Raw genomic sequence first — 61,067 nt, forward strand, 5'->3', positions numbered from 1 at the left:
TTTCCCACTCAACAAGACAGCTTCTTGATAGTTCTAAGTGGTCTTTCCAAGTACCTGTTATCTTTAGTGATGATTTCCCAAGACCAACATTTTTTAAGTTGAGAGATTCACTTAAATTCTTGCTCCACATGGCAACCTAGGATTACATGTTAACTAGAGTTTTTCCTGGGCTAATTACTGGAGTGATTGTTTGTTACTCTTTCCTGAAAAATTATTAGCTTGATTTTCTCATTATTTTGTTCCCATGTTAGGTTCCTAAGAAGTTCCACTGTCCATTCTACTATGAGATGTGTTGGTACGTGTTGGAGCACTATGTGTACTGCATAACCAACCGCTCTCACCTAAGGAATTTCAGACAGTCCCTTGGCATGGGTAAGTGTTCCACCTACATGAACTTTCTTACTCCACAGGACTGAGGGTAAGGCCAGGGATATTCCACAGGCTATTCCCCAGTTGTTTTGTTTTTATGGTTTATCTTTTTACTTATCTACTTAGAAGTACCGAATCCATTCATTGAAGTTTAATACGGCTATAGTTGATCCTCCTACCCAGATGTGAAGTATTACATGTGAAATATTCTGGATCTCATCTGGTGTTAGTACTTTGCTTTTCAAGAAAGTAATCAGTTGGAAATTCCCTGATGGTCCAGTGGTTAGGATTCTGTGCTTTCACTGCCGTGATCCACGTTCAATTCCTGGTTGGGGAACTAAGATCCTGCAAGCGGCTCTGTATGGGCAGAAAAAAAGTCTTAACGTTTTATTGTGTAAAGAACGGTCTTTGGCACAATAAAAACTAGGATTGCATCATCAGAGTTACTCTTACTGTATTTCAGGCACCAAACTAAGCAGTCTGTATACACTGTTATTACCTGTGAGGTGTATATATCATCCATATTTTACAAATGGTGACATCAAGGTTCAAGGAAATTAAACTTGCTCATGATCTAAGAGTTAATAAATGGGAATGTTACAACTTAAATCATGTTGGTAAGATTCTAAAATGTGTATTCTTCTGAGTTTTAATGTCTCCTTAACTTACATCAGGAGAAATATGTTATTTTATGTCAAGGTAGTTTCAGTTATATATTTTTAGGCTATTCCATGCCTTGAAAATAAAGAGGAGCCAACACTGCCATATCCTGTGGTCATGTAAGCAAAATACTTTTTGCCTTAGCATTTCCTCTGAGGATAATTGATGTTGTCATTTGAAAATAAAACATGCTCAACAATATGTGAAAGCAGGATATAGAATTGTATATACAGCATGATCCTAATTTTGTTTAAAAAATATGTCAAGTTGTAGTTATACACATATGTATAGAAAAAGATGGAAAGACAATCCATCACACAGTTGTTTCTCCAAGGGTGGAGAAAATACAGGATGACTTACTTCTTTGCACCTTCCTGTATTTTCTAAATTATTAATAGTCAGCATTTATTACTTTCATAATAAAAGCCTACATAACATTTAAAAATTCTTCTTTCAAAACTTTGACTATCAAAATCTTTCTTTTAAAAAATATTCATGTTATTAGCCATGTTGCTAAGCTTAATTTTATGGCCAAAATTTTGAACAAAGGTGGTTTTTAAATATATGTGCTTCATGTTTTTGTTGTTTAGTTACTAAGTCGTGTCTGACTCTTTTGCAACCCCATGGACTGTAGCCTGCCAGGCTCCTCTGTCAATGAATTTTCTAGCAAGAATACTAGAGTGGGTTGCCACTTCCTTCTCCAGGGGATCGTCCCTGACCCAGGGATCAAACCTGTGTCTCCTGCATTGGCAGGCAGATTCTTTACCACTGAGCCACCAGGGAAGCCAGTGTGCTTCATATTAGTCCTAGTCTTTTAAAAGATAATGAGATCATAATCCTTAAATTAAGTTTGAACTTGAAACGCACTTACAGCTATTTTCATGGGTAACTGATTTTCAGCACAGTTTATTAAAGACTGCACCCTTCCCAATCTTTTAAAAATCCAGTTGACTGTTGCCTCAGTTGTCCTACTAACTCAGGATCCTGTTTTTACCTGTAACTGATTTTCAGCAGTAGACAGATGGCTTGGAATAGGGAAGACCGTTTTTAAACTGGGGTGACTTTGTCATTTATAACTTCAGGGCCCCTCCCATACTACCTATTTCTCTTGTTGACCACATGGCCAAGTGGCACATTCATACCACACTTTTTCTTCATACTGGCAGATTTGGAGTTAAATGGGTTGGAGTCTGGAAACAGGGACGAGGAAGCAGTAGACCGAGAGCCCCAGCGCTTGAGCAGCAGACGTTCTGTCCTCACCAGCCCTGCGGCCAGTGGGGTCAGCCTGGATTATGATGCACTGGGCAAAACCTGCCGAAGTCTTCCAAGTCTGAAGAGAACTTTGTCTGGGGACTCATCCTCTGACTCTAGCCAGGGTTCCCAGAATGGCCAAGTGTGGGATTCCTAGTGTAGCCCCCGAAAGGACCGACAGGTGCACCTGACCCATTTTGAGCTTGAAGGCCTTCGTTGCCTTGTAGATAAATTGGAATCTCTGCCATTGCACAAGAAATGCATCCCTACAGGGATAGAAGACGAAGACGCTCTCACTGCCAACGCGAAGGTAAGCATTCGTTGTGTTGCATAACGGCTGCTAATCTGGCTAGGACAGTCAGTTTTTGGATTCTGAGAGAAAATTCGGGAGTTTCGGGTGATCTTGGTTCATCCAGAAAGAAGAGTGTGTGTGTATTTGGGCTGTACAGTGTTTCAGTTCCTAGAATGAGGTTAGGTCCCTATTAGGAAAATGCGAACGTTTGTATGTTCAGTGAGGGTTTAAATCTAATCTTAAAAATGCAGATTACAAGCTGACCCTAGAAAAAGGGTGAGCCTGAGAAAAATGTTTATATTAAGAAATGTTACTTAGAACTTGTTACACTCTGATAAATAGGCCTATTTCAGAACAAAAATGGCCAGTAAAGTCTCTAGCAGTCTTATCCCAAGCACATTTGTTGTTGTTGTTCAGTTGCTAAGTTGTGTTCAACTCTTTACAACCCCATGGGCTGCAGCATGCCAGACTCCCCTGTCCTTCACTGTCTCCTGGAGTTTGCTCAAGCTCATGTCCATTGAGTCAGTGATGCCATCCAACCATTTCATCCTCTGTCACCCCCTTCTAACTCTTGCCCTCAAAACTCCAATACTTTGGCTACCTAATGCAAAGAGCTGACTCATTTGAAAAGACCCTGATGCTGGGAAAGATTGAAGGCAGAAGGAGAAGGGGACAACAGAGGATGAAGTGGTTGGATGGCATCACTGACTCAATGGACATGCATTTGGGTAAACTCCAGGAGTTGGCTATCGACAGGGAGGCCTGGCGTGCTGCAGTCCATGGGGTTGCAAAGAGTCGGACACTACTGAGTGACTGAACTGAACTGAGCTTCAAATTTATCTACATTAAGACTTAAATACATTGGGGCAACTTCTGAGAAAAGTGTCATTTTAAATGTAATTCATCTTACTGCCAAAATGAGTTTCTTCATGTTGTATATTTTTCTTCTTTCTCAGTAAGTCTCCCAGCATTCAGTTCAGTTCAGGCGCTCAGTCGTGTTTGGCTCTTTGCGACCCCATGGACTTGCAGCACACCAGGCTTCCCTGTCCATCACCAACTCCCTGAGCTTACTCAAACTCATGTCCACTGAGTCGTGATGCCATCCAACCATCTCATCCTCTGCATCCCCTACTCCTCCCACCTTCAATCTTTTCCAGCATCAGGGTCTTTCTCAAATGAGTCAGTTCTTCACATCAGGTGGCCAAAGTATCGGAGTCTCAGCTTCAGCATCAGTCCTTCCAATGAATATTCAGGACTGATTTCCTTTAGAATGGACTGGTTGGGTCTCCTTGGTGTCCAGGGGACTCTCAAGAGTCTTCTCCAACACCACAGCTCAAAAGCATCAATTATTCAGCACTCAGCTTTCTTTATAGTCCAACTCTCACATCAGTACATGACTACTGGAAAAACCATAGCCTTGACTAGACGGACCTTTGTTGGCAAAGTAATATGTCTGCTTTTTAACGCTTAGTAATCTTCAAAGTCCAACTCACTCCTCATATATTGGTCTCAAAGAAATGAATTTATTTTTTGGGAATCCAGATTTGAACTGTCTGAACTGGAGAGAGTTCTAGTAAATCTTTCCTCATATATCTCATATGAAACCATTGGGGACTACCCCAGAGGTCCAGTAGTTTAGACTGAGCTTCCACTGCAGGAGACATGGGTTCAGTCCCTGGTCAGAGAACTAAGATCCCACATGCCACCCAGTGTAGCTAAAAAAAAAAAAGTAACTGTTAATACAAACACAAACAAGTCTTTAAATCACTGTTTGGAATTATGTCTTCAGAGCAGGGCATATGTATGTGTTTTAGAAAGCTAGTTAACCATTTGTAACGTGTTATTTTTAAAACCTTTTGTATAGATTGTTTTAAGCCACAGAAGAATTTATAAGGAATAATTTTATGTGACCTTAAGGACCTTGGTTAATTCACTTTAACTTTCTGAGTCTCAGTACCTTTGTTTATTAAGGCTATTTCCCAGAATTATAGTGTAAAGATTAAATGAAATACTACAAGTGAAATAACTCAGTAAACTATACAATATAAATTTATAGTTTATGAAGTTATTTCACCTATATGATTTCTTTTTCTAAACATTTTTTGGGTAATATTTATTTAAAATTTTTATTTTTGGCTCTGCTGGATCTTGGTTGCTGCTTGGGCTTTTCTCTAGTTGTGGCAAATGGCGGCTACTCCCTAGTTGTGGTGTCCAGGCTTCTCACTGTAGTGGCTTCTCTTGTTGCAGAGCACGGGCTCTAGACACATGGGCTCAGTAGCTGAGGCTCCTGGGCTCGAGAGCGCAGGTTTAATAGTTGTGGTGCACAGGCTTATATTCCACTGTATGGATAAAACAGAATTTGTTTATCCATTTATCAGTTGATGGATGCTTGCGTTGTTTCTGCTTTTGTGAATGGTGATGCTATGAACATTCATGAACAAGTTTCTGCGTGAACATGCGTTTTCAGTTGAATATCTACCTAGGAGTGAGATTCCTGGGTTTTAAGATAACTTGCCCACTTCCCACTAGCAGGTGTATGACAGTTTTAATTTCTCACCAACACTTGGCTGTTTTCAATGTTTTGATTATGGCCGTTCTAGTGGGTATGACGGAGACGGCAATGGCACCCCACTCCAGTACTCGTGCCTGGAAAATCCCATCGGGTGGAGGAGCCTGGTGGGCTGCAGTCCATGGGGTCGCTAAGAGTCAGACACCACTGAGCAACTTCACTTTCACTTTCATGCATTACAGAAGGAAATGGAACCCACTCCAGTGTTCTTGCCTGGAGAATCCCAGGGACGGGGGAGCCTGGTGGGCTGCCGTCCATGGGGTCGCACAGAGTCAGACACGACTGAAGCGACTTAATAGCAGTAGCAGCAGCAGTGGGTATGAAATGGTGCATCACTGTGGTTTTTTTATTTTTGGCCACTCTGTCTTTTGACTGGAGAGTTTAAACCATTTAAAGTAGTTACTGGTAAAGAGGGACTTACTTCTGTCGTTTTGCTATTTTCTGTATGCCTTATAGGTCCTCATCCCTCATTTCCTCCGTTACTGGATTCTTTTTTCTTTTTTTTTTGTAGTTAAACATTTAGATTCCTTTTCTTTTTTGGGGGGGGTATATTCTCTAATTATTTTCTCCAATCTACATTTTCTGTTCTTTATTTCAAATTTATACATTTTTGTACCTAGTATTAAGTTTCCCTTTGTAACTCTTTATTCTTGCTTCACGCTTTTTTTTTTTGACCTTCAGTTCAGTTTTTTTTTTACTTTACAAATTGTATTAGTTTTGCCATACATCAACATGAATCTGCCACGGGTGTACACGTGTTCCCCATCTTGAACCCTGCTCCCTCCTCCCTCCCCATACTATCCTTCTGGGTCATCCCTGTGCACCAGCCGTGAGCATCCTGTCTCATGCATCCAACCTGGACTGGCGATTCGTTTCACATGATATTATACATGTTTCAATGCCATTCTCCCAAATCATGCCACCCTCACCCTATCCCTCTGAGTCCAAAAGACTGTTCTATACATATGTCTCTTTTGCTGTCTCACATACAGGGTTATCGTTACCATCTTTCTAAATTCCATATATATGCGTTAGTACGCTGTATTGGTGTTCTTCTCTCTGGCTTACTTCACTCTGTATAATACACTCCAATTTCATCCACCTCATTAGAACTGATTCAAATGTATTCTTTTTAATGGCTGAGTAATACTCCATTGTGTATACGTACCACAGCTTTCTTATCCATTTGTCTGCTGATGGACATCTAGGTTGCTTCCATGTCCTGGCTATTATAAACAGTGCTGTGATGACCATTGGGGTACACGTGTCTCTTTCAATTCTGGTTTCCTCGGTGTGTAGTGGCTGTACTAGTTTGCATTCCCACCAACAGTGTAGGAGGGTTCCCTTTTCTCCACAACCTCTCCAGCCTTTTTTGTTTGTACACTTCTGGATCGCAGCCATTATGACTGGGATGAAATGGTTCCTCATTGTGGTCTTGATTTGCATTTCTCTGATGAGTGATGTTGAGCATCTTTTCATGTGTTTGTTAGCCATCTGTTATGTCTTCTTTGGAGAAATGTCCATTTAGTTCTTTGGCCCATTTTTTGATTGGGTCGTTTATTTTTCTGGAATTGAGCTGCAGGGGTTGCTTGTATATTTTTGAGATTGTTAGTTGCTTCATTTGCTATTATTTTCTCCCATTCTGAAGGCTTTTTCACCTTGCTTATAGTTTCCTTTGCTGTGCAGACGCTTCTAATTTTATCTAGGTCCCATTTGTTTGTTTTTGCTTTTATTTCCAATATTCTCGGAGGTGGGTCATAGAGGATCCTGCTGTGATTTATGTCGGAGAGTGTTTTGCCTATGTTCTCCTCTAGGAGTTTTATAAAGTTTCTGGTCTTGCGTTTAGATCTTTAATCCGTTTTATTTTTGTGTATGGTGTTAGAAAGTGTTGCTTCACGCTTTCGATTGACTTCCCAGGTGGCTTAGTGGTAAGGAGTCTACCTGCTAACGCTGAAGCCGGAGGGGCGTGTTCGATCCCTGCACTGGAAAGATCCCTTGGAGGAGGGCATGGCAACCTACTCCAGTATTCTCGCCTGGATAATCCCATGGCTAGTGGAACCTGCTGGGCTCCAGTCCATGGAATTGCAGAGTTGGACACAACTGAGCAACTGTTCGTGAATGCACAGATGTTTTCAACATTATCCCTTCTCTCCTTGAGGCTACTGCTTTTTTGTTCTGTATATATATTTTTATCTTCTTGTACTGTAATTTAGTCAGTTTGTTGTATTTCTTATGTTCCCCAACTATGTAATCTTTTCCTGAGTTCCTATTTGTCTGGGACCATCAGGTCTGTTGGCTAGGTAATGGGCACCATGGAGAAAGGCAAAAAGCCAGGCTTGGTGTTGGTCATCTTCTTCTATCTACTTTAGAGAACTCCTTGAAAGTGAAACCAATATAGAACAAAGAGTAAAGCTTAATGATAAAGAGGAGCAGCTGTGGTCATTATTTTCATGGTTCCCAGCTCTACCTGAATTCAGCTTCACAATTCACCAAAGTAATGTTTCCTTAAGCTAGTTTGAGTTGCTTCTGCCTCTTGATAACCAAAATAGCCTTCACTAGCTCAGCTGCCTTTATCATATACTAAATTTCATTATATATCTGGTTCAGTGAACTATTTGTACACAAATATCATATTTTAAATTTAATTGCTTTAGACATGAGTTCTAGAAGTCTTTTTTTTTTTTCAAGAAAAGACTGTCTTTGGTTTCCCATGCACTCGTCTTTTTTAACATCCTTAATTTTTTTTTTTTAATTTTTATTTTTTTTAACATCCTTAATTTCTTAGTTGGCTGCACTGGGTCTTCATTACTGTGCACGGGCTTCCTCTAGTTGTGGTGAGCGGGGGCTCCTCTCTAGTTGAGTGGTATACCGGCTTCAGTGGTTGTGGTTCATGGGTTCTAGAACACAGGCTCAGCAGCTGAGGTACGTGGGCGTAGTTGCTCCACTGCATGTGGAATTTTCCCAAACCAGGGATCAAACCTCTGTCAGACTGACAGGCAGATTCTTAGCTGGACTGCCAGGGAAGTCCTGCACTCATTTTCTTTAATGGAATGGTTACATACATCTTAGTGTTCTTCAGAGAAACAGAACTAATACACAGGCACATTTCAGAGGGGCATACTTTTGATTAAAAAGGAAAATGAAGTTTCCACATATTTGGAAGGAAACAAAATATGGTTATAACTGCTATTAAGGAAGAACTGAGCAGGCACCAGTACAAGGTAATTAAACAAGATGGATGTAAAAGCGTAAGTCTGTTTGAGGCAGGGAAGTGGGTAGTCCATGGAGTTGATACAGACTTCTTCAAGGGACATACTGGTAGAAACTCAGGTGCAGTCAGATAAGAGAACAAGAGAGGGCTTTTCGGTTTTATATGCACATATAAATTTAAACATGCATGTTCGATACCTTTCAGGGTGCTTCTTCTGAAGATTCTTGTGATGTCACTGTAAGTAATAAATCGGGTAACTTTTTATCCATCTTGGTTTAATGGCTATTTTGTAAGTTTGCATGAAGAAAACCATGAACTAAAAAAGAGCCAAGGAGGCTCATAGGGAGACTCACTTGAACAGTGTTCCATGTGCGCTGGCCTGGGGCTGTAGTAATCTAGAATTATTTTTCAACTTGCTTATTGCCCTTGCCATCTCCCTAGAAAATTTGGCCTGCCTAGAAAGGAAGTAGAATAATATTAACATCATTTCCTAGATATAAAAATGGATAAGATGCTTTTTACTTTCCTACTTTTTAATGTTTCTAGTAGATGGTAAGCACTCAGTAAAATGGTAGACAATTCATACTGATAATTTTAATTTCATATTGCATATTTAACTTATATGCAGAGTACATCATGAGAAATGCTGGACTGGATGAAGCACAAGCTGGAATCAAGATTGCCAGGAGAAATATCAATAACCTCAGATATGCAGATGACACCACCCTTACGGAAGAAAATGAACTAAAGAGCCTCTTGATGAAAGTGAAAGAGGAGAGTGAAAAAGTTGGTTTAAAACTCAACATTCAGAAAACTAAAATCATGGCATCTGGTCCCATCCCTTCATGGCAAATAGACAGGGAAACAATGGAAACAGTGAGAGACTTAATTTTTTTGGACTCCAGAATCATTGCAGATAGTGACTGCAGCCATGAAATTAAAAGACGCTTGCTCCTTGGAAGAAAAGTTATGACCAACCTGGAGAGCATATTAAAAAGCAGAGACATAACTTTGCTGACAAAGGTCCATCTAGTCAAAGCTATTGCTTTTCCAGTAGTCGTATATGAATGTGAGTTGGGCCATAAAGAAAGCTGAGCACTGAAGAATTTATGCTTTTCAACTGTGGTGTTGGAGAAGGCTCTTGAGACTCCCTTGGACTGCAAGGACATCCAACCAGTCCATCCTAAAAGAAATCAGGTCTGAATATTCATTGGAAGGACTGATGCTGAAGCTGAGACTCCAATCCTTTGGCCACCTGATGTGAAGAGCTGACTCATTTGAAAAGACCCTGATGCTGGGAAAGATTGAAGGCAAGAGGAGAAAGGGATGACAGAGGATGAGATGATAGGATGGCATCATCAACTCGGTGGACATGAGTTTGGGCAAGCTCTGGGAGTTGGTGATGGACAGGGAAGCCTGGTGTGCTGCAGTTCATGGGGTCACAGAGTCGGATATGACTGACCACTGAACTGATAATGTTATACACAATGTCTAGGTCTTTATGTACCTACTAATAAATATACTACCAACAATTTATTGTTAACAGAAAATATCTTTGGTTCTAATTTTATCAAAGTTTTAAAAATCAGGCACAAAAGTTAAAGCTTTAGCAATGCTATAGTATTTGATATCATTTTCTTAATTTGATATATTATTGTTGCATTTCATAAATAAATTTCCTAGTATTAAAACACCTTTACATTCCTGGCATGAATTCCAATGGGAAATAGTTAATCATTTAGTAACATTCTTACAATAGAAAATGTCACATGTAAAAACTGAGTTAACAATACAATGAGTCCCTAACGTACCCATCACCTAGACTCAACAACTATGAAATCATGGCAAATTTTTCATCTTGATCCTCATATATTCCCTCTCTTCTATGATCATTTTGAAGCCCCAGATTACATGTTGGTAATTTCATGACTAACAGCTTAAGTAGTCACTAAGCTTTTCTCTAAAAGTGACTTTTTAAAAAACAGATAACCACAACGTCATAAATATCCATTTTTTCCCCAGTTGCTTAAAGGTCTAAACATGGTCTACACAATTTGTTGATATATGACTCCTACTTCTAAAATAACAGCTTTATTGAAATATAATTCATGTATCATAAAATTCTCTTTTGAAAAACTATTTTCTTTGGCCACACTAGGTCTTCGTTGCTGCACTTGGGCTTTCTCCAGTTGCAGTGGGTGCGGGCTTCTTAACTGCGGTGGCTTCTCTTGTTGCAGAGGCGCATGGCTTTAGCAGTTGCAGCTCATGGGCTCTGGAGTGCAGGCTCAGTAGTTGTGGTGCTTGGGCTTAATTGCCCCACAGCATGTGGGATCTTCCCAGGCCAGAAATTTAATTTTGTCCCCTTTTTAACCACTGGACCACCAGGGAATTCCCTAAATTCCGTCATTTTAAAGTGTACCAATCAGTGAGATTACCCCCAGGACTGTAATACAATTTTTTTTTTTCAGGTATACTTATACATGTATCATCCCATTGCTCTTTTAGAGGATCCTCTGCCATTTTTTCCATGTTAGTTTTTGTTAGAAGTGTTTATCCTGTGCAGTTTCCCAGGATTTGGACTTTGCTGGTTAATCCCATGGATGTTAGTAAGTTCCTCTGACCCCCTACATTTCCAGTAAACAAGCAGCTAGATCTAGGGTTTCGACAAAAGACTCCAGATTGAATTATTTGGCAAGATTCATAGTGAGTGTTGTATCAGGCAACATCCAGTCAGGAGACTGGAACCACATGAGTTATCTGAACTATACGACTAGAAAGGCTCAAGAGCACCAAGAAGATATTACAGGCTGCTAGGACTGGGAGAGGAGAAAAAAAAAAAAAGAGTTGAAATTAATACTTAGCAGCCTGATAGAGTCCTATGGAACGGAAATTCAGATATCTGAGGATGCCTTTCTTAGCTAGTGCTAATATCAATCAGGAAGTACACAATGTCTGACTGTAATACTGATATTAGCATAATCATTAAGGTAATATTCTTATTCATTCAATACTCGCAAAGCTTTATCACCTCTTACTTTAATGCCTGTCCTATTAATCTGGTTATCTGAACCTTATTCTAATAGATTCCTCATGTAGGATTCATGGAAATAATGTTCTATTAGTTAGAACGCTATTGTTCTAACTATTGATGGTAGCCTGTGGCTTTCTATGCTTGAAAGTCCATTTGGCTGGATGTAAAATCCTGTTTGGGGACTTCCTGGTTGTCCCGTGGCTAAGATTCTGTGCTTCTAATGCAGTGGTGCGTGGCTGATCCCTCGTCAGGAAACGAAGATCTCGCATGGTGTGACCCCACCCCCCGCAGAAAGAGAAAAATCCTAAGTTCATGTTACTTCAGAATCTTTTAACAGTGTCACTATCAGAAAGTACGAAAATGATCAGATTTATCTTCCCTATAAGTGACCTCCCCTTGCTTTTGTTTGAGGGCCCAGGCTCCCAGGGACTTTTTCTTTTAAAAAACCCTTTCAAAGTTGTTTCGTTCTTTTTTTTAGGCCATGACTCAGTACTGGCTATTCTGGGTCAATGTTCCTAGGTGTACAGTGTGTCTTTCCAATATATAAAGTATTTCTAATTTCAAGCAAGTTCTCTTGATTCAGTGTATCAGCCAGAGTTCATTCAGAACAGAAGCCATACTAGTTATCTGAACAGAATATAAAAACATACTAAGTACAAATAGGTTACTGAAGGGATAAAAAGAGAACATCAAGATATCATGGTGGTGGTGTTTTAGTAGCTAAGTTGTGTCTGATTCTTTTGCAACCCTGTGGACTGTAGCCCACCAGGCTCCTCTGTCCATGGAATTCTCCAGGTAAGAATACTGGAGTGGGTTGCCATTTCCTTTTCCAGGGGATTTTCCCAACACAGGGACCAAATCTGTGTCCCCTGCTTGGCAGGCAGATTCTTTACCACTGAGCTACCAGGGAAACCCAAGCAGAGAGCAGCTAATATGCTGAAATGAGAGAATAAAGAAAGGAGAAGAATTAGAAGAACCTCGTGGAGCTGAAAGTTAAGACAATGAGGAGGGATGATGCTTGTGCTGGTCTCTGAGCTTGGACCTAAGATCAAGATCCCTGAAAAGGGGCCGCTTGTATCTCTGACAGTAGGCATGATGAAAGTGCTTCAAGTGTTATAAAAACTGCAACCTGATTCAGCTGAGGCTAGGGAAGGAAGTGCTGGATGTAACAGCACTGGCTGGAATAATGCTCACAAGAATCACAAGCAGATATAAAGCCCACAGAAAGCAGACAGGATGGAACATGATGCTGTTTCCTTCAGACCTGCATTCTCCTTCTAGTGACCCCCTACTGGCAGAGGCTAATACAGCTAGAACAAAAACGGGGTTAGAGAGTCCCCTATTTCGGATATGACTGAAATGACTGAGCATGCACTTACTTAGAGCAGAGACGTGAAGTGTTCCAGCTTCGTCACAAGACTGATAGAAGGGTGGCTGTATAGACAACAGCATAATAACCTGCACCAAGGTTTTAGTATCTGCTCTTGATCATTGCTTTGGATTTCTTCACAGACTTCTTTTTTAATGGATATCAGGTTTTCAATGAGGTATCACTCTTCTCGATTTAAAACATTTTCCTTCTTTCCATCTATTTCTCTTAGGAATTATCAATTGCTTATTCACTTCTGAGTTCCTTCTCATTTTCACTTTGATTTTTATTCAACTTCTAATACTTTCCTGAATTCTTTGCATTTGTTTTCATACCTTTTATCCATTCATCTGAGCATTTCTAATTCTAGTTTACATTGTTCTTTTACAATTTTACCATTTAACCTTTGTTTGAAACAGTAGGTTGTTTCGTAAGGATTTAGTTTTATATTCTTATAATTTTCTATCATATTCCACAATTCTACTGATCAGTTTTAAATACTTTTTTAAAAGGGACAGAATAACTTTTCTATCCTTGAGGTTCATGAAATATATTATTTTCTCAAAGTGACTAAAATAAATGACCTAGTTCTGACAGCTGCTTCGTTTCTCCCCCACTTCACTCTGTTCTTTCCTTTGCCCCTATTGTCCATTCCTGCTGAAACCGGTGTCTAGAGCTGGTAGTTTCTCCTTGAAAAGGTTGTTTTGGAAGAAAACTTACATTTGTTAGTTTCAAGACAAGTTTGGAGTTTAGCAATCCTCTTAATCACCTGCATATTAGCAGCTGCAGGAACCTTCACTTTTTGCAGCTGCTTTGAAACTGGCCTGCCACACTTTCCTGTGGCAATGTTTTGGGAGATCCCCTTTTCTCAAGGCCATCAGATGTCCCATTGCTTTTTGCCCATGACCTTCCACACAGATAGCTGGCACTACTCAGGTTTTACAGCTGCTTTTGAGTTTGTCACTGTCTGCTCTTATTTTGGGATTGTGGGGATACCGTGTCACCAAGACTTGCTACAGATGCCATGCATAGATTTTTGCTTTTATGAAGGAATCTGGGAGATTGAGAGTATGCAGCTACTTCTGTCATCTTCTATGCTTCAGTGTACTCCTGGTAGTGAATTTTTAATTTAGAACATCTGTGATAATAACTTATATAAAAGGTAGTAGAACACAGGGATTAGAAGCATGAGTTTTGGAGTCACATTGTCTTGGTACAAATCCTAGATTCACCCAACATTTACTAATTATGTGATCATTAACTTCTATGAGTTAAGTTTCTTCCATAAAACGACTGGTTGTGAAAAGTGAAATAACAGTAAGCACTGAGAAAAGTACTAAGGTTATATAATAAATATTCAACAAAAAAAGTGCTTGTTCTTTTTTGCCTTGGCTGCACTACAGACTATGGGATTTTAGCTACCCAACCAGGGATTGAACCTGGACCCGCAGCAGCAAAAGTGCAGAGTGCTAACTACTGAACCACCAGGGATTTACCAAGAATCCCATTTTAATTATTGTAGTTCTCATTTTCCTCTTTTTTAGTTCTAAATTTTGTATTACTGACTTTACTAAAAAGTAATATAACATTTGGAAAAAAACACCCAAGCTCTTGAAATCACAAATGCAAACTGCTAGAAAGTAATAAAAATGAGACAAACGCATGGTAGGCAAAGGAGACTTCAGAGGAAAGGTCACAGCGTTAAGCACATTCATACAAAACAGAAAGAAATGAAAATGTATGCAATAAGCATGGAATACTAAAGATTAACTCCCTTCTATTTAAGCAGAAATCAATGGATTTTTTTTTTTAAAGAGTAAAGTGACAATATTAAATGTTGGCAAGGATGTGGAACAACAGATACAGATATTACGGAGTAGAAAAATGGTTCAACTAGGAGTCTAATGCACAGTCTTGACCCATCAAGTCCACCTCAAAGTTAAGTACCTTAGAACAGACCTTCCCAACTTGTGGGCCACTGAAGAGAGAGTTGGACCACAAAGGCAGAGTGCCCAGGAATTGATGCTTTAGAACTGTGGTACTGGAGAAGACTCTTGAGAATCTCCTGGACAGCAAGGAGATCAAACCTAGTCAATCTTACAGGAAATCAGCCCTGAATACTCACTGGAAAGACTGATGCTGAAGCTCCAACACTTGGGCCACCTGCTGTGAACAGCTGACTCATTGAAGATTCAGACACGACTTGGCAACTGAACAACCTAAGTGGCCTTAGCTCTTTCAAAGCCTCATCTTTTATCTTAGGCAGCATAAAAATATTTTCTGTATTATCATCTATCTATATGAGTTGCTAAGCAACCTCCTCTAACATCTAAGTTTCATGGGAGTCAAGGCCTTATTGTATTCTCTGCTGGATCTCTGCCGCTTAGAATAGTGTCTGGTGTATCATAGATGCTGAAAAAATATTTGCTGGATGTACAAGTGTATACCACATACACAAAGGATCACTGCAGCACTATAAAAATACAGAATCAGATGATATAAAATGCCTATTTAAATAAAGGATGAACCTGTATGTTCATATAATGGAATGGGGAAGGGGACAACAGAGGATAGGACTGGATCATCCATTGGTTTGATGGCATCACTGATTCCATAGACATGAGTTTGAGCGAACTCTAGGAGATGGTGAAGGACACGGAAACCTGGCCTGCTGCAGTGCATGGACTGCCCAGTCGGACAGGACTGAGCCACTAGACAAAACCAAATTCAGCAGTTAGAATGTGTCAACTAGAAAGCCACGTATAAATCTCAAAGTGAAAAAGGCAAACTCCAGAAAGATAAGTAGAATGTAACTTAAAGTTTTATATAAAGTTTACAATCAGGTGGAGCAAGGCTATGTATTAAGTATAAAATTATATATGCATGGGATGATGCACACCAAGCGTAAAGACAGAAAAAGAGTTCTATCAGAATTATTCCAAAAAATAGTCACATTCTTATAAAGTAGATTAGGAATTCCTACTGTCCTCCAGCTATGTGTCAACCAAAACCACAGCAAAATTTAGTTTTAATGTTTAAATGTGAGATTTCACAGAAAAGGAAATTCAAATGAGATTTAATATGATCCCTATCAAATTACCAATAGCATTTTTCACAGAACTAGAACAAAAAATTTCACAATTCATTTGGAAACACAAGACCTTGAACAGCCAAAGCAGTCTTGAGAAAGAAGAGTGGAGCTGGAGGAATCAACCTTCCTGACTTCAGATTATACTATAAAGCTACAGTCATCAAAACATTATGGTACTGGCACAAAAACAGACAGACAGACCAATGCAACAAGATAGAAAGCCCAGAAATAAACCCATGCACCTATGGGTACCTTATTTTTGACAAAGAAGGCAAGCATATACAATGGGGCAAAGACAGCCTCTTCGCCTCTTCAATAAATGGTCTGGGAAAACTGAACAGGTATGTGTAAAAGAATGAAATCAGAACACTTCCTAACACCACACACAATGATAAACTCAAAATGGATTAAAGACATAAATGTCAGACCAGAAAAACTATTTTTAAGTGAAAACAAAAAACTCCACTGAGATTTCATCTCCACAGAGATTAGTATCAGTCAGTTTAGTTCAGTTGTGTCTGATTCTTTGTGACCCCATGGACTACAGCACACCAGGCTTCCCTGTTCATCACCAACTTGCAGAGTTTACTCAAACTCATGTCCATTGAGTCAGTGATGCCACCTAACCACCTCATTCTCTGTCGTCCCCTTCTCCTCCTGCCTTCAGTCTTTGCCAGCATCACAGTCTTTTCCAAAGTCAGTTCTTTGCAACAGGTGGTCAATATATCATTATTCAAATAACACTATGCAACGATCAAAATGTTTCTTAATATTTAATAAAGATTTGAGGAAATAGGCACTCTCACATTGTTGGTGGGACTATAAAATGATACAATCCTTACAGAAAGCAATTTGCCAATATATATGAAAAATAAAAATGTGTAAATCTTCTGACCTAATAGTTCCAGTTTAAAATTTTACTTTATAGCAACTCATGTGCAACATGACCTATGTACAAGGTTATTAAATGCAGCAATATCTGCAATTGACATAGACTGGAAAGAAAATGTTTATCAGTAGGGACTGCTCCAATATATTATGGTACCTCCATACAATTAAATCTTATGTGGTTATTAAAAAAAGACTCAGAAACTCTATGGACTGACACACGGAACATGACAAAAATGTTATGTTAAATGAAAAAGGCACGCTGAAGAACAGTGTGTATTGCACAGTACATTTATGACTAAGTATTTCCAGAAGGATATTTAAGAAAAACAGAGAATACTTGTGGGAGGGGGAAATGAGTATTTAAAAAGGGATGGAGCCTTTTCACTATGTATCATTCTATGTCATGAATTTTAAACCAAGTAAATGCTACTAATGAAAAACCTTTTTTCTTAAAAAGACAAACATCTGAAATAAAAACTGTAATATACAACAGAAATAAAAATTCTTTCAGGTGAATTCAAGCTAGCAAGTACTATATTTCTTTCACCTGAAGGATAAACTTTTCCACAATTCCATTGAGCCTTTCAGGTTCCATCAGTTTATCTACCAATTCCTGCTCAACAGCCATTAGGGCTAAGCCACTAAGCTTTTCTTGTCCCCTGGTACGACATAAATATGTTTTAAGACGAGACAGTGTAGAAAATGAGTTTTCAACACTTGCTGAAGTAACTGGCCAAGACAAAGCAACATATAATAGCTTTGATATGCAAGGAATATTATTGTGAAGACCATGCTGAATAAATAAATGGCCAAGATTGCTGAAGTTGGTAAAATCATATTCCAGGACAAAGTTGAGCTTTGCATAGTGCCGATAAAATCTAAGTTCTGGGATGATGTCTGCATCAAATTTATAAAATTCTTGGACCTCTTTGGCTGTTGCTTCATTTAAGGGTTCATTCCATTTAAGTAACAGTTCTGAAATTTGCTTCATTTTACAATAATCAAACTCTAAAAAACACAATTTTAAATTTTGCAATACAGTATCCAAGCCTTGGTAATAAATATTAACTTTGTATTGTTCTTCTGTGGAGGTAGGAAAAAACATACTGTCTGTTTTGCCAGGATCTATGGTTTTCTGAATTTTTCTTCTTTTTTGAAATGAAGGTCTTTCAACTTCAAAACCTTTACAGGTTATTTTTTGACATATTTCCTCTGCTCCATCCCAGATAGTTTTGAAATAAGTATCATTTCTTTCAGATGATAAACACTCCAAAATTGCTTCTATTTTTGAAGACAAAGAAAAAATGTCTATTGTTTCACTTTGAAACTCTTTGGAAAGAATTCCTATAACACTTAGTATTCGATAAAGAAATTTCAAACAAAAGATAAATTCAAATTTAGAAACCAAAGCCAACAAATCACTCAATTCATCAGCTAAACTTGTGTTTGAAGAATGGTTTGATAGAACTTCTAGCGTTTCAATGATTTCTGGAAGACCCTCAATCACAGAGAGTAATGTATTATCATGGACTGTCCAACATGGTTGTGATGTGTGTTTCTTGCATGTTTTGCTTTGACTCAGCTTATAAATGTTTTGAAAATTTACCGACATTTCCCCATGAATAGTGTTGAACAAAGAACTGAGAGTATTTAGAGCACTTCGGAGCTCTTTTACTTCTTTACAAAACCTAATCACAGCTAAATCCAAACAATGTGTGTAACAATGCAGGTATAAAGCTCTTGGCTCTTCCTTCTTAAATTCTGCTGCAATTTTTTTAAATTTTCCCTTCCAATTACTGGTGCTATCATAGGCCTGGCCTCGTAGTTTACTCAAATCAACTCCAATCTGCTGCAGGTAAGCTTTGATATTCCTGTGTAAGTTGGTCCCAGTCATCTCTTCAACATCTATGAAACCCAAAAATCTTTCTTTAATTAATACAGCCTTTGATGTTTTCTGTGGGTATCTTACACAAACTGAGAACTGTCCTTTAGTGGCACCATCAGTTGTCTCATCACATATTACTGAAAAAGCTGAGGTGACATTGATCTCATTTACAATATCTTGCAATATTTCAGTCTTTATTATTTCAATAATATCATTTTGAATCTGTGTACTATTGTAGAAGTCAACTTGTGAATTCATAAGTTGAAATATTTCTTCTCCTTTATCCTTTGCTCGGATTTCTAACAATTCTAAAAAATTGCCTTTATTCACAGATGAAATAGACTGGTCATTTCCTCTTAAGAATAAACATTGCTTTCCAAGAAATAAAATATTTTCAATTATAAGCTTTAGGTACTTTTTATTTCCTTCAATCTGCTTTGAATGACTGGATAAACTGTCATTAACAGCTTCATCACAAAATTGGTATTCTCTCCAAAACTGCAATGACTTCAAATGCATTTCACTTTTTTCATGCTTTCTGAATTTTTCCAGAGTTTTTTTCCAATGGGAAATTCCTTGCGCTGTAAGTGACTCTCTTCCATAGTTAAATTTTTTCTGGCAGAACAACTGGCATGAATAACAGAACATTACATCCTTTTTAATACTGTTTTCTAATCGTTGAAAATAAGATTTTTTAATACTTCGTGATTTACCTTTAACTTTTTGTATCTTGGATGTAAATTTTGGGTGGCGTAGTCTGTCACTTTTTTTCGTGGATTTCATATTGTTTGTAGCATCTTGGTTTAACATATGATCTTTTTGTTCTTCTGTATTTAAGGCAACCGTATGCTGACTGACTACAGATGATGGTGGTGAGAGGCTTGGCTGTTGTACACTATTACTTGATTCACTGGGTGAAACCTTGGGAGAAAAAGACAACATTTGTTTGAACAGTTTTCAAACAGTTAATTAAAGAGGGAAACATTAATAATTATTATAACTCAGTATTCTTATTAATAATTTCAAATCAGACTTGAGATCTAAGAACCTGAATGTGAATACCAAAAGGTGTTTATTGCTCTGTTTTTGGCTCCAGGATCAAAACAGGAATGAATATGTTCAAATACACATATAATATGTTTAAAAAAGGAAAGCTTAAAAAAGAAGGCAGTTAGTAGGCTTCCCAGGTAGCTCAGTGGTGAAAAATCTGCTTGCCAACGTAGGAGACACAGGTTCAATCCCTGGTCCAGGAAGATCCCACAGGCCGCAGAGCAATTAAGCCTGTGTGCCACAACTACTGAGGCAGAGCTCTAGGGCCTGGGAACCACAACTACTGAACTGCACTTGCTTAGAGCCTGTGCTCAACAAGAGAAGGCATCACAATGAAAAGCCCACACACTGCAACTAGAGAGCAGCCCCCACTCACAGCAACTAGAGAAGAGCCCATGCAACAAAGACCCAGCGCAGCCAAAAATAAGCAATTAAAAAAAGGCAGCAGCAAAAAACAATTAAAAATAAAACTTACATCCTCAATGACATTTGCTGTTACTGAAGAAACTGTACCTGTTAAAGCATAAATTCAAGATCTTACACCATAATCTATAAAATAGTATCATTAACTACAATTACTTTTTTCATATTAGACAACTGAAAGGAAACTTAGAATAAAGACAGATTCTATAATCAAGTATGGCAAAACAGTGTATATGTCAAATATCTTCACATCGATTTTTACCTTGTAATACATCAGAGTTCACAATGGGCAGGGCATCATGAGTATCTGCCAATGACACTATATTGCTTATAACTGGAGTTGCATCTTTCTTTGGAGAAGGGAGATTCGTTGAAGTATCATATACCACTGAAACATTTATTGATAAAAATGAAAAGATTTCTTATAAACCAGGCAGAATCAATCAATCAGAAAGCACTGTTTAATAACAACTATCTCCATGAATAACATAAGTATCTAATAGCTTTAAGTATTGATGAATACTGGAGTACTTTTTATTAGGGCTTACAGATAGCCAGGTTCTTTAGGATAACATTAATACCAACATTAAACTGATAATTAACATTTTTCATATCTTTTACGTTTGCACAGTTTCTTAGTCCTTTTGTATTATTTGCTTGAAGTTTCAAGTAAATCTTTACTGTGAAATTACCCACGAAGAACACAAAAAAGATTCCTATAGGATCTCCTAATGGTATCATTTCTAACCATTCCAGGATTCATCAACTTCAATATGAAGGAGCTAAGTTGGTATCTTAAGTATTGCAGAAATTTCTATAATAAGTCCACCTGCATGATGCATAAGCCCCAGGGGAATTATTCATTCCACTGTCTATGAAATTAACACTATTGGTCCCATATGAGACTCTTTGGTAGAATGCATAGTTGGCTCTGGATTATCTATCCCTTTCTATTAGTGAACATCAAAGTATTTTCAACTAGCTCTGCTTCATGTGAAAAATGTAACTCAGAGCCTTGTTTTTATAAAGCAGGGCTAAGTAGAAGATTCTGTATTCTAATACAACAATCTTTACAAGTAAATATTAAATCTTGTGATGAAGTGGCCTTCCTTTCATGCAAAAACATTGGAAAATCTTTCTTTGAAACAAGTTTTAGATTCTCCCCCTGCCCCGCTTCCTCCCCACCCTCCCAGGCCTCAACTCCAGCCACTACCTGTTTTAAGTCAGCTTAATTTGGCAATGAATTAAAGTTATAAATTAAGGGAAAGCAGTAATGTTGTTCAACAGTTACTAGATCTTTGATAACTATTAAGCAAATAATACCTGTAGAAGATTCCATCTTAGCTTTACTATAAGCAGAGAAACAATTAATAGAGCAGAAAAGCTCTGTCTTCCCCAAGTCATTGGTAGTCTCAATCATTTCATCTGTGGGCTTCAATGATTTGCAAAGAACAGATGGAAGTGATTTGGCTGGTTTCTGTTAACAGAGTAAAATAACGTTCAGATTCCTGCTCTATGACATATACCCACTACCACTGCTTAATTGAAATATAATAACAACAAAGTCACATTTTTGCACTTTCTTAAAAACCAGAAAAAAGGCCCTTATAGGTTGAAATGACTAAAATGAAAGGAAACGGATTAATCTATCAGATAATTATTTGTATTATTTGTTAGGTATATTAATAGCAGTAACAACACACATACAAGCAATGAAGTGGTCATAAAAGATGTTCTTCATTCCAAGAAATCAAAACCAACTTCATAAATGAACACAAGTCTTAATAATTACAGATCCTTCCCCAATGCCAACTTGCGCATCAACCAAGGAAAGCCTTCCACTGGTGCTAAGGAGGAGTCAGAAAAAATTGCCTAACACACATTACAAAATGCCGTGGGAATCACTGTTTTCTAGTGTAACTTCATGGTAAAAATTGCAAGCATATTCTAAGAAAGTTACATACAAGCAGTGAGAGGTACAGAACATAGTGCCTTCTGTAAGCAGTTAAGTGTGCAAAGGAAAAGGATAGAAACTGAGAGGTTCACCACCTACTCTTTCTGGTGAAATGGTTAGTTAACACTAACAGTAATGAAATCAAACAGCTTTTAGGCGTACAAAATGCAAAGACAAATACAAATAATAGATTTTCTGTGAAAGAATGTTGGCAAATGAACAATGTAACAAAAAAACAGTATAATTTTGAAAATTACTATTTTTGTCCCTTATGAGTTTTCATATTTTGAGAAATGTAACAACTTACCAATATTTAATATTAACCAACAAATAGTGATATAATTAACATATTACTCATGTGGGAAAGCCAAGACTTAATCTAATTCCTGACTACAGTTCACTAACAGTATGGGTTTTCTCCATTATCAAAATCATACAATACCTTAAATGTAGCATGGCATTGTGTCAGACATGCCTTTTAACTCATCTAGCCAAATCGGTTGTACCCTATCACACATGCTGAATAACTGAATACTCAAATATAGGTTCTTAAAATGGGAGGTCTATTTACTGACTGTGAGGGGTAAAGAAAGAAAAGAAGGAATGGCGTTAACTGCTTTCAGACAAAGAGTTCTATGCCCTTTGTTCTCCCATTTCTGGTCCCAAGGTAGGATACTTTCATGGTGTGGGAATTCTGCCACAGAAAAGCTGTGGCTCCCAAATGACCTATTTGAATTGTGGCTTGTTGAGACTCCCATCTTCCATTGCTTGTTTTTAAGGAAGCACTTACAGGGATAGAGTTGTATTTCAAAACAGTATCTGAATATGCAAGACGTGTGACAGTCCACCTCATGAAAGGGACTCAGAACACTAACTGTGTTATCTCAAACCAGTAGAGCACAGCCAGCTTCTCTGCTCTCAGAGCCACACATCCAAGGCTCTCCTATCAGAAGTAGAGGATTATTTCTCATTGGTTTACTGCCTACTAGGATTCCTGATTCAGAAAAGCATGTGACATTCTTGAGTCATCTTTCAGCCTTGCTTATGAGGTGTAAGAATTAAATATATGGAATTAAAAATAAAAAACATTTTTGTGGTTGAGTCCTACTGACCAATAGGCTATTGTTATTGCTGCTATCTAGTTTATAAATAAGCTTCCTTCTGCTTGCCTTTCCTTCTAGGTAAGGTGATCACCCTGAGATTCTTCAGGAAAATCTCCATGCATCTTTTATAATGAATTATTGTGTAAAAAAGAACTATTCTTTTACCTCTTTCATTATCTTACCAACTAAAAATAAGTACAATGGTACTAAAATCTATACCCCCAGTTTCCTAAGGTGGAAACAGTCACAAGCCAACTAATGGGAGTCAACTGTCCCATTTCTCACTTGAGTCTTGTACAATCAAATTCAAAATGAAGTGATCTTTATTCATACCTGCTTATGTGCTGTAATACTCTTTGAACTATTTAAGTAATGAGACTGTCCTTCCATTTGAAGTATATGAAACATACTAGAGCTAGTGGAACAGTAAGCTCCACAATTCTCACAACAGTTCATGATGAGGTTGTTAGCGGAGTGAAATTTTGAAAAACAGGCATTACAGCAAAGACTATGATTCACACTCTGGTATTTCACTTCGTACTGAATCTAGGATTAAAAAAAAAAGATCCAGTAAAAGCTCTGATATTTAAGCAGAATATTCAGAATCCCTTAAAGGTTAAGAAATATTGCAACTTACAGCAGTAGTCTTCTGACACACGCTGCACTTGGCTGGAACACTATTAGTACATATGGTAACAACTGGCTTTCTTTTTTCTTCATATGATGAAAGACAAGACTGACTGCAAAAAGTTTTGCTATTGGTAGTATCTTCCAGCTGAATACTGATCACATCCTTTAGATTTAAAATGTCTCTAAAAAATAAACAACAAGGGCACCATTAAACTTTACCGCAATTATTTTTTCTCTTCATAACCTAAACCACTCCCTTAAATAACTCTCTCCTCTTGTTTCATATACCTGAAGAACTGTGAAACAGTAGAAACATAAACCTTGAAATAAGAAAATCTGAATTTGGTTTGATCCCTGGTTGGGGAACTAATAAGATCCCACATGCCACAGGGCAAGGCCAAAAAAAAAAAAAAGTCAAAATAGAATAAAAAAAAGGAGTAAGAACTAAATAAATTACCAAAAAATAAAAGCAAATGTGATTTAAAAATACTGCACAATGAAATGACAACATTTGGAAGTCTGCATACCTCAGGGAATCAATATTTTCCAAATGATGATAATATGTAGAAAAAATCATTTGCAGGTAAAAGAACCATTCTAAGTACAAACAGACCACTAAATTTTCAGGTGACAGTACAAAAAATTCACTGATGTGGTTTCAGATTCCACATTACAACTAACATTTAAGAAACTACCATTCAAGTAGTATCAAAAAAAATTTACAACTATCTCAAACGCTGAACACTCCTCTCTCTTTCAAATATTTATTTGTAAGGTCAGATTTTCTTTAGACTTCAACCAAAACAACATTTTGTAACAAACTGAATGCAGAAGCAGATATGAAAACACAGGCAGATAGTAAAGCAGTTTGCCATACTAATAAAACGATGCTCACTAAATTTTTAAAAAAGCTGTTTTCATAAAAAATACTTATATCAACACGCACTATTTACTGAGTTAATAATTAAATAGTTAAAAATTCTTCAGTTTACATTTCCAACACAATATATATATAGCTAGATGTAATCTACATAAAATAAAGATCTTTGGGTCTTCAAAAATTGTTGCGTGTAAAGGGATCCAGAAACCAGAAAATCTGAGAACTGCTACTACAGGACAAAACGAAATATCTGGCTACCTAGATCCTTCAGAATATCAATCTTTCAAGATAACAGTTTTCCAAATGAAATACTCCTGAAATCAACACTTTAATACCCCAATATTAACAAATTTTTAGGTACAAATCTTCCTTGACTTATGACGGGGTTATGTCCAGATAAACCCATTTTAAACTGAAAATATCATAAGTTGAAAATGTACATCTAACCCATAGAACATCATAGCTTAGCCTAGTCTACTTTAAATGTGTTTAGAACACTTACCTTAACAACCTACTGATGGGTAAAATCATCCTACAAAAAGTATTATAAAGTGATGAATATATCATATAACGTAATGAACATGGTACCAAACGTGAAAGAATGGTTGTAGGGGTACATAATGATTTTAGGTTTATGAGTTGTTTATCCTTGTGATCATGTGACTGATTGGGAGCTGGGGCTCACTGCCGCTGCCTCCCATTGTGAGAATATCATACTGCCTATTATTGTACTAGCCCAGGGAAAGAACAAAATTCAAAATTTGAAGTAAGTTTCTGCTGAATGTGTATTACTTTAGCACCACTGTAAAGTCAAAAAATCATCATGGAGAACCACTGGAAGTTGGGGACTATCTGTACTATAAGCTTTCTGCCTCCTAGCACCAAAATAATACGTCAGTTTTCATTATCCTAACACCAGTCATTTTACTGGTTTAAGCTGTAGCTCTAAATGCAGTATCTGAGTTGTGACAAAATTTTTTTCTAGGATTCACTGTGTTCCTAACAGTGTTTAGGATTTGGGCATACAAAGATGAATATAATCTAGTCCCTAATGTCCAGAGGTTCATAGTCTAACTGGAGCAATATCTATTCTTTAAGAACATTATTTTATGAAAAATGTTTTGGGAGTTATGGACACTAGGAAGACACAGAACATGGAACAATTATCTGGGTGGCAGGTGGGGGAAAGGAGAGGAAGGAGTGGTATGGGAACAGATCAAGGGTACAGATATCTGAGGAAGATTTTTCAGATAGTAAGAAATTAGCCAGAGGGGAAAGAAGGCAGAAGAAACTACACTGACTGGCTTTTTCTGCTACTAGCATACTAGATTGCTGGCTTCTAATATACTACGGCCTTATTTAAAAAAACAAAAAAACAAAAAAAAACCATGGGAATTTCCTGGCAGTCCAGTGGTTAGGACTCTGTGATTTCACTGCCAAGGGTGACAGTTCAATCCTTGGTCAGGAAACTAAGATCCTGCAAGACATGTGGTTCAGTTCAGTTGCTCAGTCGTGTCCAACTCTTTGCGACCCCATGAACTGCAGCACGCCAGCCTCCCTGCCCATCACCAACTCCCGGAGTTTACCCAAACTCATGTCCATTGAGTTGGTGATGCCATCCAACCACCTTATCCTGCCCTCCCCCTCCCTCCTGCCCTCAATCTTTCCCAGCATCAGGGTCTTTTCAAATGAGTCAGCTCCTCGCATCAGGTGACTAAAGTACTGGAGTTTCAGCTTCAACATCAGTCCTTTCAATGAACACCTAGGACTTATCTCCTTTCAGTTCAGTTCAGTCGCTCAGTCGTGTCCGACTCTTTGCGACCCCATGAATTGCAGCATGCCAGGCCTCCCTGTCCATCACCAACTCTCGGAATTCACTCAGACTCACATCCATCGAGTCAGTGATGCCATCCAGCCATCTCATCCTCTGTTGTCCCCTTCTCCTCCTGCCCCCAATCCCGCCCAGCATCAGAGTCTTTTCCAATGAGTCAACTCTTCGCATGAGGTGGCCAAAGTACTGGAGTTTCAGCTTTAGCATCATTCCTTCCAAAGAAATCCCAGGGCTGATCTCCTTCAGAATGGACTGGTTGGATCTCCTTGCAGTCCAAGGGACTCTCAAGAGTCTTCTCCAACACCACAGCTCAAAAGCATCAATTCTTTGGCACTCAGCCTTCTTCACAGTCCAACTCTCACATCCATACATGAATACTGGAAAAACCATAGCTCTGACTAGATGGACCTTAGTCGGCAAAGTAATGTCTCTGCTTTTCAACATGCTATCTAGGTTGGTCATAACTTTTCTTCCAAGGAGTAAGCATCTCTTAATTTCATGGCTGCAATCACCATCTGCAGTGATTTTGGAGCCCCCCAAATTAAAGTCTGACACTGTTTCTCCATCTATTTCCCATGAAGTGATGGGACCAGATGCCATGATCTTAGTTTTCTGAATGTTGAGCTTTAAGCCAACTTTTTCACTCTCCTCTTTCACTTTCATCAAGAGGCTTTTTAGTTCCTCTTCACTTTCTGCCATAAGGGTGGTGTCACCTGCATATCTGACATTGATATTTCTCCTGGCAATCTTGATTCCAGCTTGTGCTTCTTCCAGCCCAGCGTTTCTCATGATGTACTCTGCATAGAAGTTAAATAAGCAGGGTGACAATATACAGCCTTGACGTACTCCTTTTCCCATTTGGAACCAGTCTGTTGTTCCATGTCCAGTTCTAACTGTTGCTTCCTGACCTGCATGTAGGTTTTTCAAGAGGCAGGTCCGGTGGTCTGGTATTCCCATCTCTTTCAGAATTTTCCAGTTTATTGTGATCCTTAGGTATGGCCAAATAAATAAAGGGTCTTATCTTTCTAACATGACTTAAAATGTCATTTTCAAAGCTATCTTTCAATTGGCTCATGAAACAGAATAAAAACTACATTGACTCTAACACAACATTGTAAATCAACTGATCTTCAAAAAAAAAAACCCTACAGTGACTCAAAATAGATTTTAAATCACTGCTATTAAAAAAACCTCATTGGTAACTGGTAATCAGCTAAAAATTCTGAGAAGTACATATCAATACAAGATAATAATGAACACAGATGAATGTAGACTAAAAAGTTCTGAAAAAAGTATACGTTATTCTGAACAATGGATGGCCTCTCCTAGCCTAAGCATCACTACCTTTCCACCAAACCTATTAAGTATTTTGTATCTAAACATTTTTATTCCAAATAAAGTTAAAACTTGCTTTTTTGTTCATATTGGATTTCTTTGCCTTAAAGAACAACTTACACACTAAATCCTTCCTGCTTCAGCCTTTTCAATCTGCCTGGGAGCTCTGCTGAAGATGTGTAACGGATAAACTCCAAACACAGGAACATGATACCTTAACTTCTTAGGGCCTCAGTTTCCTCAAAACCAAAAGAAAATGTTTGAACAGGATGATCTCTAAAGTCCCTTCCAGTTTTATGATTCTGCAGAGAAAGAAAGCATGCTGAAGAGAATGCCATACAGCCCACAGCAAAAAAGAAAAAGAACAAAGTACAGTGTTAAAAGGTTTACAAAGCACAAGAGAAAACGTAGTAGAATTCTGGGGAGGAAGATGAAGCCAGGGCTAACTTCTGAAGCAGCAGCCAAATGAGGAGCTAAAGCAACCAATGTGAAGAGTTTGTGAGTTTGTTCAGAAAATACCACCGATAGTCAACATTTCCTGGGTTCTTATTACATGCCAGCATTGTTCTGACTGCTTAAATATATTATTGAATGATCATAATTCTTATGTACATTTAACAAGACAGATGGGAATACAAAGAAGTTCTCAATGTTGTTTGAACTTTGGCAAGTATATGAATCACTTGGGGATAAACGCAGTTCTGATTAATACGCCTGGGGAAACCTGAGACTCTACATTTCTAACAGGCTCCCAGATGATGTTGATAAAGCCACTCAGGGACCACATATAGTATCAAAATGTGAACTAAGGAAGCAAGATTCAGATCATGGCAATTTGATTCCAAAACAAGGTACTATTTGAAAGGCATTTAGTCATATTTGGTGGCAAAACTGGTGGCTCATATATTCTCTTGTTCTGAAACAAAGAACATTTAAAATGTTTAACACTAGCATTTAATGAGAAATAACAAACCAGATTTATAATACCATATGACTCTCAAAGCACTGAACCTTTATATATCTCAGTGTAGAGTTCAAAATTCTGGATGTTATGAATCACTATTACTTCTTTTCTCCTTACCTAAATTGTCTCACGTAAGTAAAAAAGTTAGCAAAAGAGACCCCAATAATAGTTCACAGAAACCTTAAGACTACATCCATACACCTATGTTTACTGAAGGCCATTAAATTTTTTAAAGGAAAATTATGAAACAACTTCACTTGCCACTACAAGAGAAGCATTATAAAACTTTACTCCTTGGAAGGTCAAAAAGTAACTTATTATGATTAATTTTTTAGTAAGTTACTTTCTATACAGTTAAATGATAAAACAGAATGGGCACACAGTAACCCCAATTGTAGAGAATTTCCAATGTAAAGAAGAGGAAAATAAGTTTCGGAAGTCACATTATTTAAAGGTAAAGATAAACACAATTCCTATCGTTTTAATTTCTGCAATTCTCTTAATAAACACACACACAAAAACTACTTCTGAACAATCTATTATAGGAACCAAAAGCAGAAGCAACTTCTTTACCCTAAACCAAGGTGATTACTTCAGAAAAAAACAAAGAAAATTACAACCAACATTCTGATCAAGATCTATGTAGGGAAGTAAAAGAGGGCATAATTTAGAATTATATACTTTGAGCAGTTTGAACAAGTTCTCTTCGGAAGAGCTGGTGAACTGACAGATGAAATGTATTCAGTGATGCATGGTGTGGAGCAGAAAAGCTCAGTAGAACCTTTCCTCTGATAAGCAGTTTGTCCCTTTTGAAAAACTTTTTTACAACCAGAACAGGAAACCTGAACAGCTGTGGTTGAAATTGAAGGAAGCATCTTATTCATGCCAGATGATGCCAGAGAAAGCTGAATGCCTGTAGTGATCTGAGGAGCTATAAATACAAAACAGGAAGGAAAAAAAATTAGTATTTATATAAAATTAAGTATGTATTCTTTCACTATCTTTTAGAGGTTACTTCTTCTGGACTTGAAACCCAAAACAATCAATGCACTATTTAAGGGGATTCTAAAAAAGTAGAATAAACTGGCCATCATATTCGTCAGAATAAATATGATTAACTTAAGTAATTCTAGTACTACCGTCTGAAAACGCAGAGTTGACTTTCAGGTCATTCTCCTGAGTTTTGGGCTGCTGGGCTTGACAGTACTCCTAAAAAAAAAAAAGTTGAAAATAATGAAAACCATCAATCAATCAATAGAAAATTATATATTATGCTGAAGTCTGTTCAGTGAATTGTATTATTGCATTGAACCATGGTATATAAGTAAATATTCCCTTTCTGGTGACTTCTGGCTGGTAACACCCACTAATTATTACAGTATTTTCTACTGTACCTAGATACAACTTTATAAATTTTTGTTAACATAGTCCCTCAGCAGCTACTACAAAAAGAGGGTAGACATACTCAATAATGGTACTTATTTCCCCTTCTTGTTCTGATCACTAACAGCTAACTGTCTTCATAAGGACCTTAAACACAAAAATTCTTAGACTGGGCTGAATGAGTCTTCCAAAGCAGGATTTTTTTCAGAGCATCAGGCAATCAACCTAAACTTGCTCTATGTCTTTGAATGTTCAAGAATTGAAGTAACAGGTATTTCCTAGATGGACAATATTATTGCCCATTGTCATCCAACGAGTCATACCCTTTACTTGGTACTAATTTACTTTATGTTATTTCTAAACAGAATACTCGGAGAAGGCAATGGCACCCCACTCCAGTACTCTTGCCTGGAAAATCCCACGGATAGAGGAGGCTGGAAGGCTGCAGTCCATGGGGTCGCTGAGAGTCGGATATGACTGAGCGACTTCACTTTCACGCACTGGAGAGGGAAATGGCAACCTACTCCACTGTTCTTGCCTGGAGAGTCCCAGGGACGGGGGAGCCTGGTGGGCTGCCGTCTATGGGGTTGCACAGAGTCGGACACGACTGAAGTGACTTAGCAGTAGCAAACAGAATACTAGAAGTAAATTTAAAATGAAATTGCTTTTCATTGTAAATTTCAACAGGTTCATATACAGACAATCTAAGGAAATTTAGCCCTGATTATAGCTTGATCTAATTTATCCTTTATAGGTTCTTTAGCATTTGATAAGTCTAAAAAAGTTTAAGGATAAAAATGAATCTAATTTGGATAAACAAAGAAAAATTCTAAGTACTTAAAATGTACTAAATAATTCTATTACTTAATAGAGATAGTAGCACAAAAGCATATAACTAGTTATTTGTATTGTTTCAAGTTAAGAAAAATGAAAACAAATATGTGCTAACCTCAGATAGACCCATAATACCTTAAGCAATCTTTTTTTTATTAAACCCAATACCCACATCCAAACAGTCCATCTTTCTCTCACATTCTTGCACATGCTTATTATGGCACTTAACCACACATTCTACATTACTTGGTCAACTGCTTTGGGGAAGAAATTAAGATTTTCAACCAATAAACTAGCATCTGCATAAATAAATTTTAATTAAATGCTACCCTGGAAAATAGAAAATAAGGTGAAATATTTACCTGAGTATTGTCGGGTTCTACCTTAACTTCATCTAGCCTCTTCACTTGTGTTGCCACTGCCTTGTCACATTCACCATTTGTTGGTGATTCTTTCATCTCAGTATCTGATGCAAAGAAATCCTCTAGTTCCAAACTAATGGGTTTTTTTCCTTGGGAAACAGTTTCCTAAAATAAATTAGGAACTGATGAAGAATCTGATTTTTAAAAGTTCCCTCAAATATAGTAATTTTCTGGAGGCACAAAAGGTTCTTTCACAGTACCCTTCCTTCATCCATTACTCTGCAATATAGCTTTGCTTTTTACACTTCTCCAGTAAATAAACTTCTATGCCTTATTCTGGCATAAAGACTAGTCTTCTCTACTGCTATTCCCTCAAGCGCCCCTTCCCCTGATTATTGGTTCCTCTCATGCTCACTCAGTCATGTCCGACTTTTTGTGACCCCATGGACTGCAGCCCACTAGGCTCCTCTGTCCATAGGATTTCCCAGGCAAGAATACTGGAGTGGGTTGCCATTTCCTCCTCCAGGGGATCTCCCCGACCTAGGGATCAAACCTGTGTCTCCCGGTTCCTTTCACAGAAGCATTTAAATACATTAAAAACAAACAAACAAAAATCCAATTTCTAAAGCTACTGCCTTCCCTCTAACCAATTCTTCTCTTGTCTTTGAAATTCTGTCCCTCCTTGACTCATAAGTCCAAGACCTATTTCTCCTCCAACCTCTTTGCCAGTCTTTTTCTCATTTACTTCATCTCCTTCTAAATATCTGTGTTCCTCTAAGCACAATTCCTCAGGACTCTTTTCACTTGCTCATGGGCACAATCTGGGATTCAAGTATCATCTATATGCTCTTTTCCCCCTATATACCTCAGCTCTAGCCCAGGTAACCAACTACCTATTAAATATCTCCACTTCAATGTTCCAGGCATTCCTCAAATTCGAGACTTAAAACTATATTCCGGGGCTTCCCTGGTGGATCAGTGGTTAAGAAATGTGCCTTGCAATGCAAGGGACACCAGTTTGATCCCTGGTCCAGGAAGATTCCACATGCTGAGGAGCAACTGAGTCTGCTGTGAGCCACAACTACTAAGCCCATGAGCAGCAACTATGGAAGCCTGCATGCTGCAACAGGAGCAGCCACCGAAATGAAATCAGAAGCCCTTGCACGCACAACAAAGAGTAGCGCCCCTTCTTCACTACTGGAGAAAGCCTGCATGAAGCAATGAAGACCCACCATAGCCAAAAAAACCCAAAAAACTTAATTCTCGTATTATCCCCATAAGCCTGCTTTATATATGTCGTCTTTCTTGGGAAATGGCTTTATGGTATATACCCAATTTTCCAGGCCAGAAATCTAGGTACAGCCATAAATTCCTCTTCTCCCAAAGTCTCACATCTAACCACCAAATTGGATCAAATGATTGTCTTGAATCTATTTTCTCATTATACTTAATGCCTCCTCCACCTCCCATCAATTCCTTTTTGGTAAACAGTATTAAGAAGAAACAACAAGCCCAAGATAGACTTATTTGTGTTAAGTCCCATCAAGACTTAATACCTAACTGAACTGCAGTTTCAGACTCTCCAAACAGTGAAATTTTAAGCCAGTCAGTTAATTTCTTGGTCAGCACTAATGAGGTAATCTGTCCAAAACATTGTCTGAAATAGTCTACTCTTTTAGCTTCCTTATCCTACCTTCTTTCTGCCTATAAAACCTTCCATCTTGTGCAGCTCCTTGAATATCCTGCTATTCACTAGATGGCATATTGACAGATCTCTGAATGAAACCGATTAGATCTTCAAATTTATTGGGTTGAATTTTTTTTTAACAGTAGCTAATATCCAAAATCAAAATATAAAAGACTGTGTGCATTTAGCTTAAAAAAGAACTCCCATTTTATAACTTTTGAGGAACTATAGGAGCCTTTTGATCGTGCAAAGCAGACAGATTAGAGTCCCTGGAGAAAGAGAACCACATATGGCTTTCTTGATGTAAGAGAACTATTTCGGCCTAAACCATTTGTGATCTAAGCCTGGCTTCAATGCTTGCCCTTCAGCAGGTCTTAGTAATTAATGATCTTGCTCATGGTGGTGGTAGCTGCTCAGTCATGTCTGACTCTCTGCAACTCCATGGACTGTGGCTTGCCAGGCTCCTCTGTCTGTGGAATTCTCTAGGGAAGAACACTGGAGTGGTACCCATTCCCTCCTTCAGGGTAGCTTCCCGACCCAGGGATCAAACCCAGGTCCCCAGATTCTTCACCGTTTGAGCCACCAGGGAAGTCCAAAATTAATGAGTTGAACTAGATAATCTAACACCAGTGCGTGTGTGCTAAGTCACTTCAGTTGTGTATTACTCTGTGACCCTATGGACTGTATCCTGGCAGGCTTCCCTGTCCATGGGATTTCCCAGGAAAGGATACTGGAGTGGGTTGCCATGCCCTTCTCCAGGGGATCTTCCCAACCCAAGGATCAAACCCACATCTCTTATGTCTCCTGCACTGGCAGGCGGGTTCTTTACCACAAGGGCCACGCGAGGCAATGCTGAAACAAGGGAGGAGCAGTCAAGAAAACAACACTGCCGCCATGGGGTCAGGCTCCTGGTTCCTCAAGGGAATAATACCTTTGAGGTCCACAGGAACTAAGGCTCCCTTCCAGCTGGAGGGTGGGAAGATGCTGTTGACCCTCCAGACTTCAATCAACTAAACCTTGGGCTCTGTTGACCTTTGTTCCAGTTCTATGCTGAATTCTTCTCTGTTCAAGCCCCTTCGTGAATATGCAAGCACCCTTAGTTTAAAGAAGAAGGAAATGGCAACCTACTCCGGTATTCTTGCCTGGAAAATTCCATGGACGGAGGCGGCTGGTAGGCTACAGTCCATGGGGTTGCAAAGAGTCGGTCATGACTGAGTGACTTCGCTTTCTTTCTTCCACTTCAGTTTAACACTTTCCCAGTTTTGCTGTTGGGGAGACAATGCTTTGGGTGAGCTCCCCAGTGTTCTCCTTACTTGCTGCGTGTATATGTGCTCAGTCTCATCCGATTCTTTGCTATCTCGTGGACTGTAGCCCGCTGGGCTTTTCTGTCCATGGGGTTTCCCAGGCAAGAATACTGGAGTGGGTTGCCATTTCCTTCTCCAGGGGATCTTCCCAACCCAGGGATCAAACTTCCATCTCCTGCCCTAGCAGGTGGATTCTTTACCACTGAGCCACCAGGGAAGTAAGTAATAACAAATATTTCCTTCTCCCAGTATTTGCCATGATTGTGTTTATTGGCTTGACAACCACAAAGAGGTAAACCCAGTTTTCAGGCAACAATTGTTCAGTCCCAAGGCCTCTATTTTCAAGGACAGACTGATTCCTTGCATTCTCCTTGTTTCCTTGTATGCTAAGTAGCTTCAGTCATGTCCAACTCTTTGCCGCTCTATAGACTGTAGCCTGCCAGGCTCCCCTGTCCATGGGATTCTCCAGGCAAGAATACTGGAGTGGGTAGCCATGCCCTCTGCCAGGGAATCTTCCTGACCCAGGCATCAAACCTGTGTCTCTCTTTTTGAACCTGCATCTCCTACATCTCCTGTGTTGGAAGGCGGTTCTTGGCCTATTTTTCATTTTTCTTGCAGCTGCCACCTCTAATTCTAACTCCTCTGGAACTCTTTCCCTTCCTAATCTTCACTGCAGAGGACAAGTCTCCTGGATTCCTTTTCTTATATCACCTCCATGACAAAACGAAACTCTTTGCTTTACAAATAATGATTACGGAGAGCAAGAGAAAAGTAAAACAGATAAGGTTAAGTCAAAGTTCCTCCTGGAATAATTCCAGGTCTACGGTTTTATACTGAGTTAGTATGTTGAAAATTCCCAAGTTCTGACACTGTCTTTTATTTTTGAGGTTGGAACTCAACCACCAACCTCACCCTGATCTTCAACTCAGCTTTTACTGTAATCTCCTATCTCTAGGCAGAAAATTAAATAAGGCCTCACGGTGAAGTGCAATAAAAACTCATACAGCCTCTGCTCAGTCCATTTGAACATTATATACAATCAGTAGAGTAAAACTTGCTGGAAACTAACTACTAGATTGTAGATCCCCCTTCACTCGAAAGTAAATGTGCTATATTAACTTTAAAGATCAATTAAAAATAGAATATTGAGGGATTCCTTCAAACATGTCAGTCATTATACAGGCAAAGAATAGAAAGTACCTTGAAAATGTAACTAATCTAATATATTTGAGACAAAAGAAAATGGTACATAACACTTCTTTACCTACTACAAAAAACAAAAAGAGCAGAAGACATATGAACAACAAATTCATTACTTCCTTTCTCAATACGATGAACAAAGGAGTAACAAGTCCTAGAGACCTCTTTTTAACATATCCCATCCATCTTCCCAAACTGGAGCTAAACCACATATACACTGGAGACTATTAATAGTCACAGAATAAATGTGGAACATCTTCCTGCTAGTTAATTAAACAAATTTTAATTTAAACCAAAGAGGGATAGATTATGAAGCAGAAAACTCACATTATTTTTAAAAAACATGAGTATCAGAAAGAGAGTAAACGGGACTTCCCTGGTGGTGTAACAGATAAGAATCCGCCTGCCAATGCAGGGGACATGGGTTCAACTCCTGGTCTGGGAAGATCCCACATGCCAAGGAGCAATGGGGCACATGAGCTGCAACTACTGTGCCTGTGTGCTGCAAAAGGAGAAGCCACTGCAAGAGAAGGCTGTGCACCACAACAAAAGAGCAGACCCCACTCACCACAACTAGAGAAACTCTGGGTGAAGCAACCAAACTCAGTGCTGCCCAAAGTAAAAAATAAACAAATAAAGTTACATTAAAAAAAAATCCCATTTGATATGATGGCAACCCCTTCACAAAACTCTAAGGAATAAATTTAACCAGGGAAGTGAAAGACCTATACACTGAAAACTACATAACATTGATAAAAGAAACTAAATATGATTCAAAGAAATGGAAGGATATCTCATGACCTTAGATTTGAAGAATACTGTTACAGTGTCCATACTACCTAGAGCAAACTAAAAATTTAAAATTTAATGTAATCCTTATGAAAATACCCATGACAATTTTCACAGAACTAGAACAAATAATCTTAAAATTTATACAGAACCATAAACACAAAGAACAACATTGGAAGCATAATACTTCCAGACTTTGGACTACATTACAAAGCTACAGTGATCAAAACAGCATGGTACTGGCACAAAAACACACATAGCTCAGTGGAACAGAATAACCCCACTCACATATGGTCAATTAATCTATGACAAAGGAGGTGAGAAAACACAGTGGAGAAAAGACAGTCTTTTCAGCGAGTGGTGTTAGGAAAGCTGGACGGCTATATGTTAATAAGAGAAATTAGAACACTCCCTCACTCCATGTACAAAAGTAAACTCAAAATGGTTTAAAGACCCAATTATAAGATGCCATAAAACTCCTAGAAGGGAACACAAGCAAAACATCTTGGACATAAATCATAGCAATATTTTCTTAGATCAGTCTCCCAAGGCCAAAAAAAAGCAAAAATAAACAAATGGGACCTTATCAAACTAAAGAATTTTTGAACAGCAAAGGGAATAATCAATAAAACAAAAAAACAACATACAGAATGACAGCAAATATTTGCAAATGATGGCTTAATTTCCAAAATATACAAACAGCTCATACAATTCAATATCAAAAAACACCAAATAACCCAATTAAAAAATGGGCAGAAGACAGCCATTTCTCTGAAGAAGTCACATAGATGGTCAATCAGGTCAGGTCAGTCGCTTAGTCGTGTCCGACTATTTGTGACCCCATGAATCGCAGCACACCAGGCCTCCCTGTCCATCACCAACTCCTGGAGTTCACTCAAACTCACGTCCATTGAGTCAGTGATGCCATCCAGCCATCTCATCCTCTGTCGTCCCCTTCTCCTCCTGCCCCCAATCCCGCCCAGCATCAGAGTCTTTTCCAATGAGTCAACTCTTCGCATGAGGTGGCCAAGGTACTGGAGTTTCAGCTTTAGCATCATTCCTTCCAAAAAACACCCAGGACCGATCTCCTTTAGAATGGACTGGGTGGATCTCTTGCAGTCCAAGGGACTCTCAAGGGTCTTCTCCAACACCACCGTTCAAAAGCATCAATTCTTCGGCGCTCAGCTTTCTTCACAGTCCAACTCTCACATCCATACATGACCACAGGAAAAACCATAGCCTTGACTAGAGGGACCTTTGTTGGCAAAGTAGTGTCTCTGCTTTCTAATATGCTATTTAGGTTGGTCATAACTTTCCTTCCAAGGAGTAAGCATCTTTTAATTTCATGGCTGCAATCATCATCCGCAGTGATTTTGGAGCCCTCCAAAATAAACTCTGACACTGCTTCCAGTATTTCCCCACCTATTTCCCATGAAGTGATGGGATCAGATGCCATGATCTTTGTTTCCTAAATGTTGAGCTTTAAGCCAACTTTTCCACTCTCCTCTTTCACTTTCATCAAGAGGCTTTTTAGATCCTCTTCACTTTCTGCCATAACGGTGGTGTCATCTGCATATCTGACGTTATTGATATTTTTCCCGGCAATCTTGATTCCAGCTTGTGCTTCTTCCAGCCCAGAGTTTCTCATGATGTACTCTGCATATAAGTTAAATAAGTAGGATGACAATATACAGCCTTGACGGACTCCTTTTCCTATTTGGAACCAGTCTGTTGTTCCACGTACAGTTCTAACTGTTGCTTCCTGACCTGCATGTAGGTTTCTCAAGAGGCAGGTCAGGTGGTCTGTAGGCACATGAAAAGATGCTTAACATTATTCAGTTCAGTTCAGTCGCTCAGTTGTGTCTGACTCTTTGCGACCCCAGGAATCGCAGCACACCAGGCCTCCCTGTCCATCACCGATTCCTGGAGTTTACCCAAACTCACGTCCATTGAGTCGGTCATGCCATCCAGTCATCTCATCCTCGGTCGTCCCCTTCTCCTCCTGCCCCCGATCCCTCCCAGCATCAGAGTCCTTTCCAATGAGTCAACTTTTCACATGAGGTGGCCAAAGTACTGGAGTTTCAGCTTTAGCATCATTCCTTCCAAAAACACCCAGGACTGATCTCCTTTAGGATGGACTGGTTGGATCTCCTTGCAGTCCAAGGGACCCTCAAGCATCTTGTCCAACACCACAGTTCAAAAGCATCAATTCTTTGGCACTCAACCTTTTTCAGAGCCCAACTCTCACATCCATACATGACCACTGGAAAACCTATAGCCTTGACTAGGTGGACCTTTGTTGGCAAAGCAATATCTCTGCTTTTTAATATGCTATCTAGGTTGGTCATAACTTTTTTTCCAAGGAGTAACCGTCTTTTAATTTCATGGCTGCAATCACCATCTGTGATTTTGGAGCCCCCCAAAATAAAGTCTGATACTGTTTCCACTGTTTCCCCATTTATTTCCCATGAAGTGATGGCACCAGATGCCATGATCTTACTTTTCTGAATGTTGAGCTTTAAGCCAACTTTTTTACTCTCCTCTTTCTTTTCATCAAGAGGCTTTTTAGATCCTCTTCACTTTCTGCCATAACGGTGGTGTCATCTGCATATCTGACGTTATTGATATTTCTCCCGGCAATCTTGATTTCAGCTTGTGCTTCTTCCAGTCCAGCGTTTCTCATGATGTACTCTGCATAGAAGTTAAATAAGCACGGTGACAACATACCGCCTTGACGTACTCCTTTTCCTATTTGGAACCAGTCTGTTGTTCCATGTCCAGTTCTAACTGTTGCTTCCTGACCTGCATACAGATTTCTCAAGAGGCAGGTCAGGTGGGCTGGTATTCCCATCACTTTCAGAATTTTCCACAGTTGATTGTGATCCACACAGTCCAAGGCTTTGGCATAGTCAATAAAGCAGAAATAGATGTTTTTCTGGAACTCTCTTGCTTTTTCCATGATCCAGCAGATGTTGGCAATTTGATTTCTGGTTCCTCTGCCTTTTCTAAAACCAGCTTGAACATCTGGAAGTTCACGGTTCACGTATTGTTGAAGTCTGGCTTGGAGAATTTTGGGCATTACTTTACTAGTTTGTGAGATGAGTGCAACTGTGCGGTAGTTTGAGCATTCTCTGGCATTGCCTTTCTTTGGGATTGGAATGAAAACTGACCTTTTCCAGTCCTGTGGCCACTGCTGAGTTTTCCAAATTTGCTGGCATATTGAGTGCAGCACTTTCACAGCATCATCTTTCAGGATTTGAAATAGCTCGATGAAGACCTACAAGACCTTGTAGAATTAACACCCAAAAAAGATGTCCTTTTCATTACAGGGGACTGGAATGCAAAAGTAGGAAGTCAAGAAACACCTTGGGTAACAGGCAAATTTGGCCTTGGAATACGGAATGAAGCAGGACAAAGGCTAATAGAGTTTTGCCAAGAGAACGCACTGGTCATAGCAAACACCCTCTTCCAACAACACAAGAGAAAACTCTACACAGGAACATCACCAGATGGTCAACACTGACATCAGACTGATTATATTCTTTGCAGCCAAAGATGGAGAAGCTCTATACAGTCAGCAAAAACAAGACCGGGAGCTGACTGTGCTCAGATCATGAACTCTTTATTGCCAAATTCAGACTTAAATTGAAGAAAGTGGGGGAAACCACCACACCATTCAGGTATGACCTAAATCAAATCCCTTATGATTATACAGTGGAAGTGAGAAATAGATTTAAGGGACTAGATCTGATAGATAAGAGTGCCTGATGAACTATGGACAGAGGTTCATGACATTGTACAGGAGACACGGATCAAGACCATCCCCATGCAAAAGAAATGCAAAAAAGCAAAGCGGCTGTCTGGGGAGGTCTTGCAAATAGCTGTGAAAAGAAGAGAAGCGAAAGGCAAAGGAGAAAAGGAAAGATATAAGCATCTGAAGGCAGAGTTCCAAAGAATAGCAAGAAGAGATAAGAAAGCCTTCTTCAGCGATCAGTGCAAAGAAATAGAGGAAAACAACAGAATAGGAAAGACTAGAGAGCTATTCCAGAAAATTAGATACCCCAAGGGAACATTTCATGCAAAGATGGGATCAATAAAGGACAGAAATGGTATGGACCTAACAGAAGCAGAAGATATTAAGAGGTGGCAAGAATACACATAAGAACTGTACAAAAAAAGATCTTCATGACCAAGATAATCACGATGGTGTAATCTAGTTAGACAAAGACAAATATATTACTTAAAGTGGAATCTAAAAAATAATACAAATAGTCTATACACAAAACAGAAACAAACTCACAGACACAGAAAATAAGCTTAACAGGTTCCTAAAAGGGAAAGTGGGGAAGGAGGGATACATTAAGAGGATGAGATTAACAAATACAAACCGCTATACATAAAACAGACTTCCCAGGTGGCTAGAATAGTAAAGAATCTGCCTGCAGTGCAGGAGACCTGGGTTTGATTCATGGGTTGGGAAGATCCCCTGGAGAAGGAAATGGCAACCCACTCCAGTATTCTTGCCTGGAGAATCCCATGAACAGAGGAGCCTGGCAGGTTACAGTCCATGGGGTTACAAAGAGTTGGACACAACTGAGTGACTAACACTTTCTTTCATACATAAAACAAGGATTTACTTTATATATAGCACAGTAATAATACATACAGCCAATATAATAATCTATAATGGAAAATAATATAAGTTATGGAAATATATGGAGAAGGAAATGGCAACCCACTCTAGTGTTCTTGCCTGGAGAATCCCAGGGATGGGGGATCCTAGTGGGCTGGCGTCTCTGGGGTCGCACAGAGTCAGACACGACTGAAGCGACTGAGCAGCAGCAGCAGCAACAGCAGCAGCAGCATGGAAATATATATGTGTGTGTATATATATATATTATAAATATATAACTGAATCACTCTGGTATACACCTGAAATTAACCAATACTGTGTCAACTTCAGTGAAACAAACAAAAACCCATGAGACTGCAAAGAATTCGCAAGCTATTAGAAGTTACTTCCAGATAGATAAACAGACCTCCTCAGGGAATGTATACACTTCCCTCCTGGAAATGACAATACTGCATATATAAAACCTGTTGATTAAAAATTGAACAATTGTCAATCTAAGGGAGAGGATTTTATTTGAGCCAACCTGAGGATTATAAAGTGCAAAGACTTTCAGAAAGCGCTGAGGAGGGTTTCATCTGTTAGGAGATGAAGGCACCATCACATTCATTTTCAAGACAAAGGATCATATGTCAAAATAACACACTGATACTTTACATAAAGGTCATCAAAGATACAAAGTCTCGATAAGCATGTAAAAAGTGAGCAGTAAGTCACCATGACTCCTCATTGAGCTTGGAAAGAATGCTAATCTTTTAGGAAATTCCATTGCTAGAGGGAGGAAAAATAATTGGCATAATAATATTATTGGCCATTATATATACTGGCATTATAATAATAAATGCCAGAAGGCATTCCCATTTTGGGGGAGGTCTGGTTAATGTATAATGCAGATGAACACTACACACTAAAGGGGGAGAGAGGAGGCCCAAAGGCAAACAGAAGATAAATCTATGTTTAAATTTTTTTCTTTCCTTAAGATATAAACTTCATAAAACCTGATGCTTCAAACTGAGTCACTTTAATCTTTTCATTCCTCCCCACTATACTTCTGCTCTTACTCTTCTTGCAAAGTTATTTTTGCCTATTCAAATTCTACTCAGCTTCTAAACCCACTCAGCTCTGCCGCTACTGCTGCTGCTAAGTCGCTTCAGTCGTGTCCAACTCTGTGCGACCCCACAGACGGCAGCCCACCAGGCTCCGCCACCCCTGGGATTCTCCAGGCAAGAACACTGGAGTGGGTTGCCATTTCCTTTTCCAGTGCATAAAAGAGAAAAGTCAAAGTGAAGTTGCTCAGTTGTGTCTGACTCCTAGCGCCCCCACGGACTGCAGCCTACCAGGCTCCTCTGTCCATGGGATTTGCCAGGCAAGAGTACTGGAGTGGGTTGCCATTATTGGAGAGAACTAAAAATAAGATATGCCTAGACAAGATAAATCGAGGCCTATCAGAACAGCTTCTAGCATGCTAAAACCCAGCCACTGGCAATAATTATAAAATTAAGACTACCCCTGAGGACACTTTCCAGGATAAAGCAGTCTTATCTCTTAGGAATTGTAACCTTTACTTCTAGGGTTTGCATCCCACCCTGCCTCCCCCCGCCCGGGGAATCTCAACTGAAAGTCCACATGTTTACCAAGTCCCCTCTACCTTATCTGGGCTTAAATTTCAACTGCTCCTAACTTTGCGAAGCTACTATAATCTATTTTTAGGTGTTTATCCTCCCAACTGCTGTTTTCTGCTAGGTTTTTTTGAGTCTTGCTTTGTAGATGCGCAGTGAAAGTGTTAGTTGCTCAGTCCTGTCCAACTCTTTGCGACCCCATGGTCTGTCCATGGAATTCTCCAGGCAAGAGTACTGGAGTGGGTAGCCATTCGTTTCTCCAGGGGATCTTCCTGACTCAGGGACTGAACCCATGTCTCCTGCACTGCAGGCAGATTCTTTACCATCTGAGCTACCAGGGAAGCCCAAAGAGTGGAGGAGGGGAATATCTGTCTGCAAATTTGGGGGGCTTATGTCTCAGAGGTTCTTTCCTCCAAGATTGTACCACTTGAGTTTCAACTACTTAGGCAACCCAAAATTCCTGTCTTCTTAACTCACTATGCTATAAGAAGATATTGTTGGAGATAAAATGCAAGAGTGCTAGAGGAAGGAAATAAGGTAAGAAGAGCAGATGTGAGTCATATCAGGAAAGTACTTTGAATATAAAAACCTGCACTTAAAGCTTCTGGGGTTCAGCAACCATTTCATTCATAGTTCTTTTCTTAAGTAAAGATTTACCTTAAAAAAACCAAAAACCTAATAAAATCCTAGGAGACACTCAGCTGTGTTACACATCAAATGTTAGGTATTTTGGAGACCTCCAAAGCATTAATTTGCTAAATTACAGAGACCTATAGAAAATACTTTTTCCATCCAGGTGAATACAGTTGATGTATCACTAGTAAGGAAGATTACAGCTTTGGACCTATCCTTTTTGGGTTCTGAACAGTATATGTCCACTCACAGAAAATCCTAGAAGTAAATTCACTATTTAGCAAAGGAATCTACTCCTCTGAGTAATACTCTTGATTTAAGACTAAGATTTTAGATGGGCAAAGTGGTGAGTCCTGATTCCATCAGGACTAACTGTAATATAATTCGTGTTATATATTTTGGGGGCGTCTTGTCATATATTTGTGATGAGAAATACAAACTATCGTCAGATGTTATTAATGATTCAACCCTTTGAGAACTCTCCACTTAGCTACTTTTGAGCTTTCGGTTCAGTTTAATTGAAAAGTATCAGGCTGAAACCTGAGAAAGTTCAAAACATAACCATCCATGAAACTAAGTTACTTTCAATCTTGTACAGTAAAGCAAAATACTGGAATAAAATGAAGACTGCACCTTCATCTAATTCCAATTTCAAATCCGAATTAATCACGAAATTCTTATAGTTTGAAAATCTCTCTTAGCAAACATCCCGTGTACAATTCTATCTGCAAAAGGAGTGTCAAGATTTTCTAAGTTTGAAAAAAAAATTGCCTTAACGAGGCAGAGCCACAGGTGTGATCTAATGAAATGTTCAGGAACGGAGGCCGCAGAGACCCAAGGCTGAGAAGCAGTTACGGCGCAGGGGCAGTAGGCGGAGAGAAACGCGGAAAGTGGGGGCAGAGACGCCCCGACTCTGAGGACAAAGTTAAAGAAGACGACAAACACTAGCGGGGGGACTGACCCTGAATTCTCGACGCCCACCGGGCGGCATCCACACGCAAGGCTGGGCTCCTAGAACTCCGGCTCTGCAAAACACTTCGCCCTCCCTCTGACTGGTGAAACTCTCCGCTCGCCTCTGGTAAAGCACAGGAATAAAGATCGACGCCACAACCGCTTAAGCAGACTTACTAACTTCTTTCAGGAACGCCCGCCGCGCGATGTTTCTAAAAGCACTTCCGACGCAAAACGGTCGCGTAGGCCCCCGCCCCTTTCCCGTCGTGCGCTGCGGCCGAGCTTGCGCAGTGCATCCGGCCAGGCTCACCCCCTTGAAAAGGAGACCTTGGGACTGGAAAGCGGGTGGGAGTGGGAGCGGCAGGCGGGGCGTTTAGGTTCCGTGAGTTTGAGTGATGGCTCTATAGGCAATTTGTGTAAATCCTAGTGTCTTCGTCCTAGACATCTGCTTGCAGTGCAGGAGACCCCGGTTCCATTCTTGGGTCGGGAAGATCCCCTGGCGAAGGGAAAGGATACCAGCTTCAGTATTCTGGCCTAGAGAATTCCGTGGTCGCAAAGAGTCGGACGCGACTTTCACTTTCGTTCTAGAAGCGGGGAAAATTTTAGTGTTTGCATCGTAAACTTGTGACGATTAGCAAGGCAATGGTACTTAGTAAAAATACCAGGTACAGAGTAAATTCCCGGTAGAAGGAATTATCCCCAGAAGTAAGAGAAGGTGTTCAGGTTTCTCCCGTTTTGAGGAGCCAATACTATGTTAGCATTAAAATAATCTCAAAACGGTGTGGCAAAAATCATGGCTATTTTAAATGCTACTTAAATTAAATTTCAACACTAAAATAGAATCAAACATTTATGCTATTCCTCAAGTCATAATAGGATTATAAAAGATTTATAAAGTTCCATGGTGAACTTACTACAATTCTGTCTTTGAACGTACTTCCTGAGATGATATCAAACAGCTAACTATGAGGCCCTTTGCAAATGTGACGTCCAGGTCAAAAGGGACTCTATATACTTTACAGTTACACTCACTAGAATACTAGACTGGTAACTAAAGTTTCTCCAACAGTTATTCTTGCCTTCTTAATGCAGTTACATAGTAATCAGGTATACCACTTTATTACTTACTGTTCCCTTTGTTCCCCTTTCCTGCCTTTTTTGACTAATTCGAACATTTTTTTTAGTATTGCATTTTGATTTATCAATTGCATTTATGACATCTCATGTATCTCTTCAAAGATCGCTTTGTGTTTACAGTAAACATAAGTAACTTTTCATAGCCTACTTCGAATCAATGTTTTACCACTTCCAGTGGAATGTAGAAATATTATTACCATATAAATCCCTTTGTCACCTTCCCACTACTTATGTTATAGTTGTTTCATGTATTAGAATTATCAACCCCATCAGATAGTGTTAAAATTTCTCTGTCAAATATCAACTATTTTTAAAGAACTCAAAAGGAGAAGAATAGTCTATTAAGTTTACCCAAATATTTACCATTTCTGTTCTGCATTCTTGGATATTCCAGCTTCCTTCTATCTGATGAACTTCCTTTAGCAGGTCTGTTGGTAACAAATTCTTTTGGTTTGCCTTTTCTAATAATGTCTATTTTATACCCATGCCTGAAGGATATTTTCACTGGATATGAAAGTATATTTCTTGATAAGTTAGGAAAAAAAATCCTGGCAAAGTGCTGATTCCATCAAATGAACATCACTGACCTAATCACAGTGCCCAGGAGACTGAGTACTCAGATTCCAGTCTAGGTCATAAAATGACAGTTTTGACACCTTCTCTCCCCAGTCATCCCCATTTGTGATATCCAACTCTTGAACTTTCAAATTATGTGAGCCAATCGGTTTTCTTTTGTACTTAACCTACGTTGCCCTGGTTTTCTGTCACTTGCAGCCCAAAGTCTTATCTTTTCATAAATGTGAGGACTTCCCTGGTGGCTCAGATGGTAAAGCATCTGTCTACAATGTGGGAGACCTGGGTTTGATCCTTGGGTTGGGAAGATCCCCTGGAGAACTCACGAGCAATTCCTAACAATAAATGTGTTTTAGTTTCTAGGTTAATAAAGTTTGTCTTACTTGATAAAATAAAGCAGTTGAGCCTATAAGATGTGTAGGCTCCTGTTTCTAATGAATGACTCTTAGAAGTGAAAAATATCAGAATCTGTGAGACAAGCCTTACCTTTTGCGTAACAACTTTAAGAGAACTGGAGCAGTGAATGCACGCTTCTGCTTCTGATGGAAAGGGGATAAGTTCAATACTTGTCTGGACTAGGTTGTATAATTCCCTCCGTTCTCCGTTCTCCTCTTTTTTTTCTAAGTTGAAATATAGTTGACTTACAACAGTATGCTAGTTTCAGGTGTATTACATAATGAAGCTCTACCCTCTTCGATTGACTTTATTTTCAAGGTGGTCTCCTTCATGGTAGCAAGGTCATCACCACAGAATCTACTTCCTCATTCACATCAGCAGGCCTATCTGGGATCTTGTGATGCTTCTGAAACCAGTTACTGTGGTAAGGAGTCTGCTGCTAAGTCACTTCAGTCGTGTCCGACTCTGTGCGACCCCATAGACGGCAGCCCACCAGGCTCCCCCGTCCCTGGGATTCTCCAGGCAAGAACACACTGGAGTGGGTTGCCATTTCCTTCTCCAGTGCATGAAAGTGAAAAGTGAAAGTGAAGTCACTCAGTCATGTGCGACTCTTAGCGACCCCATGGACTGCAGCCCACCAGGCTCCTCCATCCATGGAATTTTCCAGGCAAGAGGACTGGAGTGAGGTGCCATTGCCTTCTCCGGGTAAGGAGTCTAGGATACTATTATTAAATTATACCAATCAGGGACCACTCTTGGACTTGGGAGGTAGTATCAGTCCCATTCAAAGCACTTGGCTACCGCACAGTGAGGAGGATTGCATAAGTAGTACAATTTCAAATACATTAAAAAAAATGACAGAAGATACAGAAAAATATGCTAAATGTAAAGAATAGTTGCCTTTGAGACAATGAGACTGAGGGTTGATTTCTTTTTGCCTTCCAGCTTAAAATATTTGTTTGTTTACTTATTTACCTCCCTGCTGCTGCTGCTGCGAAGTCACTTCAGTCGTGTCCGACTCTGTGCGACCCCATAGACGGCAGCCCACCAGGCTACCCGTCCCTGGGATTCTCCAGGCAAGAACACTGGGGTGGGTTGCCATTTCCTTCTCCAATGCATGAAAGTGAAAAGTGAAAGTGAAGTCTCTCAGTCGTGTCCAACTCTTCGCTACCCCACGGACTGCAGCCCACCAGGCTCCTCCGTCCATGGGATTTTCCAGGCAAGAGTACTGGAGTGGGGTGCCATTGCCTTCTCTGATTTACCTCCCTACCTCTCCAAATATAACCTTGTGTCACTTTTATAATGGGGGAAAAGTCTCATAAATTTGTTGGGGGAAAAAAAATCAAGAGTCAAAGAATGATGCAAATAGTAGTGTGAGATTTCAACAGCTTGTTGGTAGCCAGCTATCAGGCGGTAAGTGGAACAATGTGCCCCAGGGAGAGTAAGAATGAGGTGTAATTCTGTTTGTCTCCTTAAAGAGCCCTTCTCCCTCCTCAGTGTTCTTTATACTAAAAAAGAGCATCTTTAAAGCCCCCTAGTACTTCACTGGTGGTACAGTGGATAGGGGTCCACTTGCAAATGCAGGGGACATGGGTTCAAGCCCTGCTTTGGCAAGATCCCACATGCCCTAGAACAATTCAGATTGTGAGCCACACCTACTGAAGCCTACGTGTCTAGAGCTTGTGCTCCACAACAAGAGAAGCGAGTGCAGTGAGGAGCCTGCGCGCTGTCACGAAGAGTCAACCCTGCTCCCTGCAACTAGAGAAAGCCAATGCATACAGCGAAAGCCCAGCACAACCAAAAATAAATAAATAATTCAAATAAAAGCACCTTAACTATGTGTCTCAGGGTAACTGTTTGAAAGATATATTGGATTTTCTTCGCTGGTTATCACACAAACTCAAATGAAACTCGCTCTGTTAACTCTTGCTCTGCATCTCTGCCTGACATGTACTTTCTCTGTTTCTGAAACGGGGTATCTTTGCTCTTACAGCTCATGTCCTAGTACTTAACATAAGAGTAGGCAACGAGTCACTTTATTGCAATACTATCTTTGGGGTCAGACAGCCTATGTGTAAATTCTGGTTCTCTTATTTACTAGAGAAGGCAACGGCAACCCCACTCCAGCACTCTTGCCTGGCAAATCTCATGGACGGAGGAGCCTGGTAGGCTGCAGTCCATGGGGTCGCTAGAGTCGGACACAACTGAGCAACTTAACTTTCACTTTTCACTTTCATGCTCTGGAGAAGGAAATGGCAACCCACTCCAGTGTTCTTGCCTGGAGAATCCCAGGGACGGGGGAGCCTGATGGGCTGCCATCTATGGGGTTGCACAGAGTCAGACACGACTGAAGTGACTTAGCAGCAGCAGCAGCAGGGGTGGGGTGCTTGTGAAGGGAAGCATGGACAGAGCACGTCCAACTAGTAGCAACCCCATGGACTACAGTACACCAGGCTCCCCCGTCCTTCACTATTTTCCAGAGTTTGCTATCTAACCATCTCATCCTCTATCACCATCTTCTCTTCCTGCCTTCAATCTTTTCCAGCATCAGAGTCTTCTCTAATGAGTCAGCTCTTCACATCAGGTGGCCAATATATTGGAGCTTCAGTTTCAGTCAGGGTTGATTTCCTTTAGGATTGTCTGGTTTGATCTCCTTGCTAGACAGGGGACTCTCAAGAGTCTTCTCCAGCACCACAAATTGAAAGCATCAATTCTTCAGCACTCAGCTTTTTTTATGGTCCAACTCTCACATCCATACATGACTACCAGAAAAACCATAGCTTTGAATAGATGGACCTTTGTTGGCAAAGTGATCTCTGCTTTTTAACATGCTATCTAGGTTTGTCATAGCTTTCCTTTCAAGGAGCAAGTGTCTTTTACTTTCATGGCTGCAATCACCATCTGCAGTGATTTTGGAGCCCAGGAAAATAAAATCTGTCACTGCTTCCACTTGTTCTCTTCGATTTGTCATGAAGTGATGGGACTGGATGCCATGATCTTAGTTTTCTGAATGTTGAGTTTTAAGCCAACTTTTTCACTCTTCTCTTTCACCCTTATCAAAAGGCTCTTTAGTTCCTCTTTCTGAGGTTGTTGATATTTCTCCCAGCAAGCTTGATTCCAGTTTGGGATTCATCCAGCCTGGCATTTGATGTACTCTGCATAAACAGTTAGCCTGTTAAGCAAGGTAACAATATACATCTGTGTCATACTCCTTTCCCAATTTTGAACCAGTCCTTTGTTCCATGTTCAGTTCTAACTGTTGCTTCTTGACGCATATGCAGCTTTCTCAGGAAACAGGTAAGGTGGTCTGATATTCTCATCTCTATAAGAATTTTCTTATAGTTCCATAGAAGAACTTTCCATAGTTCTTCAGGCACTCTACCTACCAGATTTAATTCTTTGAATCTATTCATCACCCCCACTGAATAATCATAAGGGATTTGATTTAGTTCATATCTGAATGGCCTAGTGGTTTTCCCTACTTTCTTCAGTTTAAGCCTGAATTTTTCAATAAGGAGCTCATGATCTGAACCACAGTCAGCTCCAGGTCTTATTTTTGTTGACTGTATAGAGCCTCTCCATCAGTAGCTGCAAAGAATATAATCAATCTGATTTCAGTATTGACCATCTGGTGATATTCATGTGTAGAGTCGTCTTGTGTAGTTGGAAGAAGGTGTTTACTATGACCAGTGTGTTTTCTTCACAAAACTTTGTTAACCTTTGCCCTGCCTCATTTTGTATTCTGAAGCCAAACTTGCCTGTTACTCCATGTATCTCTTGACGTCCTACTTTTGCATTCCAGTCCCCTATGATGAAAATGACATCTTTGTGTGTGTGTGTGTGTGTGTTAGTTCTAGATTGTTTGTAGGTCTTCATTGAACTGGTCAACTTCGACTTCTTTGGCATTAGTGGCTGGGGCATAGACTTGGGTTACTGGGATAGTGAATGGTTTATCTTGGAAACAAATTGAGGTCATTCTGCTGTTTTGAGATTGCACCCTGTTGGGACCAGCCCAACAATGAACTGACCTGAGGGAGCGGTGCCACAGAAGAATAAGGAAAAATAAGACTCAGAAGTAAGGTGGGGATCAGAGGGCTGATGCTGCTCACAGGCAAAAGCCCTGATCCTAATCCTTGCATGCTTTTTATTGCTAACATCTACTTCCTTGTACGTGCTCTAGAGATATCTGTTTTTTACAATCTCAGATCAGGGATAAAGATGTACAATGCACAGTCCTCAATGTCAAACCTTCAGGCCTTTCATGACTCTGTTTAGCCCTTCAGCTAGGGATGACCTTTCTCAGCAACTCCCTCAAGGCTCTGGTTTCGAGAACAGTCTCTAATGGTTTCCATCAGTCACATCAGTACTTCAACATCTTGTTTTCAACATGTTTCTCCACAATGTACTTTCTCCTGCTCCCAGCCCTTCACCTGGGGAGTGATGAGAAAGTCATTCTTATTTTTGAAAGAAGCCCTGTTAATTATAGTACAAGCCTGTGCACAGCATATTCCTTACACACGCCAGTACTATATTTTGGACTCTTTGTTGACTATGAGGGCCACTCCCTTTCTTCTGAGGGATTCTTGCTCACAACTGTAGATATAATGGTTACCTGAATTAAATTCACCCATTCCTGTCCATTTTAGTTCACTGATTCCTAAGATGCTGATATTCATTCTTGCCATTTTCTGCTTGACAATGTCTAATTTACCTTGATTCATGGAACTAACTTCCCAGGTTCCTGTGCAGTTTTGTTCTTCACAGCGTCAGACTTTACTTTCACCACGAGACATATCTACAACTAGCGTCATTTCTGCTTTGGCGCATTTGCTTCACTCTTTCTGGATCTATTATTAATTGCCGTCTGCTTTTTCCCAGTAGCATATTGGACACTTTCCAACCTGGGGAACTCATATTCCAGTATCATATCTTTTTGCCTTTTCATACTGTTGATAGGGTTCTCTCAGCAAGAATACTGGAGGTATTTGCCATTTCTTCCTCCAGCGGACCATATTTTGTCAGAACTCTTCACTATGACCCATCCGTCGTGGGTGGCCTTGCATGACATGGCTCATTACTTCACTGAGTTAGTCAAGCCATTGCCATGACTTCCCACGCATGGCAGGCCCATTTCCTGGCATGGGGTAGAATGGCAGGAGACAACCCTTTACATAGGTTTCTTTGCTTCCCTCAGAAAGTAAAACAGTGAAAAATATTTGGGAGTAGAATTGACCGGACTAAATTCTAGTTAAAAATGCTTCTTCCTGCAATTCAACTAAACTGACATTAAAAGGAATACAGAAAAGATCCATACTTTAAAAGGGCAAAAAATATGGGAAAGGAGATACTAAAGAACAGAAGAGTTCAACACAGTTTGGAAGACTGAAAGCTTGTGGTAGAGTGGCAAAACTTACACAAGCAAACCTGTATAGCTGCAGAGGCGAAGTATCTCTAGAAGGAAGTCAATCCCCTCCACAGAAGCCCACAAAGGCTCAGGATACAGAAGCACCGGGGCTTCTCAGGTGGCGCTAGTGGTAAAGAACCCACCTGCTAGGGCAGGAGACTTAAGAGAAGTGGGTTTGATCCCTAGGTTGGGAAGATACCTTGGAGGAGGGCATGGCAACCCACTGCAGTATTCTTGCCTGGAGAATCCCTTGGACAGAGGAGCCTGGTGGGCTACGGTCCCTAGGGTGGCACAAAGTTGGACATGACTGAAACAACTTAGCATGCACGCACAGAAGTACCAGGCATCGCATATGGTGAGTGTTGGCATAAGGAGGAAAAGTAGGAATTGATAGACACTCTAAACTTAAAACATTTAGATCCCTCAGCACTCTAACCAGCATCTATTACAGCCAGGCGATTACCCACTCCCAACTCCTTTTTGTAGAAATTGAATCAGAGAGCCTTTAGGGTTGGAGACATCAGGTACAATGGAGGGTGGGATGGTGAGTGGAGATTAAAATAGGCTATGAAAACAATGAAAGTCTGCAAACAGAAGGATGAGACTTGAAGTCTTTCCCCCCCATGTTGTGCCCAGGTCACACTGATCATCAGGTGAGAATTTGAAGAACTGAAGAATTCTTCCCCAGAGAAACAGAACCCTTGAGAAATATTTAGATGAGCCATTTGGAGATCTCCCAGTGAAAACTCCAGTGAAATCTACTCCTCCATGAGCTTCACTAAAAAATTAATAGAGCAGCAAGGGTCAGCAGACACATGAGGAAAGTTTTAATGTAAAAAGGAGAAACCAAAAACTAAGAAGCAGGAAAAAGAAACCTGGAATAAATAGACATAATATAGGAAACAGAAGAAAATGACTTAAAAATTCATCAACTTTAATTAATATCCCCAGAGAGTTATGACCTAGGGCTGACTGTGGCTCAGATCATGAACTCCTTATTCCCAAATTCAAATTTAAATTGAAGACAGTAGAGAAAACCGCAATACCATTCAGGTATGACCTAAATCAAATCCCTTAGGATTATACAGTGGAAGTGACAAACAGATTCAAGGGAGTAGATCTGATAAACAGTGCCTGAAGAACTATGGACAGAGGTTCATGACATTGTACAGGAGGCAGTGATCAAGACCATCTGCAAGAAAAAGAAGTGCAAAAAGGCAAAATGGTTGTCCAAGGAGGCCTTACAAATAACTGAGAAAGAAAAGACATGAAAGGCAAAGGAGAAAAGGAAAGATATACCCGTTTGAATGCAGAGTTCCAAAGAAAAGCAAGGAGAGATAAGAAAGCCTTCCTCAGCAATCAATGCAAAGAAATAGAAGAAAACAATAGAATGAGAAAGACTAGAGATTTCTTCAAGGAAATTAGAGACACCAAGGGAACATTTCATGCAAAGATGGGCTCAATAAAGGGCAGAAATGGTACGGACCTTACAGAAGCAGAAGATATTAAGAAGAGGTGGCAAGAATACACAGAAGAACTATACAAAAAAGATCCTCATGACCCAGATAACCACAATGGTGTGATCACTGACTTAGAGCCAGACATCCTGGAATGTGAAGTCAACTGGGCCTTAGGAAGCATCACTATGAACAAAGCTAGTGGAGGTGATGGAATTCCAGTTGAGCTATTTCAAATCCTAAAAGATGATGCTGTGGAAGTGCTACACTCAATATGCCAGCAAATTTGGAAAACTCATCAGTGGCCACCGAACTGGAAAAGGTCAGTTTTCATTCCAGTGCCAAAGAATGCTCAAATTACTGCACAATTGCACTCATCTCGCATGCTAGTAAAGTAATGCTCAAAATTCTCCAAGCCAGGCTTCAGCAATACGTGAACCGTGAACTTCCTGATATTCAAGCTGGTTTTAGAAAAGGCAGAGGAACCAGAGATTAAATTGCCAACATCTGTTGGATCATCAAAAATCAAGAGAGTTCCAGAGAAACATCTATTTCTGCTTTATTGACTATGCCAAAGCCTTTGACTGTGCGGATCACAACAAACCAGAAAATTCTTCAAGAGATGGGAATACCAGACCTCCTTACCTGACTCCTGAGAAATCTGTCTGCAGGTCAAGAAGCAACAGTTAGAACTGGACATGGAACAATGGACTGGTTCCAAATTGGGAAAGGAGTACATCAAGGCTGTATATTGTCACCCTGCTCATTTAACTTCTATGCAGAGTACATCATGAGAAACGCTGGGCTGGAAGAAACACAAGCTGGAATCAAAATTGCTGGGAGAAATATCAATAACCTCAGATATGCAGATGACACCACCCTTATAGCAGAAAGTGAAGAGGAGCTAAAAAGCCTCTTGATGAAAGTAAAAGAGGAGAGTGAAAAAGTTGACTTAAAGCTCAACATTCAGAAAACGAAGATCATGGCATCTGGTCCCATCACTTCATGGGAGATAGATGGGGAAACAGTGGAAACAGTGTCAGACTTTAATTTGGGGGGCTCCAAAATCACTGCAGATAGTGACTGCAGCCATGAAATTAAAAGATGCTTGCTCCTTGAAAGAAAAGTTATGACCAACTTAGACAGCATATTAAAAAGCAGAGACATTACTTTGCCAACAAAGGTCCATCTAGTCAGAGCTATGGTTTTTCCAGTAGTCATGTATGGATGTGAGAGTTGGACTATAAAGAAAGCTGAGCACCGAAGAACTGATGCTTTTAAACAGTGGTGTTGGAGAAGACTTTTAAGAGTCCCTTGAACTGCAAGGAGATCAAACCAGTTCATCCTAAAGGAAATCAGTCCTGAATATTCATTCGAAGGACTGATGTTGAAGCTGAAACTCCAATACTCTGGCCACTTGATGTGAAGAAATGACTCATTGGAAAAAGACCCTGATGCTGGGTAAGACTGAGGGTAGGAAGAGAAGGGGACGACAGAGGATGAGATGGTTGGATGGCATCACTGACTTGATGGACATGAGTTTGAGCAAGATCTGGGAGTTGATGACGGGCAGGGAAACCTGGTGTGCTGCAGTCCAAAGAGGGATCTGGGTGCTAGGATCACAAAGAGTCAGACACGACAGAATGACTGAACTGAACTGAACTGATAGTTAAGAAAATTTTTACATTTACAAAACAAGACCACAATGCTTTGAAGAAATTGAACAATAAGAGAACAAGAAGGAACTCAGAAAAAAAAAAACACCATAATAGCTAATATTAGAAATTCAACCGAAAAGAAAGTTTAGGAAGCAACTATGAAAGTAGGATAAAAAGTTATATCACAGCAGCTGAACCTTCTCCCTGAGAAATGAGGAAGGCTATATTAAGAAGAAATAGACCCTAATCAAAACTTTAGCAAGCTTCTTTGCAGAGATGGGAAAGTTGACCCTAAAATTCATATGGAAATGCAAGTGACTCAGAACAGTTGAAACCATATCAAAAGTAAAAATGAAATTGGAGGACTCATACTATCTGATTTCAAAATTTAGCACAAATCTGTAGCAATCAATACAACATGGTACTGGCATAAGTATTGACATATAGATCAACCGAAAACAAATTGTAAGTCCAGAAATAAACCTTCACGTTTACAGTACATTCATTTTGACAAAGATGCCAAGACAATTCAATGGGGAGAAAGAATAGTCTTTTCAGTATATGGCAATGGGACAACTGGTATCCACATACAAAAGAATGAAGTTGGACGCCCCCCCCCCAACTTCACTTTATATACAAAATTAACTCAAAATAGATCAAGCATCTACAAGTAAGAACTAAAACTATAAAATCCTTGAAGAAAACATAGCCATAAATCTTTATTACATTGGACTAGGGAATGGTTTCTTAGGTAAAACGCATAAGCAACAAAAGAAATCTGATATCGGCAAAGTTAAAAATTCCATCAAGAATGTAAAAATGCAATCCGTAGAATGGATTCAAACTCTTACAAACCATGTATCTGATAGGGGCACTTGTAACTAGAATATATAAATAATTTTTACATCACAATAACAAAAAGACAAGCCAGTTAATGGACAACTGATCTGAATGGACAGTTCGCCAAAGAAAATAAACAGTTAACCAATAAGCACATGAAAATATGCTCAACATCATTAGTCATCAGGAAAATGCACATTAAAACCACAATGAGATACAATTCCACACTCACTAAGACAGCTATCATTAAAAAGAGAGATAATAATAAATGTATAAAGGATGAGAAGAATATGAAACTTTCATACACTGCTAGAGGGAATATAAAAATGATACCACCACTTTGGAAGACAATCTCAAGTTGTTAAACATAGACCTTTCATATAATTTAGCAATGTAACTCTTAGGTATATACCAAAGAGAAATAAAAACCTATATTCACAAAAGAACTTGTATCTGACTGTCCATAGCAGCATTATTTGTTATAATCAAAAATACCTCAAGTGATGAATGGTTAAATAAAATGTGGTAATCTGTCCACCATATTATTTGTAATAAAAGACAGTGATAAAATACTGTTACATGTTATAACACAGATGAACCTTGAAAACATGCTAAATGAAAGAAGCCAGTCACAAAGGACCACTTATTGTATGATTCTAGCTATAAAAAAATGTTTAGAATGTGCATATCTGTAGAGAAATAAAGTAGTTGCTTAGGAGTTGGGAGGAAGTATGGAGTGATGGCTAATAGATACAGGGTTTCTTTTTGGGGTGGTGAAAATCTTCTGATAATGTTGTAATGGCTGCACAATTCTGTGTATACACAAAATCCATCGAATTGTATACTTTAAATGGGTATATTGTATGGTATGTGAATTATACCTCAATAAAATTACCAAGAATTTTTAAAAGAAAGCCATTCTGTGAGAGCTACTTAGAGGATATGCTCACTCTAGAGGAGAGAAAAAGGTCTAGAGAATCCCAGAAGAAAAGGAAATCCCAGAAGGAATCTTAAGCCGTCCCTTCCAGCCTCTAGTTACAGAAAAGAAACTCTGTTCCTAGAGGTCAGATAACAAGCAGTCTAACGGCTTCTGAGTCAAGATAAGCTCAACTTAATGCCACAAAGGGTCTCTAGGACCCATAGGGAAAATTGCCTCTTCTTCCTGGGACCAAAAAAGAAGATGCCAAGGGCAGAGAAGTGCCTGCAAGGAAAGTGCTTTGAGGCCTAAAGTCAAGGGGGAGAAATGAAAGAGACTTCACTCTGATGCCTGTGGAGCCAAGTGGGGGCACAGCCGGAGGTGAGGGTGGAGATCCTGGCAAGAGCAGGCAGAGACAGAAAGGCTGCAAGGCTGGTGTGTGCACAGCTGGGGACCTGGGCCAGACCTGGTCCTCGGTGGAAGACCTAAGGTTGAGCCTGAGAGAGAGTGAGAGAGGGAGACTATCTCTATTGTCGCTACAAAGGGAAGGAAGTCGCTCAGTCGTGTCCGACTCTTTGCGTCGCCATGGAGTGTAGCCTACCATGCTCCTCCATCCATGGGATTTTCCAGGCAAGAGTACTGGAGTGGGTTGCCATTTCTAGGATCCTGAAGTTTCTGGATTAAACCCTGAACCAGCTCTGGCTCCACAGCCTTAGTGCCTGACCGGAGTGTTCGTAGGTGAGGACAGTGATTGAGCATTGCTGACACTGCAGGAGGTCAGAGGAGCCCAACAGAGGTCAGAGGGCGGCTACCCAGCAGGTGTAGCAAGTATTTTGGGGTGTGACACATTTACTGTATTACTCTTCTTGAGATGTCTCTGAGTACAGCCCTTGTTTTTCTGTCTTAAAAAGACCTGTTTTTCTGTCTTAAACCCAGAGTTTGGTGTTGGAGCTGGAGATGGTTTTGTCATGATGCAAAGCTGGGCTCCTATCAGTCTGGTCTCTTGCTATGAACCATGTGACTTCTGTGTTGGCACCACTATCCCCTCAATTTTCCCCTCAAGTCCACTCCCTCATCTGGCTGCCAAAAGACAATTTATCTTCCCAATTTAAAATGCAGTGCTCACAGAAGAGGGGATGCTGAAGTTTATTTCCCTAGAAGTGGTGATACCAAGGGACTACTAATGTCCTATATCTAGATCTGGTTGATGTTTGCAAGCTATGTTCACTCTATAATAATTTATGATTATCTATATTACCTATATATTATAATGAACTCATGATTCATGGACTTTCCTGATTACTATCAATCTGCCATGCCAACATCCTATGAACGTCTACATGAGAGAAATAAACTCACATTTTGTTTAAGTCACTTGTAGCCTTCCCTGGTTGCTCAGATGGTGAAGAATCTGCCCACAATGCGGGAGACCTGTGTTCAATCCCTGGGTTGGAAAGACCCCTGGAGAAGGAAATGGTAACCCACTCCAGTATTCTTGCCTGGAGAACCCCATGGCAGAGGAGCCTCGTGGCCTACAGCCCATGGGGTCATATAGAATCAGATACAACTGAGTGACTAACACTCTCACTTTCAGACTCAAGTCAGTGTTCCCAAATTTCCAGAAAAGAGGGGATATAGACTGCATATTAACAAAAACCCTTGCCCCTGATTCTTACCATTATAAACAAAAACTTCACAAGAAAGTAGGAAAAGTTTAAATCTAAAGGTCCACAATCCTTCACTTACAATTCTGAAATACAAAAGGCTCCAAAAATTGAAACTTTTTTCACAATTCAGTTAGTGGCATAATTACTTAACCAGAACTCTTTTAGCAACAAAATCTGACTAGAACTAAGGTGAAGCTCGTTTTAGTTTTTATTTATCCCATTTAGTATGAAGTCATTTATTTTTTACTGAAAAAGTAATAATGAGCTTGGTTACGAAAGTAAAAGTGGCTCAGTCATGTCCGACTCCACCAGGTTCTTCTGTCCATGGAATTCTTCAGGCAAGAGTACTTGAGTGGGTTGCCATTCCCTTCTCCAGGGCATCTTCCTGACCCAGGGATTGAAACTGGGTCTCCTGCATTGCAGGAAGATTCTTTACTGTCTGAGCCACCAGTTCCTTTTAGTTTTTATTTATCCTATTTAGTATGAAGTCATGAAGTTTTTACTGAAAAAGTAATAATGTATTTGGTTATGAGGTGCTGCCAAATTTAAAAAAATGGCAAAATAAATATGCTACAGGATATATTGTACAATACAGGGAATATAGTCAATATTTTATTATAACTATGAAATGAATATAAAGTTTAAATATTGAAGGGATTTCCCTGGCAGTCGGGTGGTTAAGACTCTAAGCTTCCACTGCAGGGAGTGCAGGTTCTGATCCCTGGTTGGGGGAACTAAGATTCCACATGATGCTGGGTGCAGCCAAAAAAAATTAAAATTTTGAGTCACTATGTTGTACACCTGAAACTTATATAAGACTGTACCTCAAAAAAAGTCACCCAGATTTCAAATGGACTTCCTGGTATAAAAATAAAAAAGGAGTAATTTATAATAAATAGTAAATATGTAAATTTCAATACTATTGACTACATTTCAGCTTTAATGAAGTAGAAGTATGTTTAAAAACAAGTTGTAACTGATAGGCAACTTCCCAGTTCATAAGCATAGTGCAGGAGGTGTAAGTGGGAAAAATTCTAAATAAAATAATTCCAGGCATGAAAAAAAATTTACTTACAAAATAAAAATATTAGACTAGCATTGAACTTCTCATCTGCATTACTAAGACAGAAACTAAAATCCAAGAGTGTTAGACACAGTCAAGGCATGATTCATCAAGGCCAATTGATGACATTTTGGAAATACTATACAAGGTACGGTGGAGATAGCAAGCCTTCTAATCAAGTTCAGTCTCCTTTACTTTGGGATTTTAATTGCAGTGTGGAACATGACACTATTCCCTCCCTCCACCCTCTGTGCAGCTTTACACGGCTGGAATGTACTCAGATGTTATGTGCCATTTCTGAGCCCAGCAACTTAAGACCCATATGTGCCTACTCCACACTCTTAGGAAGATGTACCTATACCCAGATTCAATGATAGAGAAACAATTTGGAAGAATGCTCCTTCTATAAATGACTGTGTGGAATCACTACTGCTAATGACCTGGAACACATGCACTGAACTGTGCCATGAGAGCAGGATAAACTTCAGTTTTATTTGACCAATTACATTTTAGAGTTTCTTTGTTGTAGAAATTTAGTCCTTAACACAAAGAGTCAAAAAACTTATCTTTGGGCTTCCCTGGTGGCTCAGAGGTAAAGAATCCATTTGTCAGTGCAGGAGACATGGGCTCTATCCCTGATCTAGAAAGATCCCACATGCCGTGGAGCTACCAAGCCTGTGTGCCATAACTATGGAGCCTGTGCTCTAGAGCCTGGGAGCCCCAACTTCTGAGCCCTGCAGCTACTGAAACCCACAAGCTATGCCCTGCAACAAGAGAAGCCCCTGCAAGGGGAAGCCTGCACACTACAGCTAGAGAGTAGCCTCTGCTGGCTGCAACTGGAGAAAAGTCTGCCCAGCAATGAAGACCCAGCACAGCCAAAAATAAAATATGAAAATGTTTAAAATTAAAAAATTATCATCTTAGCTTTGAGGAAAATAACTCAAGATACCGTCTCACTTCGAGGGGTACTTTTCATTCCCTCCACCCTCCAACAACCTTCTACATAAATCAAGCCTATGAAGATGAAACTCCTCTGGTGTGGTTCATTTAGTGCAGCTGCTCATATGCAACCTTTTCAGCCCAGAGACCTATGAACTAAAACGACCAGCTGTCTGTTTCCCCTATTTCTCGCCCTACACACTCAATACATCAGATGCTACAGAGACATAACGACTCCAGCAACACTCCTGTACAAAAGAAGGAAGAACAGAAAGCACGTAACAGTCATTGATTCGTAATAATTCACAACCTGGGCACCCGTTGTTAGATTCTCCTACTCTAAGGACAGGGAATGTTCTTTGATTATTCTGTTTTCTGGGACTGGCTTCATAATCCATTTTTCAGATGTGTTTGCTCCTTCTCCCAGGGTTTGTGGCTTTGCCCCCTGAGAAAATTTCATTTTCCATAAGAAATGGTCCATTTTGGCAGGTTAATAGACTTTTCAACTTCTATGTCCATTGAAAGTTGGAGCCCAGAGATCTTTTTCATTTCAAATTGTCATTACCCCTTATAGTCTAATATTTGTTTATTTATTTGGCTGTGCTAGGTCTTAGCACAGGGAGCTAAGGCACGAGGGATATTCCATCTCCACTGTGCACATCGAATCTTTTAGCTGTAGTATGTGGGATCTAGTTCCCTGACCAGAGATTGAACCCAGGCTCATTGGGACATGGAGTCTTAGCCACTGGACCACCAGGGAAGTCTCTATGGGTGCTTTATGAGGTTTTACTGGATTCATTCCATGCACCCCCTCAAAGCATTTCCATACTTCTTTT

General features: G+C 39.6%; 1 protein-coding gene across 1 annotated transcript; it reads right to left on the minus strand.

Annotated features, from left to right (window-relative positions):
- Positions 1-16,800: 16,800 nt before the first annotated feature.
- Positions 16,801-34,211, minus strand: ZMYM1 (zinc finger MYM-type containing 1). Its single transcript, XM_052637838.1, is given in 11 exon segments — positions 16,801-19,540; positions 20,145-20,182; positions 20,355-20,480; positions 21,416-21,569; positions 23,483-23,695; positions 23,787-23,961; positions 29,471-29,720; positions 29,929-29,998; positions 31,369-31,515; positions 31,517-31,533; positions 34,184-34,211. Coding segments are annotated over 11 exon segments (3,492 nt in total). The 3' UTR covers positions 16,801-17,266.
- Between the last annotated feature and the right edge of the window lie 26,856 nt (positions 34,212-61,067).

This window comes from Budorcas taxicolor, chromosome 3 (assembly GCF_023091745.1).
Source record: "Budorcas taxicolor isolate Tak-1 chromosome 3, Takin1.1, whole genome shotgun sequence".
NCBI lineage: Eukaryota > Metazoa > Chordata > Mammalia > Artiodactyla > Bovidae > Budorcas > Budorcas taxicolor.